The 72,089-nt window shown below is 39.7% G+C and overlaps 2 protein-coding genes across 8 annotated transcripts; one reads left to right on the top strand and one right to left on the bottom strand.

The window, feature by feature from the left end:
• The first annotated feature begins 4,851 nt into the window (after window positions 1-4,851).
• On the top strand, window positions 4,852-6,031 carry GPR119 (G protein-coupled receptor 119). The gene has a single exon (XM_053580253.1). The coding sequence runs from the start codon at window positions 4,913-4,915 to the stop codon at window positions 6,026-6,028; it is 1,116 nt and encodes a 371-aa protein (XP_053436228.1). The 5' UTR covers window positions 4,852-4,912; the 3' UTR covers window positions 6,029-6,031.
• An 11,909-nt stretch (window positions 6,032-17,940) lies between these two features.
• SLC25A14 (solute carrier family 25 member 14) lies at window positions 17,941-60,620 on the bottom strand. 7 transcript variants are annotated; one of them, XM_053580341.1, is made up of 11 exons: window positions 60,466-60,587; window positions 60,089-60,335; window positions 54,604-54,697; window positions 51,516-51,663; window positions 47,662-47,756; window positions 45,591-45,676; window positions 39,218-39,313; window positions 30,263-30,387; window positions 29,388-29,523; window positions 19,737-19,817; window positions 17,941-18,681 (listed from the first exon to the last, which is right to left on the bottom strand). In XM_053580341.1, exons 2-11 carry the CDS (start codon window positions 60,161-60,163, stop codon window positions 18,640-18,642), a joined length of 978 nt encoding a protein of 325 aa, XP_053436316.1. In that variant the 5' UTR covers window positions 60,164-60,335; window positions 60,466-60,587; the 3' UTR covers window positions 17,941-18,639. The 7 variants fall into 7 exon arrangements, 6 of the variants coding, with proteins under 6 accessions (XP_053436316.1, XP_053436317.1, XP_053436319.1 ...); XM_053580342.1 differs by having other exon boundaries at window positions 60,098-60,335; XM_053580344.1 differs by having other exon boundaries at window positions 60,168-60,335.
• Between the last annotated feature and the right edge of the window lie 11,469 nt (window positions 60,621-72,089).

Here is a 72,089-nt window from a genome sequence, read left to right as displayed (position 1 = left end):
TGTAACATTTTCCAGTTTATGAAGCCTTTTCACATCCATCATACCTCATTTTATCATCCTTCTAACTATGTGATGTAGGTGTTATTAGCCCCATGTTGCACATGAAGAAACCAAGGCTAAATCAGAAGGGTGAAGTTATTGGCCCAACCAAAATCACAGAGAGGTCAGGCTGGAACCCAGGTGTTCTGACTCCAAAGCCTGTGTTTTTGTCATGGAATAGTGGTTCTCAACTCTCGTTAAATACTAGACTCACATGAGGAGCCTAAAACTCCACATGCATAGATTCCCACCCCAGACCAATGATGTAAGAATCTTTTGGTGTGTGACCCAAACAGCAGTATTTGGGGGAATTACCAAGTGATTCCATTTCACAGCTAAGGTTAAAAACCACTGCACTAGAGCAGTGGTTCTAAAAGTATGGTCCCTGAGCAAGCACCAGCAGCATCTGGAAACTTGTTGGAGATGCAGATTCTCAGGCCCATCCCAGACCTCATGAATCCAAACCTCTGGAAACAAGACCGAAGAATCTGGGTTTTAACAGTCCCTCCAGGTGATTCTGATGCATTCCCAAACTTGAGCATGGGCTTGAAAAGGGCCAGCTTGAGTCCATAGAGTCAAAAGGTGGGAAAGCAAAACCACACCTTAGGTCCATGTACAAAATTGGGCCAGGTTCTCCGCAACTGAAATTAGTCTCCTAATGGATGTACCAAATGATAAAAAAGATTGAAAAAAAGAAGAATAGGCATAGCGCCTGTAGCTCAGTGGCTAGGGCACCAGCCACATACACCAGAGCTGGCGGGTTAGAATCCAGCCCGGGCCCACCAAACAACATTGACAACTACAACCAAAAAATAGCTGGGCATTGTGGCAGGCGCCTGAAGTCCCAACTACATGGAAGGCTGAGGCAAGAGAACCACTGAAACCCAAGAGTTTGAGGTTGCCATGAGCTGTGATGTCACAGCTCTCTACCAAGGGCGATGGCTTGAGACTCTGTCTCAAAAAAAAGATCTCCACTGCTTTTTAACATTGTAATGGAAGTTTTAGCCATCGCAATTAGGGAAGAAAAGGCGACCAAGGGTATCCATATAGGGTGAGGAGATCAAACTTTCACTCTTCACAGATGATATGATTGTATATCTGGAAAACACCAGGGATTCTACTACAAAACTCTTAGAAGTGATCAAGGAATATAGCAGCATCTCAGGTTACAAAATCAACATCCGTAAATCGGTAGCCTTTATATATACCAACAATAGTCAAGCTGAAAAAACAGTCAAGGACTGAATTCCGTTCACAGTAGTGCCAAAGAAGATGAAATATTTAGGAGTTTATCTAACAAAGGACGTGAAAGATCTCTATAAAAAGAACTATGAAACTCTAAGAAAAGAAATAGCTGAAAATGTTAACAAATGGAAAAACATACCATGCTCATGGCTGGGAAGAATCAACATTGTTAAAATGTCCATACTACCCAAAGCAATATACAGTGGTTTTGGGTTTTTTTTTTTTTTTTTTTTTTTTTGTAGAGACAGAGTCTCACTGTACCACCCTCTGTAGAGTGCCGTGGCATCACACGGCTCACAGCAACCTCTAACTCTTGGGCTTACGCGATTCTCTAGCCTCAGCCTCCAGAGCAGCTGGGACTACAGGCGCCCGCCACAACGCCCAGCTATTTTTCTGTTGCAGTTTGGCCAGGGCTGGGCTTGAACCCACCACCCTCGGCATGTGGGGCCGGCGCCCTACTCACTGAGCCACAGGCGCTGCCCAGCAATATACAATTTTAATGCAATCCCTATTAAAGCTCCACTGTCATACTTTGAAGATCTTGAAAAAATAATACTTCATTTTATAGGAAATAAGAAAAAACCTCGAATAGCCAAGACATACTCAAAAATAAAAACACAGCAGGAGGAATCATGCTACCAGACCTCAGACTATACTATAAATCAATAGTGATCAAAACAGCATGGTACTGGCACAAAAACAGAGAGGTAGATGTATGGAACAGAATAGAGAACCAAGAGATGAACTCAGCTACTTACTGTTATTTGATCTTTGACAAGCCAATTAAAAACATTCAGTGCAGAAACGATTCCCTATTTAACAAATGGTGCTGGGTGAACTGGCTGGCGACCTGTAGAAGATTGAAACTGGGCCCACACCTTTCACCATTAACTTAGACTCTCACTGGATTAAAGATTTAAACTTAAGACATGAAACTATAAAAATAGTAGAAGAGAGTGCAGGGAAAACTCTTGAAGAAATTGGTCTGGGCGAATATTTTATGAGGTGGACCCCCCGTGCAATTGAAGCAGCTTCAAAAATACACTATTGGGACCAGATCAAACTAAAAAGCTTCCACACAGCCAAGAACACAGTAAGTAAAGCAAGCAGACAGCCCTCAGAATGGGAGAAGATATTTGCAGGTTATGTCTCCGACAAAGGTTTAATAACCAGAATCCACAGAGAACTCAAACATATAAGCAAGAAAAGAACAAGTGATCCCATCGCAGGATGGGCAAGGGACTTGAAGAGAAACTTCTCTGAAGAAGACAGGCGCACGGCCTACAGACATATGAAAAAATGCTCATTATCCTTAATCATCAGAGAAATGCAAATCAAAACTACTTTGAGATATCATCTAACTCCAGTAAGATTACCCCATATCACAAAATCCTAAGACCAGAGATGTTGGTGTGGATGTCAAGAAAAGGGAACACTTCTACACTGCTGGTGGGAATGCAAATTAATACATTCCTTTTGGAAAGATGTTTGGAGAACACTTAGAGATCTAAAAATAGACCTGCCATTCAATCCTATAAATCCTGTACTAGGTATATACCCAGAAGACCAAAAATCACATTATAACAAAGATATTTGTACCAGAATGTTTATTGCAGCCCAATTCATAATTGCTAAGTCATGGGAAAAGCCCAAGTGCCCGTCGATCCATGAATGGATTAATAAATTGTGGTATATGTACACCATGGAATATTATGCAGCCTTAAAGATGGAGACTTTACCTCTTTCATGTTTACATGGATGGAGCTGGAACATATTCTTCTTAGTAAAGTATCTCAAGAATGGAAGAAAAAGTATCCAATGTACTCAGCCCTGCTATGAAACTAATTTATGGCTTTCATATGAAAGCTATAACCCAGTTATAACCTAATAATATGGGGAAGGTGGAGAGGGAGGGGAAGGAGGGGGAAGGATGGGCAGAGGGAGGGTGATTGGTGGGATTACACCTGCGGTACATCTTACAGGGGTACATGTGAAACTTACTAAATGTAGAATATAAATGTCTTAACAGAATAACTAAGAAAATGCCAGGAAGGCTATGTTAACCAGTGTGACGAAAATATGTCAAATGGTATATAAAACCAGTGTATGGTGCCCCATGATCGCATTAATGTACACAGCTATGATTTAATAATAAAAAAAATTTTTTTTAAAAGAATAGTGCTTGAGAAAAATAAAAGGAACTATTCTCAGGCTGGCATCTAGAACAGCAAGTCCCCACACACAGCCTTTTGATTCTTTTTAGGAGAGACATCTGCCAATGGCCCTCTTGGACTGTCAAAACATCCTGGAATATATTTGCCTCCAACTCTGCACCTTGCTCTCCACTTCCTCACTTAAAACGCTAACCTTTCCCATTTGTGCTCTCACCTGAACTGAGTAAATAAGCTTCTAACCACTCTTCTCCCCACCCCTCTCTTCTTGGTATCCAAGATGAGAGTGGCAGGCAAAAGGTTAGTTCTAATGCACCCAAGCAAATGAATCCACAACCTAAAATAGGAGTGACTTACACAGCTCCCTTGAGGCCATCTTTGCTGCTGCAACACTGCCGCCCTTTGGTCTAACACCACACGTTCCTATCCCTGGAAAATTCCACAGCCAGACATTGAGCAGACTCTTCTCAGAATGCAGCCCACCTCCTCTTCTCCTCCCACAAATACCTCGGGGCCACAGGGCTACCAGGTCTGGCCTGGTAGCTGCCACTCACTGGCCAGAGACATGGCACAACACAGTGCAGAAACAGTTCCAATGAGTATACCCAAGAGACAGCAGGGAATGGGCTCTAGTCCAAATGGGCTCTAGTCCTCTCTCTTCCTTGTTGAAAGAAGCTGTCAACAATTCTTTGCCTTATTTTTCTTGTCCTTCTAAATCCTCAACAAACTGAATTGCACAAGAAGCAGGGGAACAGTACACCCTATTTGAGAGAATTAGAATTTGAGGTGCTAGGAAGCAAAAGGTAAGAAACAGCTTCAATGTGTAGTAACACCCCTGAGAGTATGCTGTGCCCCTCAAATAGCTCACCTGCCTTCACTTCCCACTTCAACTGATTATGATCATCTTGCTTGATTAAAAGCAGTTCATAATAGTAACTGAGAATGCGTTATTAAGCAAACGCCTAATTAAAGTGAGATTAGTTATTAAGCTGGAACTTGGGGCTTTAGAAGAAAAGTAGTAACTTAATATTAAGCTACAGAGGAAGAAAGCGTGATTAGAGTCAATTATATCTTCTGCCGGACAGGAGACCTGATGAATGCCCCCGTCCCTCCAGAGTCCTTCAAGCATGAATGAAGGGAGCAAGCCTGACCAGACAGCGTGCACAGGTACTTGGGAGTTGTCTAGTAACTTGGTGGATGGAGGGGGAGGGACTAGCTCAGGGCCCAGGGGAAGGTCTGCACTGGGATTGCTGCTTTCAGAGAGCTGGAGAGGCAGGAGGCTGGGGACTGAAAAACAGAAGGTGAATCATTCTTAATGACCTGTAGGATCCCAAAGATGGTGAGCTGCAAGCCTGGACTGCCAACTATGGCCAGCATTGTGCTGTAGCTCTGACCTCACAGCGTCTCGTCCCCTAGCTCATGAGAATTTGAGCTGGAAAGCCAGCATGCCCTGGTAAATGGAAGTCCTGCCACTTCAAGACATGGAGTCATCTTTCACATTTGGAGTAATCCTTGCAGTCCTGGCCTCCCTCATCATTGCTGCTAATGTACTGGTGGCTGTGGCTGTGCTGTCATTGATCCACAAGAATGATGGTGTCAGTCTCTGTTTCACCTTGAATCTGGCGGTGGCTGACACCTTGATTGGTGTGGCCATCTCTGGCCTAATCACAGACCAACTCTCCAGCTCTTCTCGGCCCACACAGAAGACCCTGTGCAGCCTTCGGATGGCATTTGTCACTTCCTCTGCAACTGCCTCTGTCCTTACAGTCATGCTGATCGCCTTTGACAGGTACCTTGCCATCAAGCAGCCCCTCCGCTACTTCCAGATCATGAGTGGGCTCATGGCTGGGGCCTGCATTGCTGCGCTGTGGTTGGTGTCTTACCTCATTGGCTTCCTCCCACTTGGAGTCCGCATGTTCCAGCAGAACTCCTACCAGGGGCCCTGCAGTTTCTTTGCTGTGTTCGACCCTCACTTTGTGCTGACCCTCTCCTGCATTGGCTTCTTCCCAGCCCTGATCCTCTTTGTCTTCTTCTACTGTGACATGCTCAAGATTGCCTCTGTGCACAGCCAGCAGATCCGAAAGATGGAACACATAGGAGCGATGGATGGAGCTTACCGGCCCCCCCGGACTCCCAGTGACTTCAAGGCTATCCGTACTGTGTCTGTTCTCATCGGGAGCTTCACTCTGTCCTGGGCCCCCTTCCTTATCACTAGCATTGTGCAGGTGGCCTGCCGGGAATGCCACCTCTACTCAGTGCTGGAACGGTACCTGTGGCTGCTTGGTGTGGGCAACTCCCTACTCAACCCACTCATCTATGCCTATAGGCAGAAGGAGGTGCAGCGGCAGCTCTACCACATGGCCCTGGGAGTGAAGAAGGGGCTCACCTCATTCCTCCTCCTCCTCTTGGCCAGGAATGGTGGCCCAGAGAAACCCAGGGAAAGTTCCTGTCATATCGTCACTATCTCGCACTCAGAGCTTAATGGCTACGATGGTAAGGGCAAAAAAATTTCAAAGTGCCTTTCCTCTCCCCATGCTGGGCCATACTTAGATCAGATGGAGCTAGAGGAATGAGAGCACTTGTTGCAGGCAACTGATGGCTTCTCCTCTCTGCACCCCCATGCCCTTTCACCCCCAGACTGAGAGGTAATTTAGGTAGTGTCCTGACTTTTTCCATAATAAGTTTTCCTATTTGCAAATCTCTCCTTCTCCCTGTCCTTTTGAAATGTGTTTGTCTCTCCTGTACAGGTATACTTCTTAAAGCAAGAAATGTACTGCTAAGAAGATGCTTATATATCAAATCCTATTTTTTAATGTCTACCAGAAACATAATATAAGCCACATACATAATTTTAACTGTTTTAATAACCACATTAAAAGGAAAAATTTTAAACCACATTAAAAGGAAAACGTTTAATGTTTTGTTTAATCCAATACATCCAAAATAGCATCACTTCAACATATAATCAATATAAAAATTACTAGTTTTCATACTAAGTCTCTGAAATCTGGTGTGAATTTTACTCTTAGAAAATATCTCAATTCAAACTAATCAATTTGCAAATGCTCAGTGGCCACATGTGACTAGTGGCTACCATACTGGACAGCACAACACCAGAAATATGAGGTTGTCTTTGTTTCTAACTGTTTACTATTGTGATTTACTACAGTAATTGCTTTGGTAAAGTGAGGAATCCCTCTACCCGATGTGCTTCTTAATGTAGATCCAGTTTTATATAGTGAGTGTGCATAAAATGTAGAAACCTGAATTAGTCTAAGGCTTATCTTTTCCCATACCACAAGATGTTCAAAAGTTGTTCTCACTTGTAAGTGGGATCTAAACAAGGGATAGATGTGGTCATAAAGAGATATAATGGACATTGACAACAAAGAAGGGGGAGGTGTGAAGGATAAAAATCTGTCAGGTACAATGTACACTATTCTGATAATGGCGTACTACACTGAAAGCCCTGACTTCAGCATGGTACAGTTCGTCCATGTAACAAAATACTTGTACCCTTACATTTTTTGAAATAAAGAAAATAGTGTTTCCGCAAGACATGATTGCAAGAGGGACTTTACCTAACAATTGCAATCAGTGTAACCTGGCTTATTGTACCCTCAATGAATCCCCAACAATAAAAAGAAAATAGTGTTTCCTTGGGAAATAGCCTATCTTGAGATTATTTCCATTACCCCTCCCAATCCACCACCTTTTTAACTCTTTGGTACCCCTTCCCTTCAGATGGCCTCATACATCACTTGTATCTACTTGCTGATAACAATGCTGAACCACAAATTCTAAAATACTGGGAGGGAAGAAATAGGGCCAAGAGCTGGGTACCAAGGCAGGCACTGCCAAGCTCTTCTGCTTACTCCCAAATTTGCATTTTCCTAAAAAACTCAAGTCACACAAGATGCCAGCAAAATGGCACAGGAGACCAGCTGAGGTGCAAGAGCCTCATACTCCTTCCTGTGGGGTACAGAAAATAATGTTGGCAGCCAGGAATTATGCTCAGGCTCCCTCCTGGCAAACCTGGCAGCAAAAATTCAAGAAGAGACTGGAGAAGAAACCCAAGAATCATGCTCTGCCTTCTTGAGCTTCCCTGTAACCCTTTCCTCAGCCTCCTGGTCTCCACAGTAGCTTCCTAGAGAGTTTGGCTCTCAAGGCCCTAAACTGGAATATCACCCCAAAAAGATGCCAAGTGGACAACAAAAGAGGGCAAGAAGAAAACAAACACAGCATAGATTAATTTTTCTGGGATTTGGTTCTGAAACAACCTTGGAAAGTTAATCCTTTTATCTCTAAATTGATGGCCTAAGGATATATTTGAGTCCAATGTGTAATGACTAATTCCAAGAGGCCTTTGAAATTTTTCATTCAAATCTCAAATTATAATGTTTAGAATCTGGATGGAATTCAGCCATCCTCATCTCAAAAGGATGTCATCATAGCATGATGCTTTGTACTTGGGTTTTCTTAATTCTCCTTTAGTCTTAGGTTAACTAAAGGTTTTCTTTATCAGTCATTCATAGGATAACAATCATCCCTTTCAGTTTCCATACTCTTGAAAATTCTCTTCTTCCTCTCTTCCCCCTTTATCTTTAGCTCAAAGATTGAGACTGAACTCTTAAGTGGTCTGTTCCTCACTGATCTGTTCTCCTACATACACATCAACCAACCTTTGTTAAATTTTTTGTAGTTGCTCTACTTACCGCTTTTGCCCAGAGGAGAAAAGTGCTTGCTTTCATGTTCCTACAACGGAATTACTTTTTGTCCTTCGTGTCATTGACAGAACCCAGTATGCCTTGAAGTGCTTAGCTGTAAACCTAGCACATGACAGGCCAGCTTATAAGCCACACTTTTGGATGGGGTTTTGGGTTACTGAGAACTAGGTAAAACACAAATAAAAAACTAAAATTTGGATGAAACTTAAAGCAGGCTCAAACCAATGCCCTCCTTATTGGTGTTTCAAAGCTTAATTCTTGGCCTTGCTACAAAGGACCAATCTTGCCAAGGTAATATAAGCAAAATGGAATGAACATTAGTTATCCTGATTTAATCATTCCACATTATAAACATATCAACTTCACATTGTACTCTGTAGATAAAACAATTAGTTGTCAACTAAAAATCATTTTTAAAAAATTACAGGAGAAATGCAAGAGATAAGAGGCGGTTGCTGGGCGTAGTGGCTCACACCTGTCATCCTAGCATTCTGGGAGGCCCAGGCAGATGGATTGCCTGAGCTCCCTGGTTTGAGAACAGCCTGAGCCAGAGTGAGACCTTATCTCTAAAAATAGCCAGGTGTTGTGGCGGGTGCCTGGAGTCCTAGCTACTTGGGAGGCTGAGGCAAGAGAATCACTTGCACCCAAGAGTTTGAGGTTGCTGTGAGCTATGACGCCACAGCACTCTACCAAGGACGACAAAATGAGACTCTGTCTCAAAAAAAAAAAAGTTAAGAGGAGGCTAGGTGATCAGTGTGTTACTAGGTTCAGCCCAAGAAACCCTGCTATCCCTGGGAGTCAGTATGTGCAGTGATAAAATCACAGTCTATTGCTTTGAAGTGCATAATGATTCAGCAATTCAGTTCAAATGATCCAGTTGTTTAAATTCTCAAAGATAAATTTCTCATTTATATAATTGTGATTAACTCAGATAACATATATTAAAATGCTTACTAAACTATGGGACATTGTCAGTACTTAAAAAAAAAAAAAGGCAGGTCTCTTCTTCTTCTTTAAAAATCCTGAAGAATGAAACAGCCAGTGGACCCATTTAAAGGAGTCCGTTATATTAGGATGACATACAGAACATAGAAAATTTGGCACATAACTGTGAATTCCTCAACCCCTGAATAAGGTTTTTAAAAGTGATGAGAGGTGACTCAGGTTTAAAAAGACAAACAATAAATCTAATACCTTAGCAGTATTAAGATAGCAGATACAAACAAGGCACTAGGATTAGTATCATACACTTGCATCTAAGAGTAACTACAATTAGAATTACTGTGTTTAATAAGCCACCAAGGCAGAGATACAGAATGCTTTGCAAAGGTCTAATGGCTTTCTCTGACGCAGGCTCCATTACAGATAAGGGAATGTACTGGAGAGAAAGCATTTAGATTTCATTCACGCCAATGTTCTCTCCTAAGAGACTTGCAGAGAAATCAGATTCTGCACATAAATTTGACCTAACAATGTAGGTCAATCAGTCCCATTTATAGTTTCCGTGGACAGCTTACTGTGAATTTGTCCTAAACTTTTTAAGTTTTATATTAATTTCTTGGGTAGCTAAAGTTATGCATGTTATACCTCCGTTTCAGAGGACAACTCTCAAAGAATGTAAGGACATATATCCCTCTGTACAGGGTGTGCTGTTCTGTTTCACATGTTAGAGGCAGGTTGCCCTGACCTATTAACGCACTTGTTGTCCACATGACCAATGCCAGCCAGAGTTAGCCTTGGGATATCTTCACCCTAGTTGGAGAAGGGTTACCTGGTTCAAATGAGAATTGAATTCATGACCTTGATTTTCATTCTCACCATGCTCAGTCACTGGCCAAAGTAAGTATGAAGACAGTAGGCATGAGAGATACTTCAAAGACACACATATAATAAATGGAAACATGGTGTCAATACATGGTAACATGAGTGGCAGTGGACCCAAGGACAGACCACGATGTTTTGCCTACTATCAAGCACTCAATTCCGTGACTTTCAGTACCTTTCACGTCATCCTTCAAATTGCTGACTTAAATTGCTGAATCTTCTCCTTTTAATTAACAAATCTTCATTTATTATTTTTGCAGTCTTCTAAACTCAGTGGTGGTGCCTACGAATGTTGACTGTCATTCATTCATTCACTTTGTCCATTCATTTACCTATTCCACATTTACTGAGAGACAGGTGCTAAAACTGCCTCAACTTTGCTGATATTTCTTTTACAGATATACATTGAAGTATAAATGATGTTTATTATTCTTTTCTGATAATAGAAACAACTTTTGTTCATTTTAGAAATTTTTGAAAATACATAAAGTCATAAAGGTACCCACAATTATACCACTCAAGATGACCACTGTTACTCTATTTCATGTGGGTTTTTTTTTTCACTTAACACTATACTGTGTATATTTTCCTATGTTGTTGAGTCTTTTTCAAAAACACAACTTGTAATGGTTGCATGTTTTTCAACAAATGAGTATATATAATAATATTTTAACTATTTCTATATAGTTGTGTGTCAGGGCCCGGGATGCCATGTCTCCGGCCCTGACCCCAGCCCACTCAACTGTCTGGACATGGACCGCTGTGCCAGCTTTCTTGGGGTAGGTCTCATTCAGGTCTTGGATGTGGAAGCACCTTAGAAGTCACAGTCAATATTAGTAAGAGCAAGCATCTCAGCAGCAATCTCAGCAGCAGTCTTAGTAAAGGAGAGCCATCAGGTGTCCTCCCAGCAAGAGGAGGAGCAAGAGGAGGAGCCTAGCAAGAGCCAAAGGAGGAGCCTCAACTAGTTGCTCCCATGGCTATTTATACAAGTGATATACCACAGGTGTAGAGACTGCTATGCAATAATGTACGTGTTCTCGTCTCCTGCTCTTACGTGCTCTCGTCCTCTTTAACGTGAGACCAATGATGTTAAATCCCTTCCCCAATTCCTTATCACCAAGTTATTTCTCACAGGTGCCCTCCTACAGGTGTGCCTAAAATTTAGGTTATTTCCAATTTCTCCCTCTTATAATACCATTATAAATAGCCTTGAGTGTAAGTCTTTGACATTTCTGTTTAATTCCTTAGGATAAATTCTCCAAAGCAGTATCACTAAATCTAAGAGCAATAGATATTTATAAGATTTTGCTGGCATTTTTGAAGTGTCATGTTTCCCTGAGATACCTGCTAACAGAATTTATTTTATAAATGAGCCATACATGAACAGAACACACTGATAGGAGTATCCCAGAGAAATAAAAGCATGTGGCTTCCTGAAAGCAGAAACCACACCAAGGTAGTTAACCAGTCACTTTTTGACAAAAGGAAACTATTTTTTTCTTTTGCAGTTTTTGGCTGGGGCCAGGTTTGAACCCACCACCTCCGGTATATGGGGCAAGCACCCTACTCCTTGAGCCACAGGCACCGCCTCATAAAAGGACGCTTTTTGTTATTCTCTACTGCTAGGGTTAATCTGCCTTCTCCAAATTCAGAAATCTGGACTAACAGAACACAGCAGTTTAAGAACGCTCCTTACAGTGAAAGTTCATTATCAATGTAGTACAGCATAATAGGCAGGTACTGATTTCAGCGTTTTCACTGTTAAAATTTTCTGAGGTAGTTGCTTTGTGCAATACCATAAAGTGCTAAGTAGGCAAGAGAATAAGAAGACATTTTCACACAGAGTTAGAAGACAGTTATTGATGCAGCTGAAGCCTTGAAAGCCATAGTCTCACAGTTTGCTGAACGGGAAAAATGTGCTCCACCTAATGGATCAACCATAGCAGGGTAAAATGCATGAGAGCTTAACACGCTACTACTCAGCCATATGCTCCGTGGATTTACAAGCTGTTGGGACCATTATCAGCCACTGGGCTCAAAGAGCCCTCTCATGAGGAGTCCTGGAAACGACCAATGCAGCTGCTAAGGGTCTAAGAGTCTGTTTTAATGCACAAAGCATTTCCTGTTTCTGTCAAAAAAGCACCTTTTATATAACAGGGCAGGCAAGATTCATTTGTTCCCAAGCACTGGAAGTTCTAAGATCGTGTAGGGCCAAGAGCCTGATGGGAGTCTTCTCTTATATTTAGGCTTGTTCTTATTTGGTATGTGTTGCCCAACATGATTGAATCATATTTCCCATTTATTATAATAAATCCCTATCAGTACTAGTTCTGTCTCAATTGTGTTGACACTAAGGCACTAAAAAGCTGATAAACTTGCTGAGATAATATAGTCATAGGTCCCATAAAATGCCATGTGTTCTTACAAAACTGTTCAATATGCTTAATGTGTTTTTACCCCCCTTAGTATTTTTGCAGATTTTTCCATTGAGCCATTCAACAAATATGAAAGCACTTCCTATAGAAAAGCAAACGGTATCATATCATCTCAAAGGTGGTTTTTGAAAATGAGAGAAAACTAAACCAAGAAATTATAGCTGAATAGCTATGAGGTTATTTGAAATGTAGAAGGCAGGCTCATATCCCAAACATTTCTTATCCAAAATTCCAATCACGGGCGGCGCCTGTGGCTCAGTGAGTAGGGCGCCGGCCCCATATGCTGAGGGTGGCGGGTTCGGACCCAGCCCCGGCCAAACTGCAACAGAAAAATAGCCGGGCGTTGTGGCGCGCACCTGTAGTCCCAGCTGCTCGGGAGGCTGAGGCAAGAGAATCGAGTAAGCCCAAGAGTTAGAGGTTGCTGTGAGCCGTGTGACACCATGGCACTCTACCCGAGGGTGGTACAGTGAGACTCTGTCTCTACAAAAAAAAAAAAAAAAAAAATTCAAAATTCCAACCACTTTAAGAATGTCAGGTCCCTAATTTATCTGATACAATGTGTTAAATTATTTATATTTACTAAATAAATGGAGGAGGCAAGAATGCCTGAAAAGTGTTTATAGTGAGTAAAGCACAGCCCAAAATATAACTGAATTCTGATGCTGAGACAATGAATGGAGAGAAAAAAATATCCTTCACAATGAAACCTCAGAAATTAAGATTACTGAGGAATGGCCAGTCTGAGCAGACATTAAAATATTTGTTAAATGAAAACAAAGCAATTTTATTAACTTCCATCAGTATCCTAACTGGGCTAGGCTAACAAAAATATTATCTCTTAAGTGATCAGTTTTAGTGAACAGAAAATAATTAGCAATCAAGTTTATGGTAGTTTAACCATTCCTCCTATAAATTTGTTTCTAAGCATAACAAAGTTCTTCTTTGCATTGGAGGATACAGACCAGAACTCTAGATCCCTTCTAGCTCCCTTGTCCAAATTATAAACTATTGTACTCTATATAAGTAATCCCAAGATCTTCAATAAATGGTCTAACATAAAACAGAAACAAGTTCATGTTGTTCTGGTGTGCCATCTTTTTTTTTTTTTTTGCAGTTTTTGGCCGGGGCTAGGTTTGAACCCACCACCTCTGGCATATGGGGCCAGCACCCTACCCCTTTGAGCCACAGGCGCCGCCCCTGGTGTGCCATCTTTGAGAGTAAGAGCCTCTTTTTGAAGCCAGCTGTGCTACCCCTGGTGAACTATGCTTACTTAGACTGGAGGAAAAGAGATGTGGTAGTTATGGAAGAGGACATGGAGAAGAATAAAGAATGAGAAAGGAAGAGAGGGAATCAGTAGAAAGTGAAGAAAGGAGAAATGATATATTTGTAGTCACAGGTCTCTAGAAAAATAATCTAAATCCAGTATTACAGTGAAGTGTCAAAGAGTGACCAACAACAACAATTACTGACCTTCTTTCTCCCAGAGTGCTATAAAGATAGGGGAATTAATGAAATCGATACTGTTTACTGCTCCCCAGCCATAAACTTTAAGTGACTCTGGACAAGGTTAAATCAGTACACCTCTAGCACAGTGATTATAATCATGGGCCCATGAGCCAGACCGCCTGGTTTAGAATCCTGGCTTTGCCATTTTCTAGGAGCAAAGTATTTCACCTTTTCATACCTCAGTTTCTCATCTGAAAAATGAGAATAGTACCTGCCTCCTAGGAGTGAGTCTAAGGATATGGACAGAGTATAAACATAATATTCTTAGAACATAATATAAGCCATATTGTTAGATATTGTTATTATTATTCAAGTTGTCTCATTCTCCAGCCTCTCAAAGGGGGAGAAAAGTTAAAAAGTGTTTTCGTCTTATAGTCTACATATTTTGATCATTTTATCCCTTCAAATATGACTTTGCTAAGGGATAGGATGTGGGATGGGAGAGAAAAAGTGAGAACACACAAAGTTAAGGATTACTTCAAGGCCTGAGCCACTAAAAGGATTTTTAGGAGGCAAATTCAGAATTTTGTTTTATATATATTAAGTTTAAAGTGCCTATTAGACTTCTGTTTTATCAAAAGATACTTTTTTTTTTTTTTTTTGAGACAGAATTATACTATGTTGCCTGGGCTGGCCTCCTGAACTCAAGCAAGCCTTCAACCTCAGCTTCCCAATTATCCGGGACTATATAAATATGCTTATTAGACTTTAATAGTGATGTGGAGTAGGGAGTGAGACATAGAAATATGGAGTTCAAAGGAGAAGTATCGGCTGGGGATATATATTCAGAAGTCAACAGCATATAGATGCTCCTTAAAACCACTGCAATACGGCACTTTTAGTGGCTCAGACCTTGAATCTTTATTATATAATCATTTTTATAGTCATTAAAATTTTAATTTAATTCCACTTAAATCCCATGTATCTGTTGAACCTTTACTACGTTTTAGGTATTTTATCAGATCCTTTGGATACAGATAAGTTCACATATTCACTTAACAAATATTTGCTAGATGCATATAACTGTGTTAGCCACTGAAAACCTAGCAGTGAACAAAATGGGTATAATATCTATTTTTCTGGAGCACACAAACTGATAGGTGATATAGATATTAATGAAAAACATACAAATATATGTGGTATATAGTTATAAATTATGACACATGATTTAGAAATTATAGTGAGGAAAGTTATTTGTTTTGGGGTAGAAGAAATCACTGGAAAGATTTTTTGTCGTGGTGTCACAGCTCATGGGCTGTCCAACCTCAAACTCTTGGGCTTAAGCAATTCTCTTGCCTCTGCCTCCCAAGTAGCTGGGACTACAGGCACCCGCCACAATGCCTGGCTATTTTTCGGTTGTAGTTGTCATTGTTTGGCAGGCCCAGGCTGCGTTCCAACCCACCAGCTCTGGTGTATGTGGCTGGCGCCCTAGGCACTGAGCTACAGGTGCAGAGCCTATTTTTTTTTTTTTTTTGAGACAGAGTCTCACTATGTCACCCTTGGTAGAGTGCTGTGGCATCCCAGCTCACAGCAGCCTCAAACTCTTGGGCTTAAGCGAATCTCTTGCCTCAGCCTCCCAAGTAGCTGGGACTACAGGCGCCTGCCACAATGCCTGGCTGTTTTTTTGTTGCAGTTGTCATTGTTGTTTAGCTGGCCTGGGCTGGGTTCAAACCCACCAACCTCGGTGTATGTGGCCAGCACCGTAACCACTTGCTACTGGCACTGAGCTGACTGGAAAGATTTCTGAGGGAACAATATTTAGATTGAAGTAAATTAAAGCCATTTTATAATATATATAAACCTTTCAAGAAACCATTTTTCAGCCTATATCATTGTGAAAAAATGCCTTCTCTTTTACTCATTTATTTGGGGATGAGTAATATATCTGACAGGTGTAGCGTTTAAAAAATAAATACAAGGACAGGGGTGGTGGCTCCTGCCTGTAATCCCAACACTCTGGGAGGCTGAGGCAGGTGGATTGCTTGAGCTTAGGAGTTTGAAACCAGCCTGAACAAGAGGGAGACCCCATCTCTACCAAAAACAGAAAAAACTAGTCGGGTATGGTGGTGGGCACCTATGGTCCTAGCTACTTGGGAGGCTGAAACAAGAGGATTGCTTGGTTTGAGTCCAAGAGTTTGAGGTTGCTGTGAACTATGATGCCACAGCACTCAACTCCAAGGTGACCGAGTGAAACTCAGTCTCAAAAAAATAAAATAAAATAAATACAAAATAAAATTTAAAATATATAAAAAGTTAATATAAACCAGTATACACCTATTACAAGGGTTAAAATCCAAAACCGTAACTAAAGCTGGGGAAGATGTGGGGACAACAAGAATTGTCATTCATTGCTGCCACATCAGAAGAGAAGTTTGGCAGTTGGTTTTTTTTTTGTTTGTTTGTTTGTTTGTTTTTTGTTGTTTTGGCCGGGGCTGGGTTTGAACCCACTACCTCTGGCATATGGGGCCGGTGCCCTACTCCTTTGAGCCACAGGCGCCGCCCAGGTTTGGCAGTTTCTTATAAAACTAAACATAATTTTATCATACCATCCAGCAATCATGCAATGTGGGAGCATGAACCGAAATATTATGTCCACACAAAAATGTTTACAGCAGCTTTATTCTTAATTGTCAAAACTTGGAAGCAACCAAGCTATCCTTTTCTTTTTCTTTCTTTTTTTTTTTTTTGCAGTTTAGGCCGGGGCCAGGCTTGAACCTGCCACCCCCAGTATATGGGGCCAACACCCTACTTGTTGAGCCACAGGTGCCTCCCCCCAAGATATCCTTTTAAGTATGAGAATGCATAAATATAAGCTATGGTATATCCACACATGGAGTATTAATCAGCACTGAAAAGACATGAGTTATCAAGTCATGAAAAGACATAGGGAAATCTTAAAAATATATTCATGTAACTAAGTGAAAGAAGTCAATCTGAAAAGGGTACTGTATGATTCCAACTATATGACACTCTGGAAAAGGCCAAACCATGACGGCATTAAAAGGCTCAGTGGTTGCCAGAGGTTAGGGGAAGGGGAGAAATTATAGGAAGAACACAGGGGATTTTTAGGACAGTGAAACCATTCTGTATGATTGTATAATGGTAGATACATGTCATTTTATATATGTCAAAATGTATAAGGCCCTATCTATATAGTAACATCTACTCTTCCTCTGATTCACCTCAAATGTCACCTCTGCTATAAAACCTTTAGTAAAGGGTGGCACTGGTGGCTCAAGGAGTAGGGTGCCAGCCCCATATACGGAGGGTGGTGGGTTCAAGCCCACCTCTGACCAAAACTGCAAAAAAAAAAAAAAAAAACCCTTTGGTAAATATCCCCTAGCTAAGGACATTCCTCCTCTGTACTCCAATGGTACTTCGTTAATCTCTCACATAGTACTTTAAACCTACTGTAATTATTTAGTTACAAATATGTCCTTTCACTATAATGGAGCTTTAATCGGAGACTATGTCTAGTCATTTTTATATTCCCAGCATCCAGGATATAACAGACACATAATAATTGTTTGTTGAACCAAAGAATGAATGGATAAAGATGAAAAACTAGACAATTCATTCCACAAATATTTGTGTGCCTATACTGAGCCAGGCTCTGTTCTAGTACAAGAAAATACCCAGAACTTTTTGCCTATAGGATGATTAGAACCCTGGGCACATGGTTCTATTTTAAGCCTCTTTTAGGATCTCATCTGTAGAAACTTCCAGAGGATCCACCTGCTTGTTTATTTATGTTTAGGAAAGAACCACCTGCCCAATGTTTAGAAGTGAGTGGCAGCATGACAATGGGGAATGGCACTGGGGAAGCAAAAAGCACTAATTCAAAGCACTAAGCAAAAAGTACACCATGAAAGTGTACTTTAAGAGCTCAGTCTCCATTTCATAGTCACTTATCATAGTCCTTATCACTTCCTGGAGAATGTAACTTAAAAGAGTTGTCAAGAAGAAAACAGTAAATGAAGACAAAGCCAAAGTGATTCTGCCAATAAATACTTTAATGAAAACCGAGGTCTACAACATACACCGCAGTAATCACCCTGGCCTATGCCTTCTGCTCTAGCCCAAGTCTGGGGCTAACCAGCTACATTTAATCCTCATTTGGGAAGAAGGTCATTTTCTTTTTCTTTTTTTTGAAATGGAGTCTCACTTTGTAGCCCCTGGTAGAGTGACATGGCATTATAGCTCACAGCAACCTCAAACTCTTAGGCTCAAGTGATTCGCTTGCCTCAGCCTCCCAAGTAGCTGGGACTACAGGTGCCCACCACAATGCCTGATTATTTTTAGAGACGAGGTCTTGCTCTGGCTCAGGCTGGTCTCGAACCTGTGAGCTCAGGCAATCCACCTGCCTCAGCCTCCCAGAGTGCTAGGATTACAGGCATGCGCCACAGCACCCAGCCAAGAAGGCCATTTTCAATGTTACCCATCAGTATCCATCTTCATAGAAGATACCAATCTGGGGCCAGAGTCTCAATGTTAACACCTCCTCCCAGGGAAAAGTTAACATGGTAACACAAGCACATAACTTTGAATCATCCTATTGTTCTTTTATCAGAAGGCTTTCAGGAGACCAGAGGTTCAGTGAACACAATGTTGTTGAAATAACGTTAGGACACAGAAAAATGGAAAACAAGAGTAGAAAGGCTGGCAGAGCTGGGCTCATGTACAATTCAGTCCTTAGATTTGAAGCCTCTTGAGCTGCTCGTATGTAATAAAAAACTGAGGAGTAAGTCATGGAAGATCACTGGGTCGATCCTGAAAGCCAGACCTGGTTTTAAAATTGGACACTTCATTCTCTTAAATTAAGGTACTTAGTTTGTGCTATGCTAAGTTTAATTTGCTTAAAAGTCTGTTTTAAAACAACATCTGTCAAATCAAACATGCATTGAATGCCTACTATGTGCCCATTATGATCGTTGGCATTTAGCAATATAAACACATTAAAACTCTAATTTACTCATAGTGTTCAAAGACAAACAGGACACACACAAACAAAAAATAATCAAAACATCAACAGCAACATATAATTCCATGCTAGAATAATCATTACCATCTCTCTCTCTCTCTCCAAAGAGAGAGACCCCAATAGGGGAGAAAATAAATTATTTTCAACCCTATAGTGCTCACCATTACACACACACCACCACACATAATATCCAACACATGGGTCTGCACATAGGAGGCACTCAAACACAGCTAAACAGGGGAGATTCATCCATGAGGATCGAGCCCTACTTGAAAGGCTCTGCCTTCACCCCATGAATGTTTTCTGTTCTGTTATTATTTCTCAGCTAATTCAGTCCTATAGTTAGTGGTTGAAAATCCAGACCACCTCAGCATGGACTTTTCTGTGGGCATCTTCCATTAGGGTTTTTAAAAACTTCAAAGCCTCTTTCAGCTTAGCTGTATTTGTTTTCATTTCATTTTTTTTTTTTTTTTTTTTTTTTTTGCATTTTCTGGCTAGGGCTGGGTTTGAACCCGCCACCTCCAGCATATGAGGCTGGCGCCCTACTCCTTTGAGCCACAGGTGCTGCCCATGTTTTCATTTCATTTTAAAGAGGAAAATCTGACACATCTTTTCTAGCCCCTTTTTTAGTTGGCATTAGCCTCTTATGAAAGCTGTTTATTTAATTCCATCCTCAATGGTCATCAATAAGATGCTTTAGTTCCCCACTTGCCTAAAGATCTAATAATCAAATTTTCCTTCCCATAATCTAGAATTACCTGGGAGCTTGAAGCATTTGCTTTCATTGTCTTGGATTCTAAAAGGATACAATGATGTTCCAGGGTCCAAGTCGAAGCCAGTTTGGCCAAAATCCTTTATACAGTGCAAAAAAGCCCTCATGTTTCCACATCTGAAGGAAAGATAAACAAACAAACAAAGAGTGAATGCACCTTTCTCTTTACATTTAATAATCATTTTCTACTTTCACCCCAAAGCAACTTGGACTCCATGAAAGATCTTTTTTTTTCAATTGTTGGAGAATCATTGAGGGTACAAAGAGCCAGGTCACACCGCTTTCCTTTGCTAGGTGAAGTTCCTCTAATAAGAGTGTCTTGTCCCCAAGAGGTATATCCTTTCTTCTAAACCTACATTTTGAATTCACATGGAGCCTAAATCCATCCACAATTCAACAAATATTTACTGAGCACCTACCATATGCAAAGCACTCTTCTTGATGCTGGGAATACAGTATAAACAAAACAGAAAAAGCGTCTGTGGTAACCACCCTCCAAGACAAGATGGCCCCAGTGAAGCCTACCTCCAATTCTTTTTTTTTTTGGCCGGGGCTGGGCTTGAACCCGCCACCTCTGGCATATGGGACCGGCGCCCTACCCGTTGAGCCACAGGCGCCGCCCATACCTCCAATTCTTTGTGCCCTGTGCAGCTCCAACCCCACAACATATCGGGATTGATCTGTCACCAATAGAATATGGTACTAATGAACACATGACATGTCCATTGCTAGATATCATATATATATAAAATATTACATAAAATATTATATATATAAAAAATATTTATATGGGCGGTGCCTGTGGCTCAGTCGGTAAGGCGCCGAGGGTGGCGGGTTCAAACCCGGCCCCGGCCAAACTGCAACCAAAAATAGCCAGGCGTTGTGGCAGGCGCCTATAGTCCCAGCTACTCAGGAGGCTGAGGCAAGAGAATCGCTTAAGCCCAGGAGTTGGAGGTTGCTGTGAGCTGTGTGAGGCCACGGCACTCTACCAAGGGCCATAAAATGAGACTCTGTCTCTACAAAAAAAAAAAAAAAAAATTATATATATATATATATATATATATAAAATAAGGCATCTTGGATCATTTATTCTGGAGGAACCAGATGCCATGTTATGAAGAGAGAGGCCTACATTGTAAGGAACCGAGGCCTCCAGCCAATAGGCACAAGGGATCTTTGAAGCAGATATCCCAGCCCCAGTCAAGCCTTCAGATGACTGCAGCCCTAGCTGACATATGGACTACAAACGCATGAGAAATCCTAAGCTAGAATCACTCAGCTAAGCTGCTTCTCAATTACTGGCCCACAGAAACTGCAAAATAATAAGTGTTGTTTTAAGGTACCAAGTTTGGGGTAACATGTTGCACAGCCCCCACCCTCATGGAATGTATGTTCTAGTGGAGTTGACAAACATACAAACTGATATACATTATATCCAAAATGATAGGAATTATAAGTAAAACTAATACACGGTAAGAGAACAGGAGTTGGGCAAGTCACTATCTTTCTCTGAGTCTGTTTCATCATTGTAAATTCTATGTAATACCATGGCCTATCTCATGTCAATGCTTTGAGTATTATAAGAGAAACAATGTGAACTGCTTTTAAGTTTTGGTTTCCTACCTTATACAACGGAGTCCAATACACACTGAATGGTCATGAGAGTTAAATGTCAAATTATGCATATAAAAGGTTATAAACGGGTGGTGTGTGCTGAATTTAGCCAGCTAAAACAGCTCATATATGATGGATAAATACCTATTAAGTAACTACAATGTCATTGAAAATGTAATTTGGGGCTTGGTGCCTGTAGCACAGTGGTTATGGCGCCAGCCACACACACCAAGGCTGGCAGGTTCGAATCAGGCCCAGGCCAGCTAAACAACAAGGACACCTGCAACAACAACAAAAAGTAGCCAGGCGTGGGTGGTGCTTGTGGCTCAGTGGGTAGGGCACCAGCCCCATATACCGAGGGTGGTGGGTTCAAACCCAGCCCCGGCCAAACTGCAACAAAAAAAATAGCTGGGCGGGGCGGCGCCTGTGGCTCAGTGAGTAGGGCGCCGGCCCCATATGCCGAGGGTGGCGGGTTCAAACCCAGCCCCGGCCAAACTGCAACCAAAAAAAAAAAAAAATAGCCGGGCGTTGTTGCGGGCGCCTGTAGTCCCAGCTGCTCGGGAGGCTGAGGCAAGAGAATCGCGTAAGCCCAAGGGTTAAGAGGTTGCTGTGAGCTGTGTGACGCCACGGCACTCTACCCGAGGGCGGTACAGTGAGACTCTGTCTCTACAAAAAAAAAAAAAAATAGCTGGGCGTTGTGGCAGGCGCCTGTAGTCCCAGCTACTCGGAAGGCTGAGGCAAGAGAATCACCTAAACCCAGGAGTTGGAGGTTGCTGTGAGCTGTGATGTCATAGCACTCTACCGAGGGTGATAAATTGAGACTCTGTCTCTAAAAAAAAAAAAGAAAAAGAAAAAAATAGCTGGGCGTTGTGGCGGGTGCCTGTAGTCCCAGCTACTTGGGAGGCTGAGGCAAAAGAATCACTTAAGCACAAGAATTTGAGGTTACTGTGAGCTGTGATCCCACAGCACTCTACTGAGGGCAACACAGTGAGACCCTGTCTCAAAAATAAAAATAAATAAATAATGGATATACAGTATTTGGAGAAGACAGCAATAGGAGAAGCTAAGTTTGTAAATATCTCTTATTACATCCTGTAGATTAAAAACACTAGACGGCGGCACCTGTGGCTCAAAGGAGTAGGGCGCTGGCCCCATATGCTGGAGGTGGTAGGTTCAAACCTAGCCCCAGCCAAAAAAAAAAAAAAAGGAAAAAGAAAAGAAAAGAAAAATCTGGATTGGTAAAAACACTAGAGATAACTGTCCTTACTAACCATTCTGAGGGAATAAATAGTAATATAATAAAGGCAATATTTATGGAAACATAGAGTTAATATGCTTCTCCCAATGGCTCTTCACCAAACGCTGAATGTCTCAGACCAAACGTAATGTTGCAAAATTGTGAAAATCAACGCAAACTGTAACCTAATTATTTGTACCTAATATTAATCTGAAATAAATTATAAAAAAGAAAAATTGTGAAAATCATCTAAAATAAATCCCAGATGCAGATAACCTAGAATCATAAACTGTTAAATGACAAGGGGCCACTGAGATACAAACCTATCCCATGATCTCTTATCTGGACTACCATAATAGACCTCCTAATTGGTCTGAAATACCCACCTAGAAGCCAGAACAATCTTTTAAAATTATAAACCAGTTCATGTCACTTTCCTGCATAAAGCTCTTGAATTGCTTCTTGGTCATTTCATTCTAATTGCAAATTCTCTGCAATAACCTATAATATCCTACAGGATTTAGCCACTGCCCCTCCCTCTAGTTTCATTTCCTACTACTTTGTCCTTCATTCACCATACTCAGCCACACTATCCTTCTTTCTAACTCTTGATCATGTCCCCTTCATTCCCAACCTAGGCCCTATGTAACCTGTTCCCTTTTTATAAAATGCTTTTCTCCTAGCTCTTCATATGGTCACTTCCTTCATATTCATCATTCAGATCTCAGCTAAAATGTCACCTCCTCACAGACTTTTCCTGACTATCCTAACTGAAGTAGTGCCCAACTACCAAGTTACTATTTCAATATGCTGTTAATTTTTTCATAGAATTTATTTCTATCGGAAACTATACTGTGCATCCTTTGTGTATGTATTATCTGTCTTCTTCAACCACAATATAATCTCCAAGAAAGGAGGGACTATGTTTGCCTTGTTCACCATTACATCCTCACCACCTAACACAGTGTCTGGCATGTTGAAGTCCCCAATAAATAGTTGTTGAATAAATGAACACACAATTACAATAAGGGTCTCTAACACACCTGTGAGCACTGGAATTCTTATAAATCTTCAAAACACGAAACAACTTCTTTACAACATTAGAACTGGGAGGCGCTTTTTTGGCATTAGGGAGACATGTGAAAACAAATAAGAACTTCTGTAGATAAGCATAGAAAAGAGACTACTTCATGAAGTTATACAGACTTGTTCGTTCAATAATTTGCCGTGGATAAATGATAAACAAGACGCACACAGCTCTGCCTTCATGGATTTGAGAATCTACTGGGTCAGAGAGATATTAAAAGTAATTACAATAAAATTTAACAAATGTGAATAAAATATGACACAGCCATACAAAGAAATATTATTCAGCAATAAAAAGGAACTGCTGATACATGCTATAACATGAAAGAACTTAGAAAACATTATACTGAGTGAAAGAAGCCAGCCTCAAAAGGTCATATATTATATGATTTTATTATATATATGAAATATCTAGAAGAAACAAATGTATACACACAGAAAGGTTGCTTAGACTAGAAGGATGAGAGAGCAGGTTGGAATGAGAGAGAGCTAAAGGGTACATGGATTCTTTATGAGGTCATGAAAATGGTCTAAAATTGACTATGGAGATGATTGCATGTACCTCATTGTTTATTCTAAAACACTAAATGCCAATTTGAATGAGTGAATTTTATGATATGTGAATTAGTCCTCAATATATTTTTTAAAAATAAATGCCATGAAAGAGGAAGTACAAGAAACCACGCACACACAACCTTGTCCAATGGTCAGAGAAGGCTTTTGTAAAAAAGTTATCAGATTTGAAGAATGACTAGAAACTAGGGAACTGGTATTTAGGGTAGTGGAGGGGGCATCCTAACAAAGTATATGTCATGAGTGAAAACTTAGGGAAAAAAGAACGCCTAGCACTTGAAACCGTTGAGTATATCTGGAATTAGAATAAAGGTGATACAAATATGGCTATAGGAACAAAAGAGGTCATATAGATCCCTGGGTCAATGAGAAGCCTTTGGAGGATTTTAGATGGGGGAGACAAGATGAGATGTGCAGCTGTTATTTTCTATGTCAAAAATGAATAAATGACTCCATTCACCAAAGTGGTTTGGGACTCTTAAAGACAAAATTAAAAATAATAAAGTATGATACTATTACATATAATGACAACATAGAGCAAAGCCATTTTAAAGAACTTTAATAGCAAATACATGAATCAGTGAGCAAATGTAAGAACTTAAAGGTTACTAGCAACATAAAAATGTTTCTGCCAATACAGCAAGCATAGTGGTTATTGTAAGTACAAACTTGGAATCAGACAGACCCTGGATTATGTCTCAGATCTGCTACTTATTGGCTATATAATCATGGGTAAGTTACTTAGCTACTATGAACCTAAGTTTCCTCATTTATAAACTGGGAAAGGTAATATCTACTCCATGTGATTGCTGTAAGAGTTAAAGGACATTCTCTATGTATTGTGCCTGGCACATAATAAGCATTCAGTAAGTGCTAGCTATTACTATATTATTGTACCTTCTATTTCCTCTTAGCCAATCTTCTTCAAAACATGCTTTATACTTTTCTACTTATCCTCACTTCCTATGTATTTCTCTATTTCCTTCTATTAGAATATAAGTGTCATGAAGGCAGGGATTGTTTTGTTCACCGATGTAGCCTCACCACCCCAGAACAGTGCCTCGCATGTACGACAAAAACTCCCTTTATTATTGAAGGAATAAATAATTAAACACACTGTTCAGCACACAGCAGTCTTGCTTTTGCAAACATCAATTCACCAACCTTCCTCTGGAAAATATTAATCCAACAGACATTTTGCAGTACTTATCATACTGTATCTCTCTGCTGCATGTGACATTAAATAGCCACTCATTCCTTCCTAAAATTCCTTACTCCTTTGGCTTCCATGACACTACTCTCTCCTAAGATTCCTCATAACTTTTCAACTGTTACATTTCAGTATCTTTCCTGGTTCCTCACCCACCAAGCCATTAAAAATTGGTATTCCCCAGTGTTTTTCCTTGGCCCACTGCTCTTCTCCCTCTACTAGTGATTGTCAAATGCAGAAATATCAAAGGGGGCTTTTGCCAAATTACACTTTCCAAGAGTTTGAGAATAACTGCCTCAATGAATCACTATTACTGGAAAGTTTAATAGTGTTCCATTATGCTGGGAAGGCAAAAAAGGTTGTGAACGCCTCTACCTGCTCTCCTTGGTCAACTCCCTCCACAGTATAATGTGCCCCCTGTGGGATAATGACTTCACAGGTTCTTATCTACATCCACAAACTCTCTTCTGATTTAGGAGTAGTATATCCAAATGCATCCACCAGATGCTCCATGCACATCAAACTAAGTGTCCAAAACTATGATGTTGTCCACAAAACCTATGCCTCTTCCTGTGATACCTCTGAGAATGAATGTTGCCATCTTGTCTCTAACTCCAGAAACCCAGAAGTTATCTTTGACACCTCCTTTCTTCCACACTTCCCCACATACGGTCAAACCAATCCTGTTGACTACTATCAATAAATTATTCTCAACTTCATCCCTTCTATACCTCCATTATCATGCTCAAGTTCAGGCCTTCATCCCCTCTTGCTCAGATCACTAAAAGAGTCTTCCCCCAGGTGCGGTGGCTCACGCCTGTAATCCTAACACTCTGGGAAGCTGGGGAAGGTGGACTGCCTGAGCGCATAGGTTCAGGACCAGCCTGAGCAAGAGTGAGACCTCATCTCTAAAAATAGCCAGGCATTGTGGAAAATGCCTATACTCCCAGCTACTCAAGAGGCTGAGGCAAGAGAACTGCTTGAGCCCAAGAGTTTGAGGTTGCTGTGAGCTATATGCCATAACACTCTACCGAGGGTAACAAAGTAAGACTTTGTCTAAAAAAAAAAAGAGAGAGTCTTCCAATCAGTTTCCCTCTAGGTCAGCGGTTCTCAACCTGTGGTTCGCAACCCATAAGAACTGTATTAATAGGCCACGGCATTAGGAAGGTTGAGAACCAATGCTCTAGGTCAACAGTTGTCAAAATGTGGTCCCCCTACTAACAGCATCAGTATTGCCTGGGAACTTGTTATAAATATGCAGATTGTTGGCTCCCACTCCAGACTTAAGGAATCAGAATCTAGAGATGGAGCCAAGCTAATAGCAGTTTAACAAGCCCTCCAGGTGATTCTGATGCATGATAAACTTTTAAGAACCAATGCTCTAGGCTTATCCTTTTCAGGCGTTCTCAAACTTTTTAAACAGGGGGCCAATTCAGTGTCCCTCAGACCGTTGGAGGGCCGGACTATAGTTTTAAAAAACAAACTATGAACAAATTCCTATGCACACTGCACATATCTTATTTTGAAGTTAAAAAAACAAAACGGGAACAAATACAATCACACCTCATATTGCCTGCGGGCCGCAGTTTGAGGACCCCTGCTTAGATTAATGGTCTTCAACCTGAACATTGCAATCACCTGACAAGTTCTAAAAATACTGACACCTGGCTCAGTGCCAGTAGCTCAGCGGCTAGGGCGCCAGCCACATAAACTGGAGCTGGCAGGTTCGAACTCAACCCAGGCCTGCCAAACAACAATGACAACTACAACAAAAAAATAGCCAGGTGGCTCGGCACCAGTGGCTCAGTGAGTAGGGCACCGGCCACATACACAGAGGCTGGCGGGTTCAAGCCTGGCCAGGGCCTGCTAAACAACAATGACAACTAAAACCAAAAAATAGCCGGGCGTTGTGGCAGGTGCCTGTAGTCCCAGCTACTTGGGAGGCTGAGACAAGAGAATCACTTAAGCCCAAGAGTTTGAGGTTGCTGTGAGCTGTGACGCTACAGCACTCTACCGAGGGCGACATAATGAGACTCTGTCTCCAAAAAAAAAGAAAAAAAATAGCCAGGTGTTGTGGCGGGCACCTGTAGTCCCAGCTACTTGGGAGGGTAGGGCAAGAGAATCGCTTAAGCCCAGGAGTTTGAGGTTGCTGTGAGCTGTGATGCCAAGCACTCTACTAAGGGTGACAAAGTGAGACTCTCAAAAAAAAAAGAAACTGCTGGGTGCAGTGGCTCACGCCTATAATCCTAGCACTTGGGAGAATGAGGAGGGTGAGCTCACAAGTTCAAGACCAGCCTGAGCCAGAATGAGACACCCCCCCACCCGTCTCTAAAAAATAGCCAGGAGTAGGCTGCACCTGTGGCTCAAAGGAATAGGGTGCCGGCCCCATATGCCAGAGATTGTGGGTTCAAACCCAGTCCCAGCCAAAACTACAAAAAAAAAAAAAAATAGCCAGGAGTTGTGGCAGGTGACTATAGTCCTAGCTTCTTGGGAAGCTGAGGAAAGAGAATCTCTTGAGCCCAAGTGTTTGAGGTTGCTGTGAGCTGTGATGCAACGGCACTCTACCAAAGGTGACAAAGTGAGACTCTCTCAGAAAAGCAAAAACTATTGACATCTGGGTCTTACTCCCCCCCAAGTTGAGTTAACTGATCTAAAGTAAACAAGGGATCTGTGAAAGTTCTCCAAGTGATTCCAATGTGCAACCAAAATTGAGAACCAGTGTCATAAATCCAGTCTCCAAAAGCCAAAATGATAAAATGCAAATCTGACCTGATTAAAAGTATTATTTTTTGTTATTTCATTTTGAGACGGGATCTCGCTGTGTTGCCCCAATCTTGAACTCCCAGCCTCAAGCATCCTCCCACCTCAGCCTCCTGTGTAGTTGGCATTACAAAAGCATACACCACTATGTTCAGCTCTAAAAACTTGCAATAGCTCCCCATCAAGTCACACAGAAGTCCAAGCATTCAAATATCCTTTATAACCTAACTAAACCTTAGCCAATATAAGGAAGGTACAGTAGCACAGAGGTTAAGAATGTAAGTTTGAAGCCAAATGATCTGAGTTTAAATTCCAGCTCTCCCACTTACTAGCTGTGAAAACTTGGGCAGGTTACTTAATCTCTCACTGCTTCAGCATATACTTCATGGGGTAATGATGAGGATTAAATGAATGTATACATGTTAAGTCTCTTTAGGACAGTTCCTAACACACAATAAATCACTCATCAGATGTTAGTTATTATTGTTCAGGATGTAGATTGTTCACCTATAGAAAGCGTACCTCAAATTGGGCTAAAATTTCTTTCCACAGATCTCTGACTTTACCATTAACCAGGTTGTGTAGATTACATGTTTATATATCTAAGGTACTTTTATAACAGCTATAATTTCTCTGTAACTACTAAAATGGTGCCTGATATATTAAATAGTTAAATAAAACTGATACTAGCAGAGAAACCATATGGCAACATCTCATTTTACCTCCAAATTTGTTTTCATTGCAGTAATTACATAATACATTTATGATATTCAGTTCCCTACCAACGTAACAGCAAAAAGTTTTAAGGCCAAAGTGAACAATAGCAAAGCCTTGAACTGAGATCAAGAACCAGGGTTTTTTCTAAATACCAGGTTTTCTATTATATAGTCTCTGTCTTATCTGAAGTGGGCAAATAGGGATATATTATGTCTTTTCTATCAGTAACTCTACTTGGTGCTATTAATAAAGCAGTCTGTATTCTCAAGCACTCAACTCAGAACAATAACATTAAGGACTGCTATACATCAGCAGATTGCCAAAGAGATAGCTTTTTTTTTTTTAACTTGGTAATGATCCTAAGAGGCTACTAAAAATATACATAATGATTCTTTCATCTTCTGAATGACATATAGCAACTAATAATGACTGAAAGGTCTCAGACATCAAAGGAAACTAAAATGTACCCCCAAATCTACAATGTGCATACCTTTAAAATACCATCCAAAGTACCCTTATAGAGGTCCACATGTCCCACGATTGCCCTCTGGTTCATCATGCGAGTTCGTACCACATCAACTGGATTGGAGGCCAGAGCCCCAGCCAAGCCACATGTAAAGCTGGAACTAAAGATGAAAACTTTTAGAAGATACATTACCCCCACTGTCATCCCCTGCCTTTTTAAACAGAAATTTGGCCAAACATCAATGCATAATAACTCAGATCCATCAGATAAAACCTGGTGCTGGCCCTTTCATTACGCTGTAAAGACAAAAGGAATCTATTTTACATAGGCACCACTCAAACGTTGTCCCTTCAATTTTCAATCTGAAACTTAGCCTCTTTCTTAAAGGAGACAGTTTATAAGACTAACAAGATCTCTAAACAGTAAATGTCACACACCATCAAACCACAATGTCAAATCCATTTGAGTAGCAAAATATCTTAAAGGTTGCAAGACAAAGAAAATGTAAGATGAGATTAGCAAGTCTTCAGCCAAAAACTATGCTATAGTTTTATAGACCCTATACAATTTCACCCTTTCTTTCAAATTCCCACTGATAAAAGTTTGCTTCTGACACAATTAACCAAAGCAAATAACAGATGTGCTTTTTAGATGTGGAGGCTGTGTATGAATAAATGCAAATCCTGTAGACCTCTGTTCCCAAGTACCCAAATACCAACACCAGCTGAGATCTCTGCAAAGCATAGTGTTCAGAAGTCTTGAAGTTCTGATAAAAGGAGAGATAGGGGTATTTAGACCATACATACCAGCTGTCAATTCCACTTGAGGACTTCAGTAAAAGAGGTTCTTTGTGCTCAAAATGCTGCAAGTATGGAATGAGCACAACCTATCCTACTTACACGAAGTGAGTTAAAATTGTGTCGCCCATCATTCCTGACAATATTAAGTGCTTCTTGGTAATATCATAGACAGGAAGCTCTACTCCCACAACGATAGCAGCTCGCTGAGCAGTTGGAACGACACCCTACAAAACATAAGTGACATGAGACTCAAAGGAAATATAAAGAGGGAATGACATAAGTCTTAAAGTGAACAAAATAGGTCAGGAGTTGAAAGTGCCAGAAAAATCCAAGTGTGAAGTACATAGGTCACTCTTTCAAATCAATGACTAATACTAGAACACTTAGAAATTCCTAATTCACTTGCTGTACTAAAAATAAAATAATTGATATGATGCCCAAAGCACAGAGACAAAAGCAAAAAAGTAGATAAACTGAACTTCATCACAATTTAAAATTTAGTGATCTAAGACACCACCGAGAGAATCTAAGACATTGTATGGCATCAACCAATACAATGGGGAAAAAATATTTGCCAATCAAAACTAACATCTTACAACCACCTCAACCAAACAAGAACATACCTTGAGGGAAAGACTCCCAATTCAATAAATGGTGTTGGGAGAACTGGATATCTACATGTAAAAGACTGAAACTGGACCCGCACCTTTTCCCACTCACAAAAATTGATTCAAGTTGGATAAAGGACTTAAATTTAAGGCATGAAACAATAAAAATCCTCAAAGAAAGCATAGGAAAAACACTGGAAGATATTGGCCTGGGGGAAGACTTCATGAAGAAGACTGCCATGGCAATTGCAACAACAACAAAAATAAACAAATGGGACTTCATTAAACTGAAAAGCTTCTGTACAGCTAAGGAGACAACAACCAAAGCAGAGACAACCTACACAATGGGAAGGGATATTTGCATATTTTCAATCAGACAAAAGCTTGATAACTAGGATCTATAGAGAACTCAAATTAATCCACATGAAAAAAGCCAACAATCCCATATATCAATGGGCAAGAGACATGAATAGAACTTTCTCTAAAGATGACAGACAAATGGCTAACAAACACATGAAAAAATGTTCATCATCACTATACATTAGAGAAATGCAAATCAAAACCACCCTGAGATACCATCTAACGCCAGTGAGAATGGCCCACATCACAAAATCTCAAAACTGCAGATGCTGGCGTGGATGTGGAGAGAAGGGAACACTTTTACACTGCTGGTGGGACTGCAAACTAGTACAACCTTTCTGGAAGGAAGTATGGAGAAACCTCAAAGCACTCAAGCTAGACCTCCCATTTGATCTGGCAATCCCATTACTGGGCATCTACCCAGAAGGAAAAAAAATCCTTTTATCATAAGGACACTTGTACTAGACTGTTTATTACAGCTCAATTTACAATCGCCAAAATGTGGAAACAGCCTAAATGCCCACCAACTAAGGAATGGATTAACAAGCTGTGGTATATGTATACCATGGAACACTATTCAGCTATTAAAAAAAATGGAGACTTTACATCCTTCGTATTAACCTGGATGGACGTGGAAGACTTTATTCTTAGTAAAGCATCACAAGGATGGAGAAGCATGAATCCTATGTACTCAATTTTGATATGAGGACAATTAATGACAATTAAGGTCATGGGGGAGAAGGAAAAGCAGAGAGGGAAGGAGGGAGAGGGGTGGGGCCTTGGTTTGTGCCACACCTTCTGGGGGCAAGACATGATTGCAAGAGGGACTTTACCTAACAATTGCAATCAGTGTAACCTGGCTTATTGTACCCTCAATGAATCCCCAACAATAAAAAAAAAAAAAAAAAACAAAAAAAAAGAATGGAGAAGCATGAATCCTATGTACTCAATTTTGATATGAGGACAATTAATAACAATTAAGGTTATGGCGGGGAAGGAAAAGCAGAGAGAGGGAAGGAGGGAGGGGGCGGGGCCTTGGTGCATGCCACACCTTCTGGGGGCAAGACATTGCAAGAGGGACTTTACCTAACAAAATGCAATCAGTATAACCTGGCTTATTGTACCCTCAATGAATCCCCAACAATAAAAAAAAAAAAATTTGCCAATCATATATCTGTTAGGGACTAGTATCTAGGATATATAAAGAACTCATAGTTAATTAAAAATGGACTAAAGACCTGAAGACATTTACTTCAAAGAAGATATACAAATAGCCAATAAGCACATGAAAAGATGTTCAACATTAGTCACTAGGAAACATAAATCAAAACCATAATGACATGTCACTTCATACCTACTGAAATGGCTGTTTTTATATATGTATATATATTTTTTTTTTTTTGAGACAGAGCCTCAAGTTGTTGCCCTGGGTAGAGTGCCGTAGCATCACAGCTCACAGCAACCTCCAACTCCTGGGCTTAAGCGATTCTTCTACCTCGGCCTCCCAAGTAGCTGGGACTATAGGTGCCCACCACAACACCCAGCTATTTTTTTATTGTAGCTGTCATTATTGTTTGGCGGGGCCCGGGCTGGATTCGAACCTGCCAGCTCAGATGTATGTGGCTGGCACCCTAGCCACTTGAGCCACAGGCACAAAGCCTGTAATATATATTTTTTAAAGTAAAAGAGCAAACATTGGTAAAGATGTGGAGAAACTGGAACATTTATACACTGCTGGTAGGAATATAAACTGAGGCAACCACTGTGGAAAACAACTTAGCATTTACTCAATTATCACATGACCCAGCAATTCTACACCTAGGTATATACCCAAAAGAACTGAAAACATAAATTCATGCGGTGCCCATAGCTCAGTGGGTAGGGCACTGGCCACATACACCAGGACTGGCAGGTTCGAACCCGGCCAGGGCCTGCTAAAACAACATTGACAACCACAAAAAAAAAAAAAAAAATAGCCGGGCGTTGTGGCAGGTGCCTGTGGTCTCAGCTACTTGGGAGGCTGTCGCAAGAGAATCACTGAGGCCCAAGAGTTTGAGGTTGCTGTGAGCTGTGATGCCATTGCACTCTACTGAGGGTGACAAAGTGAGACTCTGTCTCAAAAAAAAAAGAAAGAAAGAAAGAAAAGAAAACATATGTTCATGCAAAAATATGTACATGGACATTCACAGCAGTATTATTCATAATATAGCCAGAAAATACAAAAATGCAAATGTTCATTGATTGATAAGAGGGTAAACAAAATGTGGTATATCCATATAATGGAATCATGAGCCGTAAGAAGAAATGAAGTACTGACACATGCTGCAACATGGATGAACCTTGAAAATAGTATGCCAGATGGAAGATGCCAGTCACAAAAGACTATATATTGCATGGTTCCAGTTATGTGAAATATCTAGAATAGGCAAATCAACAGAGACAAAAAGTAGAGTTAGTGGTTGGGAGAAGAGCCGGGTGTGGTGTCTCACTCCTACCCTGTTTCCCTGAAAATAAGACATCCTCCGAAAATAAGACCTACTTACAGAAAAGATAAGACGTCACCTGAAAATAAGACCTAGTGCATCTTTGGGAGCACACCTTAAAATAAGACACTGTCTTATTTTTGGGGAAACGGTATAATCCTAGCTACTCAGGAGGGTAAGGCAGAAAGATCACTTGAGGTCAGGAGTTCAGGGCTGCACTGAGCTATGATGATGTCAATGCACACCAACCTGGATAACAGAGTAAGACCCTGTTTGTTACATTAAACTGCTCAATCATCTTTAAGTTCCCAAACTCAATTTATAAAGTGAGAGTAATGCAGCTGAGTTGCTTGATTCTGCTGAATGGCTAAACAGTGCCTTCTCTTTGACTCTTTTGTTTCACTCACTCTATTAAAGAGGGTGAGAATCACAGAAGATTACTATGGTTAATAGTATGTCTCCAAACTGGAGCCCTCTGGCTCCAGACCACAGACATGTTCTGCAAGGCCTAAACAGTATTTCTAAAAGATTCAATCAGTTGTCAATATGTAAAAAAATCAGGATATTTCACACAGAAATGCAGCTTTCCAGCTTCTCATGAAAGACCAGAAAATTTGGCCACACTGGGTTCATCATCAGTACATGGCACCGATGGGCTTGAGCTGAGGAGCAGCTGTCCTCTTTCAACTGGGCCAGTACTCTCCAATTCACCAATGTCCCCACCACACTACTGTCTCTCCAACTCTGAGAGAAGTGCCATCTATACTTTGTTATTGTACTTGTGCTGTTTTTCTTACAATGAAGTTTACATGGCGTTTCCAGCACCCATGTTATAATCAAAACAGGAAAATAAAACAGGACTGAAAGAACCGTGTGTTTGAGGATAAATACAAACATATTTCTTTGTTGAAATGAAAACAAAATATTTCTATATTTCTAATATGCAAATGAAACATGTCTGTCTCAACAGAATACAAAACACAATGTACTTTGCTGCCTTTTGTTTTTAGACAGTCTCACTCTGTCACCTGGGCTACAGCGCAATGGCATCATCACAGCTCATTGCAACCCGAGCTCAAGCAATCCTTTTGCCTCAGTCTCTAAATAGCTGAAACTGCAGGTGTGTGCCATCAAGGCTGGCTAATTTTTTTTTTTTATTTTTTGTAAAGTGGGGTCTCACCATGTTGCCCAGGCTGATCTTAAACTCTTGGCCACAAGTGATCTTCCCACCTCAGCTTCCCAAAGTACTGTATTCAGCCTGTACTTCACTTCTTTATATTATATGCCTAAGTCACATAAGTAGGCTAGGTCATAAAAGTAGCTGTATTCAGTTTCTCACAAACTAAACATAGTATTACCATATAATCCAGCAATTTTACATCTGAATATATACCCAAAGCAATTGAAATTAGGGTCTCAAAGGGATATTTGCACACTCCTGCACATAGTGGCCTCATTCACAACAGCCAAAAGGTAAAAGCCATCCAAAAGTCCATCAATGGTTGAATGGATAAACAAAGTGTGCTGTATACCAAAAATAGAATGATTCAGCTGTAAAAAAGAAGAAAATTCTGACACATGCTACGACATGGATGAACCTTGAAGACATTATGTTCAGTGCAATAAGCCAGTCACAAAAAGAAAACTATATGATAGCACTTACATGAAGTACCTAAGTACTAAAATTTATATAGAGAGAAAGTAGAATGGGGGTTGCCAGGGGCTGAGGGAAGGAGAAACAGGAAGTTGTTTAATGGGTACAGTTTGAAATTTTGCAAGATGGAGTTCTAGAGATGAGTTGCACAACAATGTGAATGTACTTAACAGTACTGAATCATAGACATAAAAATGGTTAAGATGATAGATTTTAGATTATGTGTACTTTACAATTAGAAATAAAAATAAAAAGACTGGGCACGGTGACTCACGCCTATATTTCTAACACTCTGGGAGGCTGAGGCAGGTGGATTGCTTGATCTCACAAGTTCGAGACCAGCCTAAGCAAGATAGAGACCCTTAAAAAGAAAAAATAGCCGGGTGTTGTGGCAGATGCCTGTAGTCCCAGCTACTTGGGAGACTGAGGCAAGAGGATCATTTGAGCCCAAGAGTTCAAGGTTTCTATGAGCCATGACTCCACCACACTCTACCAAGGGTAACAAAGTAAGACTGTCCCCCACCAGAAAAAAAACAGGGTGAGGGAAGGGGAGAGCAGAGATAGAAAGAAGGAGGGAAGGGGTGGGGTCTCAGTGTGTGACACACCTTCTGGGGGCAAGACACAATTGTAAGAGGGACTTTACCTAACAAATGCAATGAGTGTAACCTGGTTTCTTGTACCCTCAATGAATCCCCAACAATAAAAAATACAGTAAAGTAGCTGTGCTTCTCTGACAAAATCTCCAGTTCTATATATAGCTCTGGTTTTACTTGTTTTTTTTTTTTTTTTTTTTTTTTGAGACATAGCCTCAAGCTGTTCTCCTGGGTAGAGTGCCGTGGCATCACAGCTCACAACAACCTCCAACTCCTGGACTCAAGCAAGCCTCCTGCCTCCACCTCCCAAGTAGCTGGGACCACAGGCACCCGCGACAATGCCCTGCTAGTTTTTGGTTGCAGTCATCATTGTTGTTTCACAGGCCGGGCTGGATTTGAATCCGCCAGCTGGGGTGTATGTGGCTGGCACCTTAGCCACTTGAGCAACACACAGACACCAAGCCATTGCTCTGTTTTTGTCTGTCCCTTGGCATCAGTTTGTGAGAAAGTTCTAGTTAATTCCACCTTCTGGTTTTAATTTGGACTTATAAAGAAAATGTGTCCTGCTGTTATCAAAATGCAAACCCCAAGGATGCCATGACAATTAGGTAAAAAGTGATTAGATATTAGGATATATACATGCTGCTAGAGTATCACTCCACAGATTACTTGCTAATTGCAAAGGAAGAAAAAAACTCATCTTTTACAATAGTGAGAGATCTGGTGGACATCATCCTTCCAAATAGTCAAATTTGACACCACTAATTGTGGGACAACCTAACATTACGTGCCTCTTGCTGTGACTAAATATGAAATGCACAGTATCACCTATGAAGCTCTTATGAAAAATGTTCAACATGAATCTAATCAAATCAATGGACTCAACACTCAGTTTGTTGGAAATACAGGGAACAGAAGACCACATTAAACATACAAGGAAGCATACTATAGGAAAACTAGGTTGGAGCCAGGAATGGTGTCCAGCACCTATTTCTCAAGTAGTTGGGAGGTTGAGGCAGGAGGATCACTTGAACCCAGGAGTTTAAGCTCAGCCTGGGTGACACAGTGACACCCCCCCATTCTTAAAAAAAAAAAAAGAAAACTATTCTGGCCTCATCAACAGAAGAAATTTTAATGTGGACTAGATATTAGGCATTAGGGACTTACTATTTATTTTCTTGGATGTGATAATGGTATTGTTATTAGATAGGAGAATCTTCTTGTTCTTAGGGGATGCACAGTGAAACATTCATGTGAGTGCCATCCTCACATAAAGTCAAAGTATAGATGGTAAAGTATTGGATGGCTTTTACCTTCTGGCTACTGTGAATGAGGCCACTATGTGCAGGAGTGTGCAAATATCCCTTTGAGACCCTAATTTCGATTGCTTTGGGTATATATCCAAATGTAAAATTGCTGGATTATATGGTAATACTATGTTTAGTTTGTGAGAAACTGAATATAGCTACTTTTATGACCTAGCCTACTTATGTGACTTAGGCATGTAACATAAAGAAGTAAAGTACAGGCTGAGTGCATGATGTCTGCAACTTAATTTCATATATTTTAGCTTTAAAAAGGTGTGTGTGTGTGTTTGTGCATGCACACATAGATAAATCAATTATGGCTGAACTTTAACAGTCATAGTTATATAGTTCATAATTTTATGGCTGATCTTTAACAGTCACGGGGATGTAGTTCATAATTCAATTATTTCAATTTCTCATTGTTTGAAATTTTTATAACAAATTATAGAAAAATACCAAAGCCCTCATTTTTATTTAAAAGTCTGTTACTGGATTTCCAATTCTACCATGTGTATATTCTACTAGTAGTCTTATTAATATTATAATTTTTATAATAGTGATTAAAACTGGCTTAGGTGGGCAAGGGACTTGAAGAGAAACTTCTCTGAAGAAGACAGGCACACGGCCTACAGACATATGAAAAAATGCTCATCATCCTTAATCATTAGAGAAATACAAATCAAAACTACTTTGAGATATCATCTAACTCCAGGAAGATTAGCCCACATCACAAAATCCCAAAACCAGAGATGTTGGCATGGATGCAGAGAAAAGGGAACACTTCTACACTGCTGGTGGGAATGCAAACTAAAATGTTCCTTTTGGAAAGATGTTTGGAGAACACTTAGGGATCTAAAAATAGACCTGCCCTTCCATCCTACAATTCCTCTACTAGGTATACATCCAGAAGACCAAAAATCACATTATAACAAAGGTATTTGTACCAGAATGTTTATTGCAGCCCAATTCATAATTGGTAAGTCATGGAAGAAGCCCAAATGCCCACTGACCCACAAATGGATTTATAAATTGTGATATATGTACACCATGGAATATTATGCAGCCTTAAAAAAGATGGAGACTTTACCTCTTTCATGTTTACATGGATGGAACTAGAACATATTCTTCTTAGTAAAGTATCTCAAGAATGGAAGAAAAAGTATCCAATGTACTAAGCCCTACTATGAAACCAATTTATAGCTTTCATATGAAAGCTATAACCCAATTATAGCCCAAGAATATGGGGAAAAGGGAGAGGGAGGGGAGGGGAAGGGGACAGATGGGGAGAGGCAGGGCAATTGGTGGGACCACACCTACGGTACATCTTACAAGGGTACATGTGAAATTTACTAAATGTAGAATATAAATGTCTTAACACAACAACTAAGAAAATGCTGTGAAGGCTATGTTAACCAGTTTGATGAAAATATTTCAAATTGTATACAAAACCAGCACATTGTACCCCATGATTGCCTTAATGTACACAGCTATGATTTAATAAAAAAAAAAAAACTGGCTTAAAAATTATTTCAACAATGACAATAAAAAGGCAAAGTGTAGATGGAAGACAAAGATAATATGACAAAATGTCAACAGAAATTGACATCCAAGTGGTGGGACCACTAGATTTTTTTCTTTTTACTTTTCCGTATTTTCTCAATATTTTATAGCGTCTTTTACTTTTTATAAAGTTAAAAATGTTTTAGGTAACAACTTGTGAACATAAGCACTCCAGAGACACACATTGCTGTGTTAGTACAGAACTGGCAAAAAAAAAAAAAAAAATGAAGAAATAAATTCACTGTAAATGTAAATGAACCAAAATGGCTACCTCAAATAATGTTAACAACTTTCCCCACACATTCAGTCCCTAACCATTAAGCAGAAAAAAAAGGACACTGATAAGTTTTGGTCCTTTCATAGGTAATGAGGAGCTTCTTACCCTATGTTTTGGATTATAATTAACAATTTTGTGGATTTATATAAAAAGTTTTCTTTGCAAATTCTAGAGCTGAGAGTATAGAAAACTACCAGGAAAAGAGTACTTACCCTCCATAGCCCTCTGGTGCCTTCCTGTTGATATATATCGATGAAGCTGCCGATCATGCTCCCTTGGAATAGGCTTCCTTGAGCCTGCATCCGAATCTAAAAGAAGTAAACATTTTCTTTTGACAGAAAGAAACAAAATGAGATGTTCCACTTCTTTAAAATTAAGAAAACAGTATTTGGGAATTATCAGGATAATCTCTATCATGATGAAATTGTCTGAATATTATGATGAAATTAATGAGAATTTTTAGAAAAATCTATTATGATGAAATTAATGAGTTAAACTATAAATAGAAAGAAGGTATTTGTGTCAAAGTATATTTTATAAAGAGTATTTTCATCAGCCTCACACTTCTCATTTATGAAGTTAGAAAATTTGGGTGTAGAAAATCATTCATTTAAAATATGATTAGTTGCTACCAATGCTGGAGTAAAAATATATGATTAGTGGAAAATTAGAAACAACCTAAGTATCCAAAAACAACAAGACAGATTGCTTCCATAAATTATGATACATTTATTTAATGAAATATGTATACTATGGATTCATCAAATTCCGTTGTACAATAGTATTTGTTGATACTGAAAGATGTCAAAAATTAATTGCTAAAAAGAGAAAAAGGTTGCAAAGTAGTCTGTATGTAATTTTTATTAAAACCATGTAAACTAAAAAAAAAAAAAAAACATATAAATTTAAATATATCCCTAAACACAAGGAGACTAGAAGAACACACATCCAAATATTGACAGTGGTTTATATCGGAGTGGTGAGGCTATTAAGTGAGCATTTTTCTCTGTGTTTTTTTCTGCATTCCACTTTTCCTACATTGAATATGCACTGTTTACGTGACTATGAAAAGCAAAAAATGTTTTAAAGTATAATTTTGTACTTATAAGACCTTTAATTAAGTTTTATTTGTAAAAAGCATGACATTATCATTCTGCTAAGTGGCCTTTGAGAGCTCCAAGAAAAGAAATAGTCATGTAAAAGATTTGGTACAATTTCCCACAAACACAGAATCAATCATGGTATATATGGTATATATATGAATACTAGTGAACAGATGTACACCTGATTTTCATGAAGCACAACTCTAGCATTCAAGATTTCTATGTCCTTGGTACATATAAAAGTAGTACACGTTTATGCAGAAAGTCAACGGTTACTACTAAGAGTTTTGAAATAAAAACCTAAGCCAAATTAAATTGAGATTAAAAACTATCATATCAACAAATCAAAACTATAAATACCCCTATGATAGGTAAAAGACTTTTTTAATGTGATTCCTGAGCATGACCAGGACCAGGGTGAAGCAAGTGAATGTAAAGGGGTACAAAATGCTCAAGATAAATAATGTCTTGATGTAATTTTTCAAAAAATCAAAATTAATCCACAAAAATCTGTGATGGATCAAATGTCATAATGTTAACTAAAGCTAGGGATTCATCAGGGCCAGGATTGGGGTAAGGTAAGTGATATGAATTGTATAAATTTCTTATCTGTTTCATTGTGAGGCAAAGAAGCAATACATGGTAGAAGATATACGGATTTAGACAGATCACTATGGCTTCAGAACCAAGCCAGGAGGTATCTGAGATGAGGGCCTACAATAGGAATGGTGGCAAAACAACAAATTTGAAAAATATTTGAAATAAAATCCACAGATCTTGATACATGATTCAATGCTAAAAGGAAATAGAAATATAAGAATCAAGGACAATCTAGGCATCTAGTTTGGATGACCTAGCAGATCTGGGTAGTTGTAGTAGATTACTAGTTGTCCTTCAACGTCTATTCTCTCTAGCTTCAATAATTAGAGTTTTAGCTGGGCACATGGTCCCCCAGTTAGAGATTATATTTCCCAGTCTTCCTTTCAGCCAGTTACAGGCATGAAACTAAGTCCTTCAGAATGAAATGTGAACACAAATAATCGTTGAAACATCCCTGCCTCTTGCTTTGAAGAAAATTGCCTGTATTTCAGAACAGGCAAACATCCCTACTTAATGAGAAAAAGTTCTTCTTCGCAGAATTCTAGCTAAGAAACATGGATGGAATGATGGAACTAGAAAAACAACAATTTCACACACTCAAATGAAGTAACTGATGCAGGTAATGGTCACCAATGGAGGAAACCATTAGATGAAGAATTCACTGGAAACTTTACAAAGGAGGAATCAGGTTGTCATGCCCAAACTTACTGATCAATCTTAACATAATAATTGGGACAACCAAACCTTGTACACCTCCTCATATGACTCAGTATGAACTTTACAGATATCTTCCACTTACAGAAATAGAGGGCTAGAGGAATAAGTTAAATGAACTCACAAGGAAGCAAACACACAAATCCAGAACTTGGGAATTCTACAGGACAGCTGGTCCAGTTTATTCAACAAATTAATGGCAAAAGGAGAAAAAACAGGGTGTGTGGGTGGTAGTGAGATACTCTAAGGTAAAAAGGACTTAAGAAACATAACTATTAAATGTAATGTATAGACTTTGTTTGGATCCCAAGATAAACAAATCAACTGTAAAATAAAAAGTCAGAAAATCTGAATGTAGATTATCAGATGCTACTGATAAATTAATGTTAATCTTATTAGGTATAACAATGGCATTGTGATTATTTAAGAAACCATTCCTTTTATGAGATGTACATCAGAGTATGTGGAGGTAAATGACAATATCTGGAATGTGCTTTAAAATAATTCAGAAAAAGGGAATGAGCAGGTATAGCAAATCTTAGCTGCTGAATCTAGGCGATACATACAAAAATGTTCATTGTACTGTATTCTGTACTCTTTGGTATGTTTGAAACTTTTTATCAAAAACTACATATGTAAAGATTTAAACTATTAACAAAATGGAGGCCGCAGTTGAGAAATGCGCCAAGGCCAAACACCCATCCCCAGGTAACTAAAACTTAAGAGATTCTGATTTCTCCCCAAAACGCTATCTCTAATCATAAACACAAAATGTAAGTTATGTCCTTGTCAGCATGCTTTGGTGAAATGGAACCGATTGACTATACACAATCAGCTTAAATAGCTATTAAATTACCTTTGAAAGAACAATAATTTATAACAGCCAATCACAAAGAAGTTTAAAATACTACCTCCTCTATGCTTTACAAATCATACTATAACTGTTATCAGGCGAGCTGCTTACCACTTGGTCTGAAGTATCCCAGATTGTGATCTATACTTTCTCTTTCTGTATGACAATACACTTTTAAATTTTTCCTAATTTAATCTGATTTTACTTTTGACAAAACAAAAGGAAATTGCTTTCCCTTGACTTTCTCTCTTCCCCTGGGAATGTAGGTGTGATGGTGGTCCAAATTCAAATACAGATTTTAAAAATACCACAGAACAGAGGTCAGCAAACTTTTCTTGTAAAAAAAAGAAAACAGTAAAACAGTAAAAATATTTTTTTACTATTTTTTTGCCAAACAGTAAAAATATTAGACTTCTAGGCCAACTACTCAGCTCTGCCGCTGACTCATACAAGCAACCATAGACAGTACATAAACACACAGGGTGGCTGTGTTCCAATAAAACTTTATTTACAACAGGCAGTGGGCCAAATTTGGCCCACAGACAGTAGTTTTCCAATTCCTACCCTAGGAGATGATAGCAGTGCAACAAAACTGAAGGAACATAGGTCCTGAATGACTGCATGAAGTAGGACCACCCCACCAGCTTAAATTTCTCTCTTTCAGACTGTTACATGATGGAGAAATAAACTTGTATATTGTCTAAGGCCTTGTATTTCTGACTTTGTTATAGCAACTTAGCCTATACCCTAATACAGTGTGATACAGTGAAAGCCAACATCTTAAGAATGAAGATGGTCAACCAGGGAAAGATCGCAGAGAAGAAAAGAGCTAAAGATGGAACTTAGAGTTGCAGAAGAGAAAAATTTATGATATGTGCAGAATAAAAGCCCACAAATTAAACTACGGAGTTAGAATCTAATTATTGTGGTGTCAAAACAATAAGAGAACTTCAAGTAAAAAAGAAATTGGTCAAAATTGGTTAAATAAGATGAAAACTAAATGTCCACTGGATGGATAATGTGAACATTGTTGCTGACCCTGAGAAGAATAGTTTCTTTTCTTTTTTCTTAAGGAAAGTTCCTTTATGATGTTCAGTGTTTCCTAATGTTTTATTCTTTGTCTATTTTTTTTTATTTCTGAGGGTAACTTGACTGTGTATCAGAACCACACAGAGGGCTTGTCAAAACACAGACTGCTCCTACGGTGCATCTTACAAGGGTACATGTGAAACTTAGTAAATGTAGAATATAAATGTCTTAACACAATAACTAAGAAAATGCCAGGAAGGCTATGGTAACCAGTGTGATGAAAATATGTCAAATGGTATATAAAACCAGTGTATGGTGCCCCATGATTGCATTAATGTACACAGCTACGATTTAATAATAATAAAAAAAAAACACTGACTTCTGGGCCCCATCCCACATCTTTCTGAGTCACTAGGTGTGGGGGTAGGGCCTGAGAATTTCCATTTCTAACAAGTTCCCAGGTAATGCTGATGCTGTTGGTCTGGAGAACCACACTTTGAACCACCACAGTAGAGACAAGGTATGGATGGGAATAGATATAAATAAGTTGATAGGTGAAGGGTGAAAAGGACAAGAAGTTAAGAGATATAAGGTGAGGCCATAAGAGGTAGAGTTGTCTGCTGAGATTAAGAGGAATGAGGAGATAACAGAAGGCCTGAAGGTTTAAAATACCCTTAAGGATAGAAAAAAGAGCTGCCTAAGAATAATGAAAGGACTGAACAACCCAACTGTGATCATAAATCATTTTGGCATGGTGACGGGCTAAAACTATGGCTTCCCCTACTGAGGTATGAGAAAGGAAAAGGTGGATGCTAGCATTGATAAATGATTGTAATTTTGCCAGACTGGTCAGAGGTATAAGAAATAGAAAGTGAATCACTTAGGTCATTAAGTTTAGGATCTAGATGGATAAGAAGGCAAATTTCAGGGAGTTAAGAATTATTCTTGAAAAGCAAATTCTAATAGGTATAATTATATTGCAAATATCAATTTTCTTCATAAATACTTCTTCTATAAATCTAAAATGGTATAAAAATTCCATACCAAAATTACTTTCACTTTAGTCCAGAAGGACTATTTCATATTTTTCTCCACCAACCACCATTATTTTTTTCCACGTGTTTTTAAGTCACTTTCTCACTTCTCGAAACTGTCTGAATTGCAGTAGATCTCTCCTTCACTAACCTAGCCATTAGTGCTTTTTTCAGTGGTCAAAAAAAGTATGTGTCCTCTTTCTTTTTTCTCACTATCCTCTTAAAATAATTTTAAAACAATTTTTTAAAACTTTGGGATCCTTTTATGTATTTTAATCATATATTTTTTTTTATAATTTTTTTTTTTTTTTTTTGGCCAGGGCTGGGTTTGAACCTGCCACCTCCGGCATATGGGACCGGCGCCCTACTCCTTGAGCCACAGGCGCCGCCCTGTATTTTAATCATATATTTAGTGCTAATCATAAGTTTAAATAAGTTAATCAGAAAATATTTACCACTTTATGATATACAATAAGAAGAGAATTGATATTAACTGTTTCCCTCTGCAATTTGATAAAATCTTAAAGAAATCAAATTATATTCTTAACAAATCAGCACCACTAATCCATACTATGCTGGTTTTGAACTCAGAATATCCCAACAAAGGCCAAAATACATCATTTTAAAAGCCAAATCTCACCCTTAATAGAAATATTAATAAAGCAGAGAAAGACAGGGGAATTACAGATTTAATGTACCCCAATTATTTCTTAAAGGAGGCTGCTCCAAAAATACAATTTCAATTTATTCCTTTGATTGTACTCCAGATTACACTACAGGTCAACATATCATACTAAGATTTGGGATGGGTAGGGAATATTGTGTAAAGAGGGGACAGGGCTATTACAAATATAGATTCATCCACAGACCAATTTTATGAAATAGTACAAATGGAAGTATGGAACCTGGAAATTGAGTCCTGTAAAATGGTACAGCCCTTGGAAAGAATCTATAGGAGCTTGCATACCCCAGGTTGAAGACCAATTGATTAACATATATCATAATAAAATGACTACTATTTACTAAGCATCTACTACCAACTGCAATGATAGGCAGTTTACATATATTTTCTCTAATCCTTAACTCTATGCTATAAGCACTACATATCTTCATTTTACAAATGAGAAAAGTGAGGCTTAATGCACTTAAATGATTTGCCCAGGCTTTCATAGCCATAAGTGGGGAATCTCAATACAAATCTGACTCAAAGTTCATGCTCTTTTTAAATCATGCTGCATAGCATCTCTCTTACCTTTAGAACATCAGTGGGATTGGCTATAGTGGAAGATATCACTCCTGACACTACCCCACAGATCATATTAATTAGAAGAGTTTCATCTGTAAAAAGGAAAAATAAAAAGGTATGCTTGTACTGGGCACCACTTTCTGAGAACAGAGTATAGAGCTATCAGAAGAAAAGAAGCTTGGTTAGAGAGATGACTTTAGAAATGAACTACAAAGCTTATGGAAATTTAAAAACAAAACCCTCAAATATTTCTAGATCCCTAATCAGTACTTAAATATATAAAAGTTGTAAAATGAAGGGCAACCCTCTCTTGGGTCCCTTTCCGTGACTATGGAAGCTCCCTCTCTCTCTCTCGCTTGCTGAAATAAATTGACTCTACAGCAAAAAAAAAAAAAAAGTTGTAAAATAGAAATTATTTCTAAAAATATCATTATTTCTAACAGACACTGAAACAGCTTATTCTTCTACACAACATGTCTATACCTCCTATACCTCACATGAATTCAAAATGTGGTATTTCTCCTTCAGCCATTTCAAACACCTAAGAACATGATTCATTTAAAATCTTGTTCTAGATAATCGTCAACTGTAAAGATTCAGAAACTTAACATTAAAAAATAAATTTTTTTCTCTAATACAACACGTTATCTAAATGTATCAAAATATTGGCAGGGCACAATGGCTCGCACCTATAATCCCAATACTTTGGGAGGCCAAAGCAGATGCATTGCTTGAGGTGAAGAGTTAGAAACCAGCCTGGCCCACATAACGAGTCCTCATCTCTACAAAAAAATTAAAAATTCGTCAGGCATGGTAGCATGCATCTTAGCCACTCAGAGGCTGAAGTGGGAGGATTGTGAGCTATGTATGATTGTGCTACTGCATTCCAGCCTGAGTAACAGAGCAAGACCCTTTCACTAAATGAAAAATAAACTAGTAAGTCTAAAATTAACTTTGATAGGCCTTAGATCTCTCCTAGCCTCTATTAATTTACAGAAGGCAGGGCAGTGCCTGTGGCTCAGTGAGTAGGGTGCCAGCCCCATATACCAAGGGTGGTGGGTTCAAACCCAGCCCCAGCCAAAATGCAACAAAAAATAGCCGGGCATTGTGACGGGCGGCTATAGTCTCAGCTACTAGGGAGGCTGAGGCAAGAGAATCGCCTAAGCCCAGGAGTTGGAGGTTGCTGTGAGCTGAGCTATGATACCACAGCACTCTACCAAGGGCGACAAAGTGAGACTCTGTCTCTTAAAAAAAAAAAAATTACAGAAGGCTTCTGTAGTTGAATAGGAATAAACAATCATTTAGAACTAAATCCCCTCATCCAGAAAAAAAAAATCACAGAGCATGTTATTCTACAACAAAAATTCCATCTTCACAACTCCTCCCAACCATGAAGAGCCTACAAATAGAAACTAAATAAATCCAAGTGAAGAATATATGGAAGAAAATTATTTTAGGAAGAGGTAGAAGGAAACCCCATCAGGATTCTCAAAGAGGAGGCTCCAGAAAAGAAGCTGATTTATGACAATAAAGTGATGCAAAGGACATTACTAACCGAAAGGCTCTTCAGCTGTCCCCAACCATCCAACAGCCCCAGGCCTGTGGTAACATAACCAATTAGTACAGTATCAGGCTGGAAGTAATGCAGCAGTGAATAGAGAGACACATGATAATACTGAATGCAGGTAAGGTGGCTAGAGGTACATCAGGATCTAGGATATAACAGACTAAAATCATTTTACCTAACAAAAGTTTATCAATATTGGCAGCTAAATAATGCCTTACAGTTGAAGTACTCTTATTGATGAGGACAGTATCTATTTTCTAGACAAGATTCCTCCATGATTCCTCTAGGATGGTTAGATGCCTTTTTTACTGACAAGAAAAGGGACAAATTTGAAGAGTAGGTCACCCATTATTTTTACCTCTGCAAAGACTTACCCCAAGTCAACACAAGCGCACTTTGTCCTTGCAGTGATTGTTCTCCATTCTTAGGAATCCTGTGATGAACACTTCTCTGTAAGCATGATTTTAATAATCTAAAGGGATTACCTCAAAAGAGGGTACATATACTGACCTTCCAAACGTTCTACAAATAATCGCTTCAAGCTTTGATAAATCCCAATTTTAATCGTGCCATATGATGCCTGTCTTAGTAAAGCAGGAGCAATTCTTCCCAAAAAAGAGAAAGAAGGAAAAGTTAGTTATATTCAACATGCATTTGCATATTATACATATCTAAACAGCCTATCATTCCTATTACCTATCTCATCCCACACAACTTCAGAATACAACTTTTTGTAAGCACCTATGAGACATTCACCAAGACAGCACACATCCTAGGTCATGCAACAAACCTCAATAAATCTACAAGAATTGAAATCATTGAGACTACATGGTTCTCTGACTATAAGAGAATCAAATCAGAAATCAATAAGGAAAATCCTCAAACACTTGGAAATTAAACATACTTCTAAACAATCCATTGGTCAGGGGAAATCTCAAAAGAAATTTTAAAAATACATAGATCTGGGGCGGCGCCTGTGGCTCAAAGGAGTAGGGCGCCGGCCCCATATGCCAAAGGTGGTGGGTTCAAGCCCATCCCTGGCCAAAAACTGCAAAAAAATAAAAAATAAAAAATAAATAAATAAAAATACATAGATCTGAATGGAAATAAAAACTCAACCTATTAAAATATATGAGATTGGCCAAAGCAGTGCTGAAGGAAATTTATAGCACAAAATGCTTACATTAGAAAGAGGGCAAGTCTCAAATCAATAATCTAAGTTTCCACCTCAGGAAACCATAAAAAGAACAAAATAAACTCAAAAGCAAACAGAAGGAAGAAAACAATAAAGACCATAAGTCAATGAAATTGAAAACAAGAAAACAGAGAAGAAAAATTAATGAAACTAAAAGTTGGCTCTTTGAAAAAAAGTCATTAAACTGATAAACCTCTAGCAAGACTCATAAGGTTTAAAAGATAGAAAATATAGGGGCGGCACCTGTGGTTCAGTGGGTAAGGTGCTGGCCTGATATACCAAGGGTGGTGGGTTCAAACCCAGCCCCGGCTAAACTGCAACAAAAAAATAGCCAGGCATCATGGCGGGTGCCTATAATCCCAGCTACTTGGGAGGCTGAGGCAAGAGAATTGCCTAAGTCCAAGGATATGGAGGTTGCTGTGAGCTGTGACATCACAGCACTCTGCCGAGGGTTAATAAGTGAGACTCTGTCTCAAAAAAAGATAGAAAATATAAATCACCAATATCAGGAATGAAATAAGGAATAGCCCTACAAATCCTGTAGCCATTATAAGGGTAATCAGAGAATACTATAAACAACTTTATATTCATAAATTCAACAACTTTAATGAAATGAACTAATTCCTTGAAAACAACAAACTACCAAAACTCAACTAAGATAAAAACTGAGTCAGTCTCATAACCATTGAAATGGACTGAATGTTTATATCTTCTCGAAATTCATATGTTGAAATCCTAACCCCTCATCATGGTGGTGTTAGGAGGTAGGGATTTGGGGAGGTCATTAAGTCATGAGAGTGAAGTCATCATGAATGGGATTAATGCCCTTATAAAAGGGATCCCATGGAGCTCTCTCCCTCTCTTTCTTCTACGTGAGAATGCAAGGAGAAGTCTTAGCAGTCTGAGCCCTCACTAGAACCCTGCCTATACTGGTACCCTGATCTCAGACTTCGGCCTCCAGAACTGTGAGAAATAAATTTCTGTTGTTTTATAAGCCACTCAGTCTATAGTACTTTGTTATAGCAGTCCAAACTAAGACAACCATTAAACAATTTGAATTCATAATCTGAAAGTTCCCAAAAAGGAAATCTCCAGGCCCAGATAATTTTACTGTGGAATTCTACCAAACATTAAAAAAATTAACACTATCTTATACGATCTCTGAAACAGAAGAGGAGCTGCTTCCCAATACATTTTGGCTAGTATTACCCTGATACCAAAACCAGACAAAAATAGTACAAAAAAAAAAAAAAAACAAAAAACTATAGACTAATATCTCTCATGAATTTAGATACAAAAATCCTTAAGAAAATATTAGCAAGTTGAATTCAGCAATGTATAAAAAGAATTATATACCTCTGCCCAACTAATAGGGATTTTTTTTTTTTTTTTAGAAATCAACCTCTACTTCCTAACAGTTGCAGATACATGTTTAATCCTATTAACAAGGAGGTAATAGAGCCAAGATTTCATCCTATTTAAGTTATCTGTTAAACTGGAGACATTCTCACTCCTATCTTCTTTGAGATCCTTCCAAATTGCAAAACTATTCTTTAGGGGGTATAAATAGAAAGCAGCAACTCATACAGTTAGAATTTTAAAATGATGACTAAATATGCATATTTCTGATTTTATTGCTTGCTATCAGAAAAAAATATCTTGTGATTAGCCACCCTGATGAAAGAATAAGGTGAAACAGATGATCCACAAATCATCTTGCTTCAGAATGTATTATCTGATTTCTTTCCTAAGAAAATTATCTTTTAAATTAAGTCTAATTTGGCTTGGAGCCTGTAGCTCAGGCAGCTAGAGCACCAGCCACATACACTGAAGCTGGCAGATTCAAATCCAGCCCGGGCCAAAAAATAGCCAGGCATTGTGGCAGGCGCCTTTAGTCTCAGCTACTTGGGAGGCTGAGGCAAGAGAATCGCTTGGGCCCAGGAGTTTGAGGTTGCTGTGAGCTGTGCCATGCCATGGCACGCTACCCAGGGCGACAGCTTGAGATTCTATCTCAAAAAAAAAAAAAAAATTAAGTCTAATTTATTTCAATAATAAAATAGGTGTTTATTCTCTTAACAATAAACTGGCAGTCTAGATTCAGGAGTGGCCTAGGAAAATAGCAGCAGATAAACTACAAACTGGACAGTAACCACAGATTTATGGCTAATCAAAAATGAGTCAAAAAACATGGGTTTCCCTCTTCTTTTTTTATATTTTTTATTTATTGTTTTTATTAAATCAGCCCAATTCATAATTGCCAAGACATGGAAACAGCCCAAGTGCCCATTAACCCACGAATGGATTAACAAATGGTGGTATATGTACACCATGGAATACTATGCAGCCATTAAAAAGATGGAGACTTTACACCTTTTATGTTTACCAGGTCTCCCTCTTTCTTTCTCTACATTTTCTGTTTAAACTGCCAGAAGAATATCTCTTTAAAGAGGAAATTTTTTTTATTATTTATTTATTTGTTTAGCAAATAATAAATAATTCAAACCCACCAGCCCTGGAGCATGTGGCTGGCACCCTAACCACTGAGCAACAGGCACCCAGCCTAAAGAGGAAATTTTTTTTTTTGTCACCCTTGGTAAAGTACCGTGGTGTCACAGCTCACAGCAACCTCCAACTCTTGTACTTAAGTGATTCTCTTGCCTCAGTCTCCCAAGTAGCTGGGACTACAGGCACCTGCCACAATGCCCAGCCATTTTTGGTTGCAGTTGTCATTGTTTAGTACACCGGGGCTGGGCTTGAACCCACCACACTCGGTGCACGTGGCCAGCACAGTTACTCACTGAGCTACGGGCGCCGAGCCAAGAGGAAAATTTTAAAGGAAGTCAGTATTTAGCAACTCAGGAAGAATGTCAGAAAAATATTTATGATTAATTGATGCTACCAGTAATAGTGACTATTGATGACTCCCAGGAAAGCCAGCGAAAGGCTGTGCTGCAATGATATGCCCTTTTAAAATGTATCATTTATAGCCAAATGAACACAAAATCCAAAGCTCAAGACTTGCAAGCATGTGACATATAAACTGGCATGTCAATGTTGAATTACAAGTTGTAATGGTGAATATGAAGGGCACAAACTATCAGACAGATGAAATATATGGCTTCTTTAAAAAGCACCTCATTCATGATAAAAGGAAAGAATCCATTCTTACCCTGAATACAGTGCCAATACACCTTCCTCTTTATAGATTCGGAACAAGGCATGAAACATCCCTCTATATTTAATCTCTTTGAAACGGACATCGATGCTTTGGCCTTGAACTTGAAGACGTGTTTTGGTAAGGTCCACAGGGAAAGTTCCTGTAAAGGAACACACTTATTTTTAAATAATTCAAGTGTCATTTTTGAGTTTTGGCTAAGTATAGGCAATAGCAATATATGAAACATAAAATAAAATAATTTTTACAACACACAGAAGATCTCTACTAGAATATGATTCTTAGAAGAGTCATATGTACAGCTGCTCGGGAGGCTGAGGCAAGAGAATCGCTTAAGCCCAGGAGTTGGAGGTTGCTGTGAGCTGTGTGAGGCCACGGCACTCTACAGAGGGCCATAAAGTGAGACTCTGTCTCTACAAAAAAAAAAAAAAAGAAGAAGAGTCATATGTAGTAAAATGAAATGCACTATATGCTACAGGGTGTCCCAAAAGTGACCCCTGAAGTTACTATACATAGAGAAAATGGGAAATTATAGATAAATGTACCTTTATTAATGAAATATTCAGTATGAAATTTTAGAAAAACATGGCCCTCACATAGAGAATATTTTGTAAAAGTCTGTAATGAGTGTTTTGTAAATAAAGGTATATTCAGCTATAATTTCTCACTTTCCCTATGTGTGGCGAATTTTGGGGCACCTTGTATATAGGAAGCACCATGCGAGCCATAGTATACACGAAACTGTGATATAATAAAGTGCTTTATGATTGCCCTAATATACAATAAATATAAAATAATTTAAATGTTTCTGTTTCATCTGTTGCATACAATCTGGCATTTATTAGTCTCCCTCTTGCCCCCTCCTACCTCATGTCTCCCCACCTCTCCCTCATAAAATCTCCCCACATTTTCTCAAAAATAAGAATGCATGGGGGGGGTAGCGCCTGTGGCTCAAGGGAGTGGGGCGCCGGCCTCATGTGCAGGAGGTGGTGGGTTCAAACCCAGCTCTGGCCAAAAAAAAAAAGAATGCATGGGATCGGTGCTCAAGATGTTCTTATATAACATTACAGAGTTTTGTGGATTTTTTCCTTTTTTTGTGTGTGACAGCGTCTCACTATGTCACCCTCAGTAAAGTGCTGTGACATCACAGCTCACAGCAACCTCAAACTCGGGCTTGATTCTCTTGCCTCAGCCTCCAGAATACCTGGGACTACAGGCACCTGCCATAACACTGGGCTATTTTTTGGTTGCAGTTACCATTGTTGCCCAGCAGGTCCAGGCCGGGCTACAACCCTTCAGTTTCAGTGTATGTGGCTGGCACCCTAGTCACTGAGCTACAGGTGCCAAGCCCTATTTTGTTTTTGTTTTTTTTTTGAGACAGAGTCTCACTCTGTTGCACTGGGTAGTGTCCTGGGGGCATCACCATAGCTCACAGGAATCTCAAACACCTGGGTTTGAGCAATCCTCTTGCCTCAGCCTCCCAAGTAGCTGAGATTACAAGCATGCACCACAACACCTGGCTAGTTTTTCTATTTGTAGTAGAGACAGGGTCTCGCTCTTGCTCAGGCTGGTCTTGAACTCCTGAGCTCAAGCAATCCATCCACCCCAGGACTCCCAGAGTTCTAGGATTATAGGCATGAGCCACCAAGACTGGCCTTTTCCTTTTATTTCTTCACAAAAAATATACAGTTCCCTAATATAATGAAAGAAAGTCCTGGCCTGGCGTGGTAGCTCACGCCTGTAATCCTAGTACTCTGGGAAGCCAAGGTGGATGGATTGCCCTGAGCTTAGAGGTTCAAGACCAGCCTGAGCCAGTGTGAGACTCCATCTCTACCAAAACAAAAAGCCGGTGTTGTGGCAGGTGTCTGTAGTCCCACCTACTTGGGAGGCTGAAGCAAGAGAATTGCTTAAGCCCAAGAGTTGGTGGTTGCTGTGAGCTATGACGCCATAGCACTTTACCAAGGGCCACAAAGTGAGACAGTCTCAATAAAAAAATAAATAAATAAATGAAGGAAAGTCCTATTCAGTTCTACTCATCCTGGCTCCTTAGGTAATTTAGGAATAATACCAGCAGAGTTCTTGGAGGGAAAATTTATTTAACAAAACTGCTTTTTCTATGTCAACACACAGAAATGGTTATTACTCTGACAAAATATATTTCCAGAAATATTTCAAGGTCTAAAACTAACAAAGTGATTATATAGTTCTTAGTCTCTGATGATCTGTATATCACAATACCAGAGCATATGCCAAGAAGGTCAACAAACATTGGTGGATTGTAGTTATTTATGAACAGTTTAGGAAACAGAAAATCTGGAAGATGAAAAGTCATAGTCTAAAAATATTTCTGAATTAAAATCAAACAGAGAGGAATCTTCTCTAATCTTGTTAGTAAGTGTTCTTCTAAAATGGGACAGAATTTGAAAATGAAGTTTGGATACTTGCTAAGAAAGTTATAAACTCTGCATAAAAGAAAGACCATTAGGAATCTAACAGAAACACCTCTATATTTTTAGGAATATTACTTAAGCCTAGCAAATTAACAAATCACTAAACTACAAAAAAAAAAGCTTCCTAAGTTTGACTTTTCTTATCTTCATTTGCCATACCATTACTATTACTTTCTCCAAAATATTACTTGATGGCTTTGCAACAATAATTTATTTTTATTTTTTTAGAAACAGGGTCTTGCTCTGCTGCCCAGGCTGGAATGCACGGCCCAATTGTAGCTCACTGTAACCTTGAACTCCTGGCTCATGCAATCAATCCTCTCACTTCAGCCTCCTAAGTAGCGGGGACTACAGGCATGTACAACACCTGGACAATTAAAAAAAAATTGGTGGAGACAGAATCTCACTTTGTTGCCCAGGCCGGTCTCAAACTCTTGGGCTAATGCAACATTCCTGCTTTGGCCTCTCAAAGCACTAGAATTATGTGCATGAGCACCATGCCCAGTAATAAGTTTTAAAACACATAGGGTGAGCTGCTTTTTATTTTTCTCCAGTTTTCACCAAAAATAACTGTCACCCTACCTTACTATCTGTACTATGAAATGCAGATTTATCATTTTTCACATTCTTACCAAACTCAGCAACGATAGAGGCAAGGCCGCCATAAACAAAGGGTTTCCAATTCAGACCAGACATCTCATGGCTTACGGTGGCACTTTTCTGGTGCTAAAAATAAACACAAATCAGAACAAGGCACAAGAGTGAGGAGCATTTGTTAGTGTCTAATCATATAATTTAGAAAACAAACAAAATTGACAGAAAAGATGTAGAGGAAAAACCCCACCAAGTGGAATGACACAAAATGGGTGATTCTGTTTTATGTGCTGGATGATCATGAATTTGTTGTTTACTGCCATTCTGCAGGGGTAGGAGTGTGATTCACTCAAAGATCAACCACTGCCCTTCATTCTTTCTAGTTTCTTTAATGTTATACTCATCCCCCCCCCCAAAGAAGAGGCTTCAGTCCATCCAGCACACCCAACTCAGACATTCAACTAGACAATTACAAGTGAAGGAACCTGGAATTCAAATCACATAGGCTGAGGCATCTTATAAAAGCAGTTCATGGTATTCAGTTAGCTTGATTCAAGTGCAAAGCACGGGCTCATATTACTACCTTCTCATATTCTTAGCCCTTTTGTCTCCCCACTAAACTTAGAATTATCATTCGTCTAGCTACTTCTACCTATATACAACTTTGCTCCTCAAATAGGCCTAAGCTAAGCACCTTTTCACCTTTCTTCTGGCCCCCAGAGGAATGACAGCAATATGGATGATGTTACTCTTCTAACTTTTAACATCCATCCATCTAGTGAATCTCCTTTTCCTTCCCCCGGCCCTTTAAAGCACATACACACAAATACTGTTCTTCTTTTACGTTCTGTTCTTTTTAACAACATATCATGCCCCCATTCTCCCTTTCCTCCTTCCCCATCCCGTTCCCATTAAACCTGTCATTTTCAATCTCTTCTCTCACCTTTCCTCTCTTTTCCTGCTCTTCTCAGCTCTTTCTCTCTTGGATTTTTTTTTTCCATTGCTCTTGCTTCTAGGCAGTGGTTTTCAAATTTAGCATGTACCAAGATCATTTGATGACTGGGCCTCTCCCCCAGAGTTTCTGATTGGAAGTCTGGCCCTGAGAATTTACAGGTTCCCAAATAGGAACTACTGCTCTAGGTATCACTAATTAAATCCTAGTCCACCAAAATGTAATATCTTTTCTTAGCATGGATTCTCTGATTTCCTTTAAATATTCCTGTTTCAGAGCTTCCCAGTATGTATACTTGTGAATTTCTAAATCAACCTCCAAGTAGTTTGTGGTCAAAAATGAAGACTCTGAAGTCAGAGTACCTAAATTTAAATCCGAACTCCAGATTCAAATCCTAACTCTACCACTTACTATTAATAGCTCTCTGACCTTGGGCAAATTATAATATTTAACCTCTTTCTATGCCTCTATTTTCTTTTTTCGGTTGTTGTTGTTGTTGTTTGTGGCCAGGGCTGGGCTTGAACCTGCCACCTCTGGCATATGGGACTGGAGCCCTACTCCTTTGAGCCACAGGCGCCAACCTCTATGCCTCCATTTTCTGAACTACAAAATGGGATTAATAATGTAACCGAGGGTAGGGCGCCGGCCCCATATACCGAGGGTGGCAGGTTCAAACCCAGCCCCGGCCAAACTGCAACAAAAAAATAGCCGGGCGTTGTGGCGGGCGCCTGTAGTCCCAGCTGCTCGGGAGGCTGAGGCAAGAAAAATGCGTAAGCCCAAGAGCTGGAGGTTGCTGCGAACCGTGTGATGCCACAGCACTCTACCAAGGACGGTAAAATGAGACTCTGTCTCTACAAGAAAAAAAAAAAAGTAACCTAATTGTATGTACCCTCATTACCCTCATATTAATCTGAAATTTAAAAAAAGAGAAAATACTAGAGGGTTGTTGTGAAAGTTAAATAATTTATGTAAAATACCTAGAAAAGTACTTGGTACTTAGCTCAATAACTGTTAGCCAATTATCATTACTACATTTTTGAAAATTCAAGTACCCAAATTTACATTTTAACAGATATTCCTTGCTGCCCACCTGTCCCATTGCTTAATTTGGGGTCAGTGACTTTGAATCACAGTATCTCTTTACAGGAGACAAGGTTTTGCTTTGATTTCACAAAAGGAATTCTCTGTAGCTAGGCAAAGAACAATTTTCCAGAGAAGACAGGAAACATGCAGACAAATGTTTTAGTTACAAGCCACAAATATTATGATAGAAACTTCTTTCCAATCATAGTACATATAGACTCTGGAACATACAGTCCTTTCGGAGGAAAGTTTTTGAAAGGAATTCTAAAAAAAAAAGTAGGAAGAGGTACTTCAAATATCAACTACAGTTTGAAATAAGAGCCTTTAATACTAAATACTACCTTATCAACATTTTTAGCTATGTCCAAATTTTAGGATTAGAATTGAGAGTAAAACATGACATATACGGTCAGAGAGTAGAAATGGAAAAGCAGGACCGTGGCATATCCCCTCTCTGAACCTGTGGGGGGAATAATTCACTTTCCATTCACAAATTTAGAGATTACCCAAAATGGTCTAAATGTTTCAGAAAGCTGCTGTGCTTCTCTCCGAAAGTTTCTCTTTACAACTTCTTTCAACTCTTTTCATTACAGAGAAAGCTTCTATCAAAACTTCACTACATGGGGCAGTGCCTGTGGCTCAAAGGAGTAGGGCGCCAGCCCCATATACGGGAGGTGGCAGGTTCAAACCCAGACCCTGCCAAAAACTGCAAAAAAAAAAAAAAAAAAAACTTTACTACCTGCCATCAATCTTTTAATAAGGAGGATGTGCTCAGGGTCCAGGAAGGAAAAATGAATCAGTGAAAAGCAGGGAGCAGAGCCACAGCAGGGAATAGAAAAACCAGTCACTGAATCTTAAGCCAATTAGCCTAAGTGGTTCCCTAATGAAGTTTTCACAATTCTGAGATGAAATAAAAAAAAATAATAAGGGCACCTGATGCCTTTTTTCAGCTAAATGTATTTAATTTAAGGACTGTTATTAGGAGATCATATTCTTCTTACTCTTGCAGCATTAAAAAGATCACCTTTCTTGTATGAAATGATAATAGTAGTTAACAGTTGATTTTTGTTTAGCATCTTTACTTGGCAAAATAAGACTATCCTATACCTATTTTCCCTCCCCACACATAACATTTAAATTTTACTCACCCATGAAATCCAAAAGTCTGGGAACCACTGGCCAAATCCAACACTGCCACTACCATCATCTCCCTACCCCCATCTGATAGTTAAATCTCCTTCACTCCAGTGTTAGGAAAGAATATTATGAAGAAATCCTCTATCATCTTTTATTAGATCTGATTTTAGACAGTCCTTCATATTGAGCCAAAAATGTGTTTCCTCTTAATTTGTACCCAGTCTTTGGAGGCAATATTCAACAAGCTTATTCTTTTTCCCTTGGGGAGTCCTTCAAATATTTAAAGACAGTCATCATGTTCTCTTTTATCTTTCTCAGGCTAAATACCTATGATCATTTTATTTATTCTATATATTATAATTCAACTACTACAACAGAAAATTTCAGTCACTTTTTCAGGGGCATATCATACTATAGAGTCATTAAACTGAAACCTCTGAGTCTTTTACATAAAGCTGAATATATGCATGCATGTTATGTTGCACCTATTCTTCAAGTATGCAATATCTTCTGGACCTTCATTTATCTCTCTATATCTTAATCTCAGGCATAAAATTAATGAGTAGGATGAGATTTATCTTCTAGTTGCCCCATGTTATTTCCTCTCCTAACTAGATTAAGATCCCTGAGGGTGGATACTGTATCTCATGGCATTTTTTATAACCTCCACAACAGTCTGCACAGAATTGAGTATATATCCATTAAATATTTAGTTGGTTTCCTAGCATAACAACATGTATGCAGACTGTATGTGAAAGGTTACAAAGGAAGCCAGGAAGGTAACTTGCTCGACCAAGTCAATGCTTATACACACCCGCACATGACACTCTCCTAATCCCCAGATACTCCCTGCCTATGAATCCTCTGACCTTGCTTTTGTTACGGTGAATTCCTTATGTAAAATACCCCAAGCCCATTAAAATAGTCTAAAAACTATTTTAACTTGTCAGGTCTTACCTAGGTTAAAATAGAAATACAGTACCCTAGATATATTTATTGTATAAGGAAGCCAAAAAAACTTGTCTTCAAAATGCAGACACATATTCTGAAGATCTAAGGAAATTTGATACTTTAGTAAGTGAGAATAAGAATATCCTAGAATACAGCATCCCTGTTGTACATAGCTCCACACTACTCCTAAGGTCTGGTCAGGAAACCCTTCTCTTTGAAAGTTTCTGAGTGCCTTTCTTGCCTTCTCCTTTAAGAAAGAGTAGGCACTAAACATTCTCAGATTCAGAAGGTAACAAAGGAGAGCCACGTAAATATTTATTGAAGGCATACTAAATGCCCAAACCTGCAACATGCTTTGAGTGTAACTGTCATGTTTGAAAAACATAGAAATATGTTCTAATACCAAGACAATATTTGCCATTCAACCTACTTTCCTGGATAATCGAGGAGATAAGGCAGGGATATAAGTTATATGAAAATCATACTTGTCTTTTAAGACCTTATAATCTGCTGGAAGAATCAAGGTAGTTCATTACAGAAAAATTAAATGCTAAACTTCGTAGTACAAAATGTACGAGCAAAAGGAGCAAAGAAAAGACAATGATCAGTATGGGCTTGAAATATGAAAAGACTTGTGGAGGTGAGAAAACATTAATTGAGCCTTGACAGAAGGTAGGAAGAATCTGGATAAATGCAGGTGAGGAAGAGGTGTGGGGGGACAGAATGAACAGAGACACAATGGGGGAACAAGCACAGCATGTAGAGGCAGGAATCAGTATGGTTTGTGCTGACAAGAAAGGAACCTAACTGGAACGGAGAATTCCCTTGGTGACTGAAGCAATGACACACAAGAAATATAAAAAAGAACAAGTTATGTTGAAATGCTTGATACCAAGGGAGGTGGAAAGGGCAACTGCAAGCTTTTTTTAAACAGGGAAGTAATTGAAGGAAATCCACAACATTTTAGCCTACTAAGGCTGCACCAAACACAGTGGATTACAAAGAGAGAGGCAGGGAGACTAGCTTAGGATGGTGCGAAGTAAAGCAGTGGTTGTTGGCATTGAGGTTAGAGATAAATATCTGAAATGGAGACGCAAAGAACTCAAGGTGTAGGGAAGGAAGATGAGGGAAAGGTTTATGATGATTCTAAGCATCTCTAGCCTGGAAAAATAATTTAAAAAAAAAAAAAAGAACCACTGACACAAAACTATCAATGTCCCTGCTGTTAGCTTGTCTGAGAAACTAATTCATGTTGATAATAGCTGTTCATCCTAATCAAGTAAATGAACTGCATTTTAATAGATGCCTTCAATGCCTTGACAGTGGCAGAGGATTGAAACCGAAGGGGAGCATCTTTCAACAGCATCCCTCACACTAATACAATGGAGGTGTTTGCTTACTCCGCTTACAATCACGGCCGCCGTTGCAAACTTCACCCTTAGAAAAATTAGGATTATTCCGGGAAAGATACCCATTCACCCTCTGGGTAGCAGGATCTTGCCAGTTCCTCAGCTGTCAGAGCGAGTTCGTGGAGAGAAGGGAGGCGCCAGAAGGAGGCGGCCTCCCAGGGGGGCCGAGGAAGCAGGGTTCGATCGAAGAAGTAAAACCACCGACGCCAGAAGAGTGAAAGACAGGGAAGGGACTCAGCTGAGGGGAGAGAGAGATCAGAGGACCGTTAAGCCCCTCCCAGGCCGGGAACCAGGCCAGCCTGGCCCCGCGCGGCCTGGCGCGGCCCAGCCCCGCTCCCCAGCCTGGCAGTCCAGGAGCTCCCCCTCACCTGCTCCGGCTCATCAGACGACTGGGAAGCTAAGGCTCCCGCAGTCGGAAACGCCACCGCAGTGCCAACCCGGAAGCATTGGGACCAACGGAAGTAACCAAGACGTTGCCTCAGCAACCGTGGCACAGCCATTGCAACTCCACCCCTTCCACGCCTAAAAAGGAAGGCATTAAGATTTAGAAGCAGCACGGTCTAAAGGCGGGAGTCGGACAGCAGATGATCTGAAGGCTGACTTGCTGGACATGTGGGAAGAGGGAGCTGAGGCGTGAGAAATGGGCAGCTCCCGCAGTTAAGGTGCTCTCGCGGAGGACAGAGGTGTTGCCGCCTCACTGCATTACCCACCCACCTGACGCATACAAAGACCAAGAAAGGAGGGGCACAGAGGGGAGGGGCCCGCAGGGCAAGAGGGGCGGGGCTAGCGGGATTGTGGGCGTGGCATCCTGCCCACCCGTAGTACCAAAAGGAGGCAAAGGAAAGGGAGCTGGACCAGGGGTTTGAAATAAAAGTGGGAAATGAGGGGCGGCGCCTGTGGCTCAGTCGGTAGGGCGCCGGCCCCATATACCGAGGGTGGCGGGTGGCGGGTTCAAACCCGGCCCCGGCGAACTGCAAGAACAACAACAAGAACAAAAATAGGGCGTTGTGGCGGGCGCCTGTAGTCCCAGCTACTCGGGAGGCTGAGGCAAGAGAATCACCTAAGCCCTGGAGTTGGAGGTTGCTGTGAGCTGTAACGCCACGGAACTCTAGCAAGGAGGCGATAAAGTGAGACTCTGTCTCTACAAAAAAAAAAGTGGGAAATGAGCGGTCAAGGGTAAGCAGATTTTAGTGTGGTTTCTTAAAATAAAGATCAAGGAAACAAATAAAACCTTAGCACCTACTAGAATTCGGGTGTTAGTGACTGAAACATTAGGCTTCGGGCCCTATAATCAAAGCTCATGGTTTACCCAGAAACTTTGAGAAACGAGGCAAGTTAGAAACAGAAAGGGGGACCATAAAAATTTTAAAAGAAAGAAACCGAGAAGTTCCAGTTAATTTGCACCTCACTACGATCTGGCAGAAAACAAGGAGAGGCTCATTATGACAAACATCTGGTGTTAGCAACCTGGTGGACAAAAGGTATAATAGCAAAGCCTTCTGAGTGATTTCCTTAGCCAACGGGCTACTTCCAATTTTTAAGGCGCTTAAAGGGTTCCCTAATCACGCGAGAGTTCACAATAACAGAGTTTATTGTTTATATGGTATAGGTAAAAGTCAGCCGGTGCAGGGCATTTAGCCCTAAATGATTATTTGTTGAATGAATGTTTGGAATTCATTTGTTCTGAAAGTATCTTTCTCAATTTAGTTCACCGCTTGTGTTTTGTTTTATTTTTCCATTACAGTTGTTCATGGAGCAGCACACATGATCCTGATATAGGCTGACTTTACATAGTACTTACCTTGGTACCAAGGGTGACGCCAAGAGCTTTATCTGTGTTCACAACTACCCTGTAAGACCAGTACTATTTTTTTTTTTTTTTTTTTTTTTTGTAGAGACAGAGTCTCACTTCACTGCCCTCGGTAGAGTGCCGTGGCAACACACGGCTCACAGCAACGTCCAGCTCTTGGGCTTAAGTGATTCTCTTGCCTCAGCCTCCCGAGCAGCTGGGACCACAGGCGCCCGCCACAACGCCCGGCTATTTTTTGTTGCAATTTGGCCGGGGCTGGGTTTGAACCCGCCACCCTCGGTATATGGGGCCAGCGCCCTACTCACTGAGCCACAGGCGCCGCCCAAGACCAGTACTATTATTTTCTCCTTTTGACAGCTGAGAAAAGTAAGGCAGTAAAAGATTGAGAGTAATGTTATAAGTGGCAGAGCTAGAATTTTTTTTTTTTAGTTTTTTGAGACAGAGCCTCAAGCTATAGCCCTGGGTAGAGTGACTTGGTGTCACAGCTCATAGCAACCTCCAACTCCTGGGCTTAAGCGATTCTTTTGCCTCAGCCTCCTGAGTAGCTGGGACTACAAGTGCCAGCCACAGCTCTTGGCTATTTTTTGGTTGTAGTTGTCATTGTTTGGCAGGTCCGGGCCAGATTCGAACCCGCCAGCTGTGGTGTATGTGGCTGGTGCCTTAGCCGCTTGAGCTACAGGCGCCACCCTAGTTGTTTTTTTTTTTTTAATTAGTATGAGGGTACACATTTTTAGGTTACAATGTTCTAACTTTCAAGGTAAAGTTCAAGTTGTAGAAGAGCCCTTTACCCAAGGAGTGCGCTGAATACTCTCACATTGTGCATGTTAGGTGACATCTCGCCAAATGCCCTCCCTCTTTCCTTCAATTGCCTTCCCTCTCCACCACACCCTCCCTTGCTAGACTATTTTTGTGTTTTATAATTCACATGAGCATGTAATTATTTATATAGTCATTTCATATTAGTATTGAGTACATTGGATTTTTCTTCATTCTTGAGATACTTTACTAAGAAGAATGTGTTTCAACTCCATCCAAATAAACATAAAAGATGTAAAGTCTCCATCATTTCTTATGGTTGAACAGTATTCCATGGTATACATATACCACAATTTGTTAATCCATTCATGGGATGATGAGCATTTGGGTTGCTTCTATGACTTGGCAATTATGAATTGTGCTGCAATAAACATTCTAGTGCAAATGTCTTTATGATAAAAGAATGCTTTTTGGTCTTCTGGGTAGATACCTAGTAATGGATTGTGGGATCAAATGGAAGGTCAACTTTTAGTTCTTTGAGAATTCTCGGAGCTGGGATTTAAACTTGGGTATGACATCATAGCCTAGGCTCCACCATTATGCTATATCGCTGTCAACTTTAATAATACCCTTGTTAAAACTTCAGAAATTTCCTTACTTAAAATAGAGGAACCATGCGCATGCATTCTAAGTGTGAATTTCCTTCCATTTAGATCTCAGCAGAGCACTCCCTTTCAGCCAGACAAATGGGTTTGTAGCTTAGAAAACTTCTTACTTGAAAAGACAACACTCTCTTCAATGACATGAATTATATTTGCATCTGTGCCCTGGGCTCGTCCCTCATATACAAGTTGCTGAATCTTGTAGAAGTATGGTCCTCCCTATGAGCAAATCACTATCTTATCTTTTCTGCAAGACTACTTTTGCCTCCTCATCCACTGCCACCACTAGCTAATACCAGCTACTCGGGAGGCTGAGGCAAGAGGATCGCTTGAGCCCAAGAGTCTGAGGTTGCTGTGAGCTATGACACCACAGCACTCCACCGAGGGTGACAAAGTGAGATTCTATCTCAAAATAAATAAATAAATAAATCACTGAGGTTGGTTCTTTCACCACCATTCATTGGAGTTCGGGTTTTCAGGCTCTTTCTGGGCTATGGAGTTCTTTCCAAGATTCCTTACAGTTCTGCAGGGACCCAAAGATACAGGAGGACCTTACAGCTTTGACTAGACTGTGATGGACCCATTACGAACTCTTTGCCCAACCTTGACACCAGAGTCTTCATAAATGCTCACTGAAAAAGATTCCCAGGAGGATTCAGAGGTCTCTCATAGCTTCTCTGAAACATTAATAAAGAACCCTAGTAAACTGACTCAATGCTAGCACCAATTTCCCTCCTCATCTACCAGAAGGTTTTACCCAACAGGACAGAAGATAAAGCATCTTCTAGGAGATCAGAGATGCCTTGTTTCCTGTAAACAGGAGAACAGGAGTAAAGACGCTGTCATCTGTGCAGAAAGAAAGGTTGGGAAGACTGAGATATCTTTTACTCAGTAGACTTTCTCTGCTTGAAAGAGAACTAACAGACATTAGACTTAAGGGAATTCAGAATGAATACAGAAGTGAATCGTTCAAATGTGGCTGCATTTGCTGCATGTATTACGGATGAGATCCTTCTGAAAATGCTAGAAGAGGGAATTATGACACCAAGCCAATTTCACCATAAATCTTATTTTTGTACTTTTTTTTTGAGACAGAGTCTCACTATGTCACCCTGGGTAGAGTGCGGTGGCATCACAGCTCACAGCAACCTCCAACTCTTGGGCTTAAATGATTCTCTTGCCTCAGCCTCCAGCTGGGACTACAGTCGCCCGCCACAATGCCCTGCTATTATTTGGTTGCAGTTGTCACTGTTGAACTGGCCCAAGCTGGGTTCGAACCTGCCAGCCTTAGTGTATGTGGCCGGGGCCATAACCACTGTGCTACAGGAGCCGAGCCTGTACTTTTTAGTTTTTGCTAATAATTTTATGCAGCAAGTTGAGAAAGCCACTCTTTGCTACGATAGACTATATACCAATAATTTTGATAACCCATGGTAACTTCTGTGATGTCCTTTTCTTTTTTTTTTTTGTATGTAGAATTTTTTTTTTAATTGTTGGGGATTTATTCAGGGTACAATAAGCCAGGTTACACTGATTGCAATTGTTAGGTAAAGTCGCTCTTGCAATCTTGCCCCCATAAAGTGATGTCCTTTTCTTATATCTTTTCCTTATTACTGCAACACCAGTAACTTGCATGTACAAAGGAACTATGTACTTTGAAGGTATCAGTACACTTTAGCTCTACTTTTTGATTTGACCCAAAGAATCATCAATAAGTCTCAAGTATGCCCATGTGTTTTAGACCCTGAAGTCAATGAAATAAACCCAATATCAAGAATTTGAAGCAAGCCGGGCGTTGTGGCGGGCGCTTGTAATCCCAGCTGCTCAGGAGGCTGAAGCAGGAGAATCGCGGAAGCCCAAGAGCTAGAGGTTGCTGTGAGTCCTGTGACACCATGGCACTCTACCGAAGGCGGTAAAGTGAGACTCTGTCTCTACAAAAAATAAATAAATAAATAAATAAATAAATAAAAAAGAAGTTGAAGCAAAGTAACTTGTGGGAAAAGAATGTGAAAGAAACATTGGATAGTTTGGCTAGAGCTTAATAAGTGATTCGATTTTTCTGGTTTTCAAAAAATATTGCAATAGAAGGAAATTCTAATGTGCTATATTTTCACTTTGTAGTAGCAAATAAATCTCTGTTTAGAGAAACAATAACTTTGACATTTGAGTACCTTTAAAAAAAAAAATCACTGAATTTTGTTCATGAGGCCAATTACACTGTGCTATCGACAGTCTGGATAGCCTCCTTTTAGTCCTTGCCATGCATACACATATACTTATACTATTAATTCTTGTGATAAGTGTGTGCATGTCACATGTTCCTGACGGGTGGCCTTGTGTGCTGTAGTCAGTGGCCCAGCTACCTCTAACTTATGGTCCTTCTACATTGGGAAGCAGATTTTCTGCACATTTTCATAATAAAACTTCCCCCTACTTTTACAAGTTATGCATCTTTCTGCATGGAAAGAAAAATACAAAAGAAAAATTTTAAAATATACACAAAAAGATAAAATTATAGGGGCAGCGCCTGTAGCTGGCTCAGTGGGTAGGGTCCTGGCCCCATATAACAAGGGTGGTGGGTTCAAATCCGGCCCCGGCCAAAGTGCAACAAAAAAATAGCCGGACATTGTGGCGGGCACCCGTAGTCCCAGCTACTCAGGAGGCTGAAGCAAGAGAAGCACCTAAGCCCAGGAGTGGGAGGTTGCTGTGAGCTGTGATGCCATCGCACAATACCGAGGTCGATAAAGTGAGATTCTGTCCCTACAAAAAAAAGTAAAATGTAAACATCATCCCCACTACCCAGATACCAGAATTAACATTTTTATGTCTTTGCTTCAAGCCTTTGTCTTTCATATATTTGTATAAATGCTTCTTCCTCCTTGCAGACCTCACTCATTCTTCCTTGCTGTTCCTGGAGAGCCTCCTCACCTCTCCTTTTATCCTTCCAATCAGCTTCAAGTTCTTCCCAGGTTACAAAAAAAAAAAAAAAAACATACTCTTGTAACTCCATGTCACCCTCTAGATTCTACCCAATCACCTTCCAGTCCCGTCCTTTAAAAAAAAATATATTTAACCCAAAATATCCCCAATCTCCTTTCAGTCATAGTCCTTAAAAATTTAATATTTTTATGAACAAATACATGCCCACGTGAAAGAAAAAAATGTGTATAGTCTCACAGCTGGGTGCGGGGGAGGAAGGAGTGGGAAGGAGGGAGAAAGGAGGGTGATTGGCAGGATCTCACCTAATGTGCACAATGTGAAGGTGTTCAGCACACCCCCTGGGTGAAGGGCTCAACTAAATTTGAACTTTACCTTAGAAATGAAAACAACGTTGGGTGGCGCCTGTGGCTCAAGGAGTAGGGCACTGGCCCCTTATACCAGAGGTGGTGGGTTCAAGCCCAGCCCCGGCCAAAACTGAAAATAAAAATAATAAAAAAAAAGAAATGAAAACAATGTAACCTAAACATTCGTACTCTTATATTAATCTGAATTTTTTAATTAATATTTTATTTACCACCAAGTATTCCCAATCTCCCTAATCTCCTTGCAGTCAAAGTACTTACAATTTTTTTAATATTTTATTTAGCATAATATAGACACAATATTATTTCAGTATGTAATCAAAATAAAAATTATTAATGAAATATTTTGGTGTATTTTCATATTAAGTTTTTGTGTATTTTATACTCACAGCACATCTCAATTTGGACTAAACTCATTTCAAGTGCTCGGTAGCCACAGGTAGTGAGATACTAGGCAGCATACAAGGCAGCAAAGATTTAATTTATTGCTCCTTCTCAAGAATCATCACATACCTTCTCCAGCATTCTCTTAAGGAATCATCTAGCTACTTGCTACTCAAGGATCCCCAACTGGCAGTTTCAAGATCTCCTGCAGCTTGCTAGAAATGTAGACTCTCACATCCCAGCCAGGGCCTATTCAGATCAGAATTAACATTTTAACACTATGCCCAGGTAATTCATTTGCACAAGAAAATTGAGGAAGTCTGTTCTGCCTCCTTTTAAACACTTCCATTAGCAGAAATCTCACTATCCCATCCCCAAGGAAGCCTATTCCATCTTCAAATGGTTTTAAATTATTAGGAAATCATTTGTACTTCCTTTATTGAGTATTCCCTATGAGCCTGGCATTGTGCTAAGCACTTCACACAAATTTGTCTCATTTAAGCCCAGCACTCTGTGACATAGAGGCTAATTTTGGCTCCTTTTATTGTATTGTTGTTGTTTTATTGTGGCAAAGTATACGTGACATAAAATTTACCATTTTTACTATTTTAAAGCCTACAATTCAGTGTTATTAAGTATATTCACAATGTTGTTCAATGATCACCACTATCCATTTCCAGAAATTTTTTATTTTCCCAAAAAGAAACCCATTAAACCATTATTTCCCCTCTCCTCACCCATCCCCTGATAACCACTATTCTACTTTCTATCTCCAAGAATTTTCCTATTCTAGGTACCTCATATAAATAAAATTGTACAATAGTTGTCCTTTTGTGTCTGACCTATTTCACTTAACATAATGTTTTCAAGATTCAGCCACATTGTACCCTGTATCAGAATTTCCTTCCTTATTAAGGTTGAATAATATTCCATTATATATAGATAAATTTTTCTATCTATTCATCCATTTCCACCTTTGGGCTATTGTGGATGCTGCTGCTATGAAAATTGGTATACAAAAATCTGTTTGAGTCCTTGCTTTAAACTTTTTTGGGTAGACACTTAGGAAGGCAATTGCTGGATAATATGGTAATTCCATGTTCAACTTTTAAGGAACTGAAAACTATTTTTCCACAATGGCTTAAATATTTTTCATAGCCTTTAAAAAAATATAGCAGGTATTCTTTTTTTTTTTCTTTGAGACAGAGTCTCACTATGTCACCCTCGGTAGAGGGCCATGGCATCACAGCTCATAGCATCCTCAAACTCTTGGGCTTAAGCAATTCTCTTGCCTCAGCCTCCCAAGTAGCTAGGACTACAGGCACCCACCACAACACCCAGCTATATAGCAGTTATTCTTTTTTTTTTTTTTTTTTGTAGAGACAGAGTCTCACTGTACCGCCCTCCGGTAGAGTGCTGTGGCGTCACACGGCTCACAGCAACCTCTAACTCTCGGGCTTACAGGATTCTCTTGCCTCAGCCTCCCGAGTAGCTGGGACTACAGGCGCCCACCACAACGCCCAGCTATTATTTTTGTTGTAGTTTGGCCAGGGCCGGGTTTGAACCCGCCACCCTCGGCATATGGGGCTGGCGCCCTACTCACTGAGCCACAGGCGCCGCCCCATAGCAGTTATTCTTATCAGAAAAAATTTAAAACATCCTCTATTCAAAAAACTGCAATATATTTCAATGTCCATTATATCTCTTTATAACCATATATATCTCTTGTTTAGTTCCCACTTATAAGAACATACGGCATTTGTTTTTCCATTCCTGAGATACTTCATTTAAGATAATAGTCTCCAGGTCCATACAAGTTGCACAAAAGACATTATTTGATTTCTTTTTATGGTTGAGCAGTACTTCATGGTGTGTGTGTGTGTGTGTGTGTGTGTGTGTGTAAAATGGTGTCTACACACACACACATACATTCATACACATACCACATTTCCTTTATCCACTTATCAGTTGATGGGCGCTTAGGTTAGTTCCGTATCTTTGTGAATTGTGCTGTGATGAACATATGATTTCAGGTGTCTTTTTTTTTTTTTTTTTTTTGTAGAGACAGTTTCACTTTATCGCCCATGGTAGAGTGCCATGGCGTCACACAGCTCACAGCAACCTCCAACTCCTGGGCTTAGGCGATTCTCTTGCCTCAGCCTCCTGAGTAGCTGGGACTACAGGCGCCCGCCACAATGCCTGGCTATTTTTTTGTTGCAGTTTGGCCAGGGCCAGGTTTGAACCCACCACCCTCGGCATATGGGGCCGGCGCCCTGCCCACTGAGCCACAGGTGCTGCCCTTAGGTGTCTTTTTCATATAATGACTTCTTTTTCTTTTTTTTCTTTTTTTTTTTTTTAAGACAGTCTCACTATGTTGTCCTAGGTAGAGTGCTGTGCCTTCACAGCTCACAACAACCTCAAATTCTTGGGCTTAAGCAATTCTCCTGCCTCAGCCTCCCAAGTAGCTGGGACAACAGGTGCCCGCCACAATGCCTGGCTATTTTTTCGTTGCAGTTGTCCTTGTTGTTTGGCAGGCCCTGGTAGGATTCAAACCTGCCTGCTTCAGTGTATGTGGCTGGCACCCTACCCACTGAGCTACAGGCGCCAAGCTTCTTTTGCTTTGAGTAGATATCCAGCAGTGGGATCGCTGGATCAAATGGTAGTCTACTTTTAGTTCTTTGAGGAATCACTGTACTGCTTTCCATAGTAGTTGCGCTAGTTTACATTCCTACTAATAGTACATAAGCATTCCCCTTTAATCTCATCGATGCCAACATCTATTGTTTTTTTGACTTTTTAATAATGGCCATTCTGACAGGGGTATGGCAGTATTTCACTGTTGTTTTAGTTTGTATTTCCCTGATAATTAGTGAGATTGAGCATTTTTCATTTGTCTATCTTCTTTTGAGAAAACTCTGTTCATGTCTTTTGCCCACTTTTTCATGGAGTTAATTTTTTCTTGCTGATTTGTTTATGTTCTTTGTAGATTCTGGATATTAGTCCTTTGTCAGATGTGTATTTTGTGAATGTTTTCTCCCATTCTGTATGTTGTCTATTTACTATGTTGAGAAGGGGGATGCTGGGAAGGGATGAGGAATAAAAACCTACCTATCGGGCACAATGTACCTATCAGGTACAATGTTCACTATTCTTACAGTAGGTACACTGAAAGTCCTGACTTCAGCAGGATACAATTCATCCATGTAACAAAAAACAGTTACACCCCCTAAATTTTTTTTTTTTTTTAGAAAACAAAGAAGATTAAAAAAAAAAAAACACCTATAATCCCATTATTCAAGGAAACACAAGTATATGCAATCTTTCTGGGATTTCTTTTTATGACAATTGTTTCTTAAAATAAAGGACTTTGTGTTCCCATGGAATTCTAAACATGCATTTCAAGGAAAAATATTTTAGAAATGTATTTACTTTAAAATAACAATTTTAAGTAATATTCAACTTTAGCACTTACCTCCTCCTCACACCTACAACTATAGCCATCCACTGAGGGCATATATTGAATCCCCCTGGAGAGATCCCCCCAGAGAACCTACAAAAGGCCGCCCTAATAGGAATCATTGCCCCACTCATCAGGAAGCAACCAGATAAGCTAACTCCCTATCCAATGATTTGGGCCTCTGGAATAGAGAGTGGGAAAATTTTAGGTAGATAGCAAGGACCCCTGAAACTCCCAGGGACAAAATGGATGTTTTACCTTGATGATACCTTGAACAATAGCCCCACTTGGGAAGAAGGACAAGGGCAACCCCGCCTTGGTGCCGCCCCACCTTAATCCTATCCCAAGCAACTGCTACATCTGAGAAAAGGAAGAACACCCCATGGGCCAGACAGCTCAGGTACAATAGGATTTGGAAAGTAACTGGGATTGGAATAACCTAAGGCTAATTATCATTTCATTAACTAGCCATCTAAGTAGTTCCATGGTGATGTCTGAACAGTGAGGAGGACCCAATCCAGACTGTATAAAACAGGACTCCATACCATTACCAGAGCCTTTTTGTCAGACAAGAAGCTGTTTGTTGTCTAAGACAAATGTATCTTTCTCTATAAACCTATATCTTGCTCTTATTCTATACACCTATCTTTCTCTTCCTCAATAAACTTTGTCTCACACTTGCAAAAAAAAAAAAAAAAGGAGTTATTTTCATTAAAACAAATGAGTCCTGGTTAGGTGTAATTGTAGACCAAATGGTGTCCAAGCCCTAACCATCACTTACTCCCACATCTGACCAATCTATCAAAAATGGCAGTGACTAGCAATAGGAAAATCTTATCTTTGGTGTGAAGAGTTAACACAGCAGGTTTGGTGGTTTACTTCTTTCATGTTTCCAGGGGATCTTTTAGCTACCCCCTGGGAATGTGGCCTTCAAAGTGTTCTTTATGTCACTGATGGATTGAATAACCTTTTGTATACACCCAGAGTAACAGATCATGCCATATCTTCTTGTTAGGGTTGTTTTGCACAAACATCAATCAACATTGATGATATGAGCCTGATTTCATTGCTGGGGTCGTGAATTGCAGTTGCTATGGCCAGTCGTGAACAAGATGTGCATATGCAACCAATTCTTCCACCTGAGCCTCAGATCCTGTGACTTGAAACAGGCTGCACTGGGCATAGATATTCCACCCATGTCTCTGGAATTCACTGCTACATGAAATCAAAAGAGAAATTCCAAGGTATTTTGAACCAAAAGAAAAATGAAAACACAACATAATAAAAGCTGTGAGATGCAGCTCAAGCAGTATTTAGAAGAAAATTTATAACACTAAATCCGTATGTTAAAAAAGAAGAGAGGCCTGAAATCAATGACTTCAGCTTTGATCTTAGGGAACTAGAAAAATAAGAAAAAAATTAACTCAAAGTTAGCAGAAGAAAGGAAATAGTAAAGGTAAGGTGGATAATCAATAAGATAGAAAACAGGAAAAAACAGAGAAAAGCAATAAAATCAAAAGATGGTTCTTTGAGTAGATCAATGAAACTTATAAACCTGTATCCAGATAGATGAGGAAAATAAAAGAGAAAACACAAATTATCAGTATTGAAAATGAGAGAG

The sequence above is a fragment of the Nycticebus coucang genome, chromosome X, assembly GCF_027406575.1.
Source record: "Nycticebus coucang isolate mNycCou1 chromosome X, mNycCou1.pri, whole genome shotgun sequence".
Lineage (NCBI taxonomy): Eukaryota > Metazoa > Chordata > Mammalia > Primates > Lorisidae > Nycticebus > Nycticebus coucang.
The sequence above is the reverse complement of the archived record's forward strand: the minus strand, read 5'-3'. Positions and strand labels throughout refer to the sequence as shown.

Excerpts from the sequence above, each read along its gene's own strand:
- GPR119 (XM_053580253.1), top strand. The coding sequence starts at position 4,913 with ATGGAAGTCCTGCCACTTCAAGACATGGAGTCATCTTTCACATTTGGA.
- SLC25A14 (XM_053580338.1), bottom strand. The coding sequence starts at position 60,597 with ATGGCTGTGCCACGGTTGCTGAGGCAACGTCTTGGTTACTTCCGTTGG. Across the intron at positions 51,664-54,603 it reads CTCTATCGTTGCTGAGTTTG|GAACTTTCCCTGTGGACCTT; the intron begins GTAAGAATGTGA and ends GTTCCTTTACAG. Across the intron at positions 47,757-51,515 it reads GTATTGGCACTGTATTCAGG|AATTGCTCCTGCTTTACTAA; the intron begins GTAAGAATGGAT and ends TTTTTTGGGAAG.